This window comes from Polyodon spathula, chromosome 6 (assembly GCF_017654505.1).
Source record: "Polyodon spathula isolate WHYD16114869_AA chromosome 6, ASM1765450v1, whole genome shotgun sequence".
Lineage (NCBI taxonomy): Eukaryota > Metazoa > Chordata > Actinopteri > Acipenseriformes > Polyodontidae > Polyodon > Polyodon spathula.
The window spans coordinates 54,760,124-54,832,212 of NC_054539.1; the positions used below are offsets into that span (position 1 = coordinate 54,760,124).

A 72,089-nucleotide genomic window follows, 5' to 3' on the forward strand; every position below is an offset into this window, starting at 1 on the left:
TGGACGTTTCTTGAGCGTGCGTGTGAGTGAGGCGAGGCAATTGCTGGCCTGATCGCGGTTCTTGGGGAGACGTTGCCGTGGGCTATGGAAAGAGAGCGGGGCAACCCAGCTGTTTGATGCATCCTGATGGAACTCTTTCTCCATCATCTTCAGGAGGGCGAGATCCTCCATTGAAGGAGCTGGTTTGTCATCATCCTTAGTGTAGCAGAAGACAGATTCGCCCATGAGGCTTGCCGCGTCGGCTGGAGTGCATCTCTGCTTCAGGGAGATGGTGCCAGAACTTCGAGGCTGGTGTGTGTGGCTGAAGTTCTCCTTAACATGGAAGCTGCTGAGACAAGGACTCATGAAGCTGGGGCGCCCGTTCTCCAGAATGTTTGTCTTGAAGGCGTTAACTGGTGAAGGTTTGTGTGCCCCTCCGAGACAGACATCTCCCACTATCACCCAGCCAAGGGCTAGGCGCTGTGCGAAGGGAGCGTGCAGGGGCCCGTTGCGCTGCTCTAGCACCTTGTGCACCTGGATGATGTCTCTCCCTAGAAGTAGCAGTATCTCTGCTTGGGGGTTCAGAGGAGGTATCTTGGTGACTAAGAACTTGAGGTGAGGGTGGTACCTTGTTACATCTGGTGTAGGGATTTCGGCCCTATTGTCTGGGAGCTTGTTACACTCGATGAGCGTGGGAAGAGGTAAACAGGTCTTTTCATCAGCTGATTCCACAATGAAGCCTCTTGCACGCCGGCCTACAGTCTCCGAGATACCTGAGCACGTCTTGAGGGTGTAGGGTGAGGCATCATTGGCTACGTTGAATATCTTGAAGAAGGCTGACCTAGCCAAAGACTTGTTACTTTGGTCATCCAGAATGGCGTATGTTCTCATCTTCTTCTCAGGATGACCTTTTGGGTAAACATTAACAAGACAGATCTTGGAGCAAGACTTCCCCGGGGGACTGTCTCCACAGACCTCAGTACAGGTGGACGTGGCAACTGGAGAGGAGGGAGACTTGTCTTCCTCCCCGCCATGCTGTGTGGAGGAGCTGACGGCATCTTTGTGAGACCAAGGGGCAGGACCGGCATGAAGAGCTGCAATATGCTTGTCGCTTTCGCACTCAGAGCACTGGATGACAGCTTTACAGTTCTTCGCCTGGTGTGCTGTTGAGGAGACACACCTAAAACATATAGAGTTCTCTCTAAGGTAGGTTTTTCTCTCTTCAAGGGGTTTCTCCCTAAAGCCTCTACACTTTCGCAGGGGGTGCGGCTTTTTGTGGATAGGGTATTGTTTGTTAGGGTCCTCCTTCTTGGATTCATCTTTCTGGATGGCGTTGTCCACTTCTGTCTTGTGCACTGTGATAGGGGCTCTCGCCGTTCTCGTTGAGAATTTCTCTCCTTTAGGCGGCGGTGCGCTGGAAGTGGATGTGATGAAGCTTGGGTCATTCCTCACTTTTGCTTCTGCACGAATTAAACCAGAGAAGAACGAGAAGGGTGGGAAGCTGACACCATGCACGTATTTGTATCTGGTCCCCTGTGACATCCACTTCTCCTGCATGCTGAAGGGGAGCTTCTCCAGAATAGTCTTGATGCCTCTTGCAGTGTCCAGGTAGGACAGGCCGGGTAAGTAACCTTCAGGTTTGGCTGCCTCCAACTCGAGGAGAAGGTCACCCAGCTCTCTCAGACGTTGGGGGGGTCTTTATTGGAGATCTTCGGGAAGCGTTCAAGCTTGTTGAAGAGGGCTGTCTCCATAGCTTCAGCAGACCCATAGCACTCCTCTAGCCGTTGCCAGATCACACTGAGGGCTGCACCAGGATGATTGACATGGACGGACCTCATTCTTCTCACATGCTCAGCTGATTCTGGCCCAAGCCACTTGATTAGTAGGTCGAGTTCCTCCCTGGGCTTTAGGTCGAGGCCTTCAACGGCGTTGGAGAATGTTGACTTCCAAGCCCAGTAGTTCTCTGGCTTGTCGTTGAACTTGGTGAGTCCAGCTGTGAGGAGGTCGCGGCGTGCTAGGAACTTCGCCAGATCTGCAACATTGGCACGATCAGAATGGATCCCACTGGACTCATGACGTTCTACACCAGGTGGCTGGCCGTCATCACCTGCGTAGCACCTGGGAGACTGTGAGGTGGGGTTAGGCACGTTCACCACATGCTCTCTGATAAGATGAGTCGTTGGGTGTCTTGAGGTGGCTGGCACTCCAGTATGAGTGGGACACCGACCTGAGGTCATACTCACCCCTGACGCGAGAGAGAGGATGTAGTCGTGGTTGCAGGTGATCAACTGGGGGAGGCGATTCAACCTTGACGTCTGGCTGCGAGACTTCCTTGTATGCTGACGGCTGATGGTAGTTCACATAGGCTTGCTGGTCTTGTACATACTTCTCAGCCCTCTCGAGAGAATGGTAGGTTGAGCCTTGTTTGTTGTCGTCAACCCCAGACAGCTGTGGCACATCAGCTGCATCCATCGCTGTCTCAAATACATTAGCCTCAGCTAAGACGGCCTCCGCCTCTTTCTCCTGCTGAAGAGCCTCTAATGTGGCTTCCAGGCGGGTCTCCTCTACTTTAAGGTGGGCCTTCTTCACTTTCACTTCTATTTCTCTCTGTGTATATGATGCTCTTGCTAGTGCTGCTTCAGCCTTGGCGCGAGCTTCTAATGCAGCCAAGCTTGCTGCAGATTTGCTGGAGCGTCTTGATGACTTAGATGAACGTGAGCACTCTGACCTGGTTGCAAGGCTCATATGTTCTGAAGCTGACATCTTGCATTGGATGTGTACAGAGGAGTAGAGCTGACTGGATATCCTGTCCACCGGAGGTTGCAATTACAGTTGAAAATGTCTTTTTACTATTCTGCCCTCGCAAAAGAGTCCCCTTCTTAAGCTTAACAGATAGATAAACTCTTTCCAGTAACTGTAGTATTGAATGATGCTTTATTGACACCAGTTTGTAGGTACAGTGTTAGGAACTGAGTAAAACTGAAATAAAATACAGAAAACAACCGTAAGTACGGGTATGCTGAATACTATGCTTAATTCTCACTAATAGCACAGCATGTATTTTTAGGTATGGTATAATATTATCATAAACTCAGAAATATGCTGCCGTATGCAAAATAATTCCCCAAACATGGCAAAATCAATTACATAGAACAGATATCTCCGACCATGCAACTATCAAGAAAATACGTAAATCTATCACGCAAACGATCATCCATATAAAATATCATCATGAATTGAAAGGTGAGTATGTTATTATTGATTTTACTTACACACAATGTTTCTACAAATAATTGCAAGAAGGATGGAGTTCGATGATATCTGCAGCTCCACATAGGGACTTTCACCGTTGCTAACAAGGATTCTTCTTTACAGGAAATAGGAACTTAAGCAAACAACAGACCTTATCAGTAAACAGCGCCATCTAGTGGCCAAATGGAATTGACTTAAAAAATGAACTCAAACCAACTAAAGGGTCCAGAACACTGCTCTTCGAACTTCCCATATATTTCATTACACAATTAATAAGTTATATATATATATATATATATATATATATATATATATATATATATATATATATATATATATATATATATATATATGTGTGTGTGTGTGTGTGTGTGTGTGTGTGTGTGTGTGTGTGTGTATTATTTTTATAATAAGTCTCCGAGTTTACTTTGAACAGAACCGGCTTCTGTTTTGTTCATAAATGCACAAAAAATAGCAAAAAAGAAAATCTGAAGATGAATATCGAACCTTCTTTTACCGGAGTGGGAGAGTAATGTTTTTTTTTTTTTTTTTTTTAGTTGTACGCAATGGAAAACTCCTGTGCCTTATTTGCTAGTGCCCGGTTGCATAAAAGGACGGGAATGCGTGATTTCTCCTTGTTTGGGGTTGTTATCTAATTCCAGCATTATTTACAGACATTTAAAAGACAATATTTCGGTCAAATCAATAGTTTGTTATTAATTGCTCATCATCCATTATAGCTAAAGGATTTTCTCTCTGCAAATCGTTCTGTTAAGCGTAGCTCTGTCCTCTTCAATTTCCAAAAACGCTGCCATACCGTTTTTCGATTTCAGGTGCGTAACAACAGGGCGAGCAGCCCTGTTCAATTATTTATTTAGAACGGGGTTTCCCCTTCCGCCCCTGTTTAGTTTATTTTGTGCTTTGTATTAGGATTTATTTATTTGTTTATTGTTTATGTATAAATGTCGGCGAACGCCGTGAGTTTTTGTTATTGTATTTATGACAGGAGAGTTGTGTAATTGTTTTTAAAACCTCGTGGTAATGTGTGGCTGTCGGTGAGTGCGTTGTTAAACTAGCCGGTAGTCACACATAATTAATAAACTTGTGCAGATTGTGGCCGAGGAGTAATAGAATAATTACTAGCTAGTTAAACCCCTCGGCGGCTACGGTATATAAACCTGCGACGCTCTCAGTTCCGGGTGGGTGTTCAGAGGAGGAACGAGAGCGAGCAGAGAGAAATGTAAAATAACATATTCTAGGACCAGTGACAGCAACTGCCCAGCCTGACCTAGGATCTTATTTTGTGATTTGTTTTAATCTTTTTGTTTTCTGTGCTCTCTGAGCAGTTTTTGTTAAAGCCTTTAATTTATTTTTTGTCTAATAAAAAAGACGCTTGGTGCGCGGTTTATTTAGTATATTATAAAAATAAAAATGTTTTAACAAAAGCTGCTCACAGACGACAGAAAATAAATATTCAAACAAAAACAAGTCAAGAACACAAAATAAGATCCTAGGTCAGGCTGGGCAGTTGCTGTCACTGGTCCTAGAATGTGTTATTCTACATTTCTCTTGAGTTGTATCTGAAAGTTTGTATTTCATTTTCATGTCGGAGTTGATTAAAATGTAACCCTCAAAATGACTGCTGTCAGTAAAAAGCAAAATCATAAACAGACACAAATTTGCCAAATAATCAGAGACCGTGACTCCTCCTAACAAGTGGCTTGGAAAATTGGCCATGCAAAAAAACCCTACTCTGAAGGCGAGTTTATGAAAACTTGCATTAGGGATGTTATTGCTATCCTGTGTCCAAACAACACTCAACTGCAAAAGCAAATTTCAGAGCTGCAGCTCTCACATCACAGGGTAGAACATAGCCATCTCAGATCTAAATAGTGACATTGAACTACAGCTGCATTCAGAACAATATGTAGTAAAGAATGCCAAAAGTCTACAGATCCTGCCTGTATGTGGTATAAGAAAATAAACAATAGTTACAGAAAATGAAAATGTGTGTTTTGATATAAATATTAGGTATGTACTGGAAAATATAAAGGTCAAAAGCATTTAATAGTGTGTATGATATTAATTGTAGTAAAAAAAAATATCAGTGAAATGCTAAATTAAGCACTTTTTAAAGTCTGTGGCTCTTTGTCACTACATTTTATTTCCTTGGCTCTTGGCCAGTGAAAGGTTGGCCACCCCTGATGTATACAATATGAAACACAACACTAATAGATTGTTTCCTTTTTCAGTCCTAGTGGTAACCACGTCAAAAGGAACAGATCACTGGGGCCACTTCCCCTAAATACCCTCCGTCACGCCCTCTTTCGGTAGAGTGGCCAATCACGTCTCCTCAGATCTGTGATTGACATATCGCCTACCGCATTAAGGTGCTGACTTCTGGTATCGTGGCCCAGCCTCCTTCCTGGATGGCTGGCTTCCAACTGACCCTGGAATGAACTGCCGAACCATTCATTACGGGGTACTCCAGTTATACAGTGTCCTCACAGGTCGGGAGGAAGATTATTGACTAGGAGTCATTCGCTCTCTGTCACAATTCCTTATCAACCATAGGTGATGATAGTTTCTCATTGGGTCTAGACTACTAACTTGACACACCCACACTCATCCACATACACAGGTAAGAAGATTTGTGTCATGTGAGAAGTTGTGAGGGGGGCTTGATTAAGGCAGGTTTAATAATTTAGCACCAGTAGGCGCTCTGGTGTTAAACTTTCCAAATAGTTTAGCACCAATTTTGAAAACAGGTTTGCACCTATTACACTATGTAACACAATTTTTGTTCCTGGGTAGTAAGTGTTATTTCCTAATTGCTTATGCCTCAAAAGTATAGAAAATGGCTATTATTCCCCACAAACTTTGCTTTTGTGACCAGGACAGTGATATACTGTAAATACAATATAATCGTAAATCTCGAAAAACTACTCACTTCTAAATCTTTTGTAGTCATTTTTGTATTACTTTAGTATAAATACATGTTAATTTGGATTCATATGTTGTTTTTTTCTGACTTTATGTGAATGAAAATATACACATTTGCTCGTTTTCCCATTGGAAATAGTGATATTTTGAAATATCACTGTCCTGGTCACAAAAGCAAAGTTTGTGGGGAATAATAGCCATTTTCTATACTTTTGAGGCATAAGCAATTAGGAAATAACACTTACTACCCAGGAACAAAAAAAAAAAAAAAAAAAAAAAAAATGTGTTACACAGTGTAATAATATAAAACCTCCTTAATTCAAATAATTATCAGTTTTCCAATTGCATTGAAACAGGCAGGCAACTGATGGTAAAAATTACAAAATATAGTTTTGTATTGCCCCGGTAGACCATTAGTTTTTGTAGGTCTGTAGTGTTGAAACTCTGCCTTACTTTACGTGAAGTTTGCATTTGGGCCAATGTCAATTTGTTTTTTAAAGGACAGAGGGAAATTTATCTTCTGAATTAATACTGCTATGCAGAGGTGTTCAGTTTCCCAAATGAAAGTAAAATAACAACAACAACAAAAATAATAATAATAATAATAATAATAATAATAATAATAATAATAATAATAATAATAATAAATATTTGTACATTTTCTTTTGTTCTTTTATATGTTTATATAATAGAGGGAGGATGACATTTGACAAAACTTAAGCATGTGGCGGATTAACAAAAGGATAGCTATACGTGTCATATTGTTCTTTTTTTTTATCTACACACTTGTCATGTCATAATGCCACGTGAGCCATGGCAAAAAACCACAAATGCTTCCATTAAAATGAATGCATGTAACTTTTAAACACAGTAAAAAAAACAAACAAAAGAAAAAAAAACAGAAGGATGGTGGACCTTTATAAAAATGAAAGTTCAACACAGAGTAACAATCAAATCATTATTGTCTTACTATGCAACTAATAAGGCACTGGCTGTAAAAATGTAGTCCTGGAATGTGGCAGTGTATCCAGGCAGCTGTTACAGTGGTCTGTAGATAAATTAAAATTTGGTTCCCCAATTAAATTTAATAAGGTAGTACAGAAATGCCACTGTAGAGTTTTTAAAGGTTTTCAAGTGGGTTTCTGCATTTCTTTGACAGATGGTGACCTTGGTGCAGATGTGGGTCGTTCCTTTGTATTTCACAATAAAACTTTACTGTTGGCGTTTTCTCTCCACATGGGGAATGCTCGCTGTAATACCAAGCTACGTCATCATCAGAGCTTCCCACACACCTCTCTCAGGAAGGACGCCACGGTATGTACTGTATTAAATCTTCTCCGGCAGATCTACATGGAGGTCCTCTGTCATCATTAATTTGCTTTGTTGTGAAAATGCTGAGGCCGAGAGGCATCAAAAGACAAATCATTATGGATCTGATTAGGATGCTCTTCAAAATTTCAGAAACAAGTGGATGTGACAATAGTTGAGCTGACAATAAAAAGTGGACCAGATGTAAAGTCTTTTGTAGGGGCTACAGCTGAACTATCGCTATATAATATATACAGTGCCTATAAAAAGTCTACACCCCCATTAACTTTTTTCACATTTTGTTGTGTCAGTGCCTCAGAGTTTCATGCATTTAAATGAGGATTTTTTTACACTTATCTACACACCATACTCCACACTGTTAAGGGGAAAACAGTTTTTATTGAGAAAAAAATTATATATTAAAAATACAAAACTGAAAGATCATAACACTATGTAATACAATTTTTGTTCCTGGGTAGTCGGTGTTATTTCTTAATTGCTTATGCCTCAAAAGTATAGAAAATGGCTATTATTCCCCACAAACTTTGCTTTTGTGACCAGGACAATGATATTTTGAAATATCACTATTTCCAATGAGAAAACGGAAGCTTTTGTGTCTTTTCGTTCACATAAAGTCAGAAAAAAACAACATACGAATCCAAATTAACATGTATTTATACTAAAGTAATACAAAAATGACTACAAAAGATTTAGAAGTGAGTAGTTTTTCAAGATTTACGATTATACTGTAAATTTACAGTATAATTGTAAATCTCGAAAAACTACTCACTTCTAAATCAGAATCGGTAAAGAGCGTGGCCCATCCTCTTGTACCAGGTAAAGAGCGTGGCCCATCTTCTTGTACCAGGAAAAGAGCATGGCCCATCCTCCTGTACCAGGTAGAGAGCGTGGCCCATCTTCCTGTACCAGGTAAAGAGCGTGGCCCATCCTCCTGTACCAGGTAAAGAGCGTGGCCCATCTTCCTGTACCAGGAAAAGAGCGTGGCCCATCTTCCTGTACCAGGTAAAGAGCATGGCCCATCTTCCTTTACCAGGTAAAGAGCGTGGCCCATCCTCCTGTACCAGGTAAAGAGCATGGCCCATTTTCCTATGACAGAAAAACACACATACCTGGTACCTTTAAGAAAATATTACTGAAATTGTAGAAAAAGAACAGCAAGAAATTAAATTGCTACAAAATGTAAAAGACATTTAATCCTCTAATGCTCTTGGCGCAAGTTTCTCCTGCTGCACTTTTGTTTTTAATAGTCGCACCATGACCCAGCACCTCCAGGCCTACACACATTATTCAGGGACTGTGGAGAGTTGATTCTGGACTGAACCATTTCAAGACAGGGTGGGGGGATTAAGGATAAAAGCTATGTTTTCCAAAAATTTAAATATTTTTCATTTTAAAGCAATTCCCGATTAGAATCTTCATTTGTTTGATTTATAATAAGTTAATACATAATTTCACACAGTCTGAGCAGCCGAACTGCACAAGATGACATCTCTAAGAGACACCCTACGCATGATGTTTTAACTTATATCAATACAACCCTTGAATTACAGGGTTCACTTGGATAGTATTTCTAGTCCATGTACGTTGTTTAAGTGTTCAAATAGTTTGTCATGTGTACCTTTATAGCATTAGATTTTACAGTACCAGTATTTACTTTTTAGCATGTGCCCTCTCTGTTTAATGTAGAACACTTGGATGTAATTCAATAAGCATTAGAATGCTTGAGCAGCAGGCTTATTAGAATGCAGAACAATAATGTTTATGACTTATGATTGTGGAATAATATAATATTGCTGTATTAATTCTGATCAATGGTGCTGGGGGTGAACGATGGTTATGCTAGTACAAACCATTAATTTGTTTTCACAGACATGCAGAATTCTTATTGAAGTCAAAATATTATGGCGTGGAGTTGGGGAAAAGGAAACAACCGCATTGGATGATAAGAAATAATGTTAATAAATGGAAATGCATTACATTTATTTCTCATTTAAATAAATGAACCAAATAAATGCATTATCAGTATTGCGTTCTTCATCACTGTCACCGCAATACTAGAGAAGCCTCAAACTGGCCCATGCAGGAGGACGCTAGTCCCATGGCGCTGTCTTCCCAGTTTCACCCAGGGGGAACTTGCTGTATTATCATTCAAGGGAACACTCTCCCTCCCACTAAACACATTAATATAAAGCTAGCACAAAAGCTAAACTGAATGCAAAACATAAAATACGAGTTGACCAGGCATATTAATCATCAGTGTGCTGGAAATGAATGACAACAGTGGCACCTTGTGATGAAAAAGGGGCAGAACATATTTTTTTTACAATTTTTCCTGACTGCTTTAACAAACAATCAGCTTGTTATTTTACAGGGGCTGCACGGCAATTAGAAATAAAAAGGTATTTCCTATTAATTATAAAATAATAACACTCGGATGTGTTACTGCAACACATAGCAGGTAGAACAACAGCTTGCCAATGTACATTGTAGTTTACCCCAGAAAGGATAGTCTGGTATAATTTTGTAATATGAAAACCTCCTTTTAGACAAAACAGCTGCTCCATTTTTGTTAAATTCCAACTCAAATGCACAATCCCTTGATAACCACCTCAGTTAAATCTTGCAACATCAATAACTTCAATACAGCTCAATATAAAGGCATTACCTCTTGAACAAATATCACTTGTGTTATTACAAGGAAGCTCCTCTTTCATTCTTAACCTGTGAACTAAATCAGTACATGGCCCGCCAAGCACAGCCCTCCAGCAGCCTCTTGTTGTAATATTAAAATCATCTTCCTCATTATTGTGTTTGATTTCAATCTAGCTGGATAATTTCTATGGACCGGCTTGAGAAGGTTTAGAATTTAGAACTTGTATGTAAAATAAAGAAATTAGAATAATTAACCCGAAAGAATGATTTGTGTATTTATTTATTTATTATTTATTTATTTATTTATTATTTAATTTTTTTTAAAGTGAAGACGCTTGATCTACAATGACAAGTGGACCAATGAAACTGGACTGGAACCGACCAAACTCTGCCTTTTGAGTTTCATCACTTCTGCCTGTCTTAGAACAACTGTGGTCTTGTGTTCAAGCTGCTAGCCTGTGACCTTGGATACAATAACAATCTCAGACTCCTGCTGGTGATTGCAGTTGTAAAAAGTGAAGATGCACAGACAACCTCACCACTCTTCCTGTTCCACTGCTAAAGGACTTAATCCTCAGCCAACTTCTAAAGAACTGGTTTGATGAGAATAAACAGGTTCTGTATGAAAAGGTTTAATGTAGTGATTGTTTTAATTTAACCCTGTGATTATGTTCTCTGACTGTGTTCTGTAACTTTTTTGAAAACTTCTGCTTTACCAGTGTGTGTGTGTGTGTGTGTGTGTGTGTGTGTGTGTGTATATATATATATATATATATATATATATATATATATATATATATATATATATAGTACTTATATATATAACAGTCAAAACTTGAATGCTCAAACTGAAGACTTCTAAGGGTATATAATATTCTTTGTTTACCAACTTTGCACACCGGCTTGGTGCAATTTGTGCCTATTCTTCTTGCCAGATTTGCTCAAGCTCTCTGAAGTTGCTTGGGGATCGCTTATGGACAGCAGTTTTCGAGTTTTTCCACAGATTCTCAATAGGATTAAAGTCAGGACTTTGACAAGGCCACTCAAGGACATTCACTTTCTTATTCTTATGGCCTTGTGCTTTGAATCACTGTCCTGCTGAAAGGTGAATTTTTTGCCCCAGTTTTAAGTCTTTAGCAGACTGCAACAGGTTTTCCTCTAGTATTTGAATGTACTTTGCTCCATCGATTTTTATTTCAATCCTAACAAACTTTCCAGTCCCTGCTGAGGAGAAGCAGCCCCATAGCATGATGCTGCCACCATGCTTGACTGTAGGGATGTTGACGGGGAGATGTGCTATGTTGGGTCTACGCCAAACGTAATGCTTAGCATTTACACCAAAAGATTCTAATTTGGTCTCGTCTAACCGCAACACCTTTTGCCACATTTTTGTAGGATCACTCAGGTGCTTTGTTGCAAACGCCATGGCTTTTTTTTTTTTGTAATGGCTTCCTTCTTGCCACCCTGCCATACAGGCTACTTTTGTAAAGTGTTCTGGATATTGTTGACTAATGCACATTTTCTCCCAGCTCAGCCACTGAACTCTGTAGCTCTTTCAAAGTTGTGGCATCCCTCACCAGTTTCCTCCTTGCCCGGCTGCTCAGTTTGGAGGGATGGCCTGATCTAGGCAGTGTCTGGGTGTTACAATGCACCTTCCATTTCTTGATGATTGAGTAGACTGTGCTCACAGGGATATTCAGAGAGATTTTTTTGTACCCTTCTCCTGATCTGTGCTTTTTATCCCTGACTTGCTTTGAAAGCTCTTTGCTTGAAATTCACTACCTGACCAAGGAACTTCAGACAGGTGTTTTTATTCTGAAATCATGAGAAACACTAATAATGCACAGAGGCCATTCAACTAATTGTGTGGCTCATTAAGGTAATTTTGTGCACCTGCATTAGGTTTGCCACAGAAATCATGACTTTTACATTTTTATTTCATATTAATTATCTATGTACTTTTATTTTTGTTTTTGCTTTGAATGTGTATAGTAGGTTGTGTATATAGCACATATTAATTCCTACTTCAAAGTGTCGTGACTGCAAGGTTTAAAGCAATGTGAAAACTGTGAAAGGATGAATGCTTTTGCAAGGTACTGTGTATAGAAGATATATTGCAAGTTTTATGACTATATATTCAAAATCTTGTGGCTATGTACTGCAATAATGTTAGGACTGGTATTAAATGAATGTCAACATCACAATGTCATCACTTGAAAAAAGGGTAATTATCAACAATTAAAGCAACACTAACCAATTGTTGTTTTGTTTTCCAGTGAAGGTCTCTCTTCTGAAATAGAACCCAATAATCAAATCTTCTATATGTAACTAGTATAACTTACATTACTAAATGTGTCATTAATAACTACTTATATTTACTACACTTATGGACATGGATATATAAATACTGTATTACTTTGACTTTGTATTACTTTTTTACCCTACCCCAGCTCAAAAAAATGCAGCACTTAATAAAGAAAAGCATACAAAACACAGCATGGCAAAACATTGCAAATGAATTGAGTAAACGTGAAGGAAATACATTTAAAAAGAACAGAATTACACAGTGGAGTATATCTTATAAAACAGGCTGGAGATAGGACATGTACTTGCATTTCAGGTCTTTGTTTTATTAATTACCCACACAGAAATACAAACAGAAACAAAAACAAATCTAGCTTGTAGAAATCTATGGAAGACAGTGGCCTCTAGTGGGGAAAACTGGAGATTCCATAAACCCAGGAAATAAAGCCCTCTTTATTCTCCAGCTCACAATGATTTTTAAAAACTTTATGCCCCCTGGGCATTGACTCGGCAGAATCTGGCATACACACACATACCGGGGCACACACAGTTGTAGTAAAAAATTTACATACCCTAATGGGAATGTATAATTTCTAGAAATTCCTCAAAAACAAAGAATTTCAGGAAAAATCTTTTGTAGCAAAAGTTTTGCTTTGGTGAATGGGGGGGGGGGGGGGGTTACATATATAGATGTCTATAATGATCTATTTCAGCAATATTTTTTGCAAAACTCCAACAATGCTCATTCAAAAGTAGTCATACCTTTTGATGCTATGATAGTATTGTCTATGTGGTGCTAGAAATTTCAATATAATGTAGAACTTAATTCTAGAAAAGTCTAGAAAATTCTGGATTGCAGGTGAACATTCTTAGAGAGTATAAAAGGGTTAGACATAGGATGATTGCTATCATTACTAATAAGTCAACATGGGAAAAAAGTAAAGATCTATCTGAAAACCTTAGGCAGAAACTTATTGACTTAAAGTTGGAGAAGGACAAAAGAACATTTCAAGCATTTGAGTATCCCAGTTTCAAGTATTGTTTCTATTATCAAAAAGAACAAGACTCATGGTAATGTCAAAACGCTCTTTCACCAAGAACAAGTAGAATAACTGTGAGGAAGGTTAACAATCTGAGATTGACTGCCAAAGATATTCAAAGTGAACTGGCTGCAACGGGGACTGGAGTTTCCATTTCAATCACAGGTCCAGTATTGCATGGTGAAGGTCTCAATGGTCGCAGGCCAATGGAAAAGCTCTCTTAGGAAAACTTCACAAGGATAATCTTAAAGTTTGCTGATGAAGTTAATTTAGTCTAGACAAACAGCTGGGGTGGGGTGAGATTCCAGCAGCTGGAAATTGGGCTGCTCTTCAGGGAGAGCTCCTCTTCTCTCACATCTTCTTGAGGCGCTTCTTAGGGCGCTGGTTGAAGACGGGCGAGGTGCCCATGAGGCTATCGGGGGAGTGAGAGGCGTAGCTGGCGTCAGAGCCAGCCCCTTCGGGGGAGGGCGGGATGCCGGACTCGCTCATGGTTGACATGGGCTCCTCGAAGACATCGCCCCCCAGCACGCCGTGCCCTTGCACCTGCCCCTCCTCTGCGTCCTGTGGCTCTATCTTCACATGTGCTAGGTTCCACAAGGGGGAACTGTTGCCCACTGCACCTGTCAAACAAGAAACATATTTTTAACAGCTAGTGCAGCAGTTATGGCAGCACTGTTTCCAGATTTAGACTCATTTTCAAATGGATATTTTAGGCCTGTTTTTGGCCATTTTGTGGTATTCAGACCACCTGAAATACAGGAGAGCTATAGAATCAAGTATATACTGAGATCACATATATCTGAACAGGATAATCTTATATACTGGAGGTCAAAATTGTGGTGTCACCAGCCCTCAAAACAGAGGGACTGGGATATTTTTTGCCCTTGCTCGCTAATTTTTTTGATATCCCTGAACAGATAACTGCCATCTCAAACATTTAAAATAACAATCCTGATGGTGCAGTAGTACCCCAATATTGTCAACTGACTACCAATGCAGAATGACTGTGTGGAACCTGCCAGTGTACATTCATCCATGTTGCAATACAAGCTTTTCTCCTGTCATTTCCATATCACTGAAAAGCATGTCTTCCCCATACAGCTTTCACAAAGTAATGTTTAATGATGAACTATATCCGAAACAATGCAGCCCACTAAACCCTTGTATCACAAAGGAATCCAACCCTTATACTATATTCAGGTTTTGCCATGCTTTTACTGCATTAGTTTCCTGCAAGTACCTGTATGGGGGGAGCTGTCTCCCTCAAGCCCGGTGGAAAACCTCTCACTGGGAGCTCCGAGCACCCCAATGGGCAGGGACTGGTCACCCGAAGCCAGGTCTGCCTCCAGCTCCTCGTTGATCGGGAAGGTGATGTCGCTGAGAGGCTCCTCCTTGATCTTCAGGGGCTTGGCATCCTCCGCTGCCTTCTCTGGGTTCACTAGCCGCTCGTATTCCTCAGACAGCTGCTTGCTTACCTGCAGGGGAGCGAGGGAGGGGGTGTGATGGCATTTTCACAGCTGATTCTCATTTTAAGACCGGTCTCAGCATGGTGTGCACAAAACCACAATTGAGTACACTCTACCTTACTACCTCTAGTACCTTTCATGAGCACCACATGTTGCATTAAAATACATAAAAAAGCGGAATTATTTCATATCAAGTAACCTAAATGTTTATTAAAAGCTTGTAGCCACCTATAGACATTTCGGGTTGCATTTGAGCGCAGCACAATAAACCATTTCATCCACATTTTATTTTTATTTATTTTTTATTTAGTTACAGTTGGGGTTAGTGTTCTTGTGAAATTAAAACATCATGTGTTCTTTAACTAAAGATATTGACGTTAGTATGGACAGTTGACCCCATGGCTCAGCCGGTATTTTCTGTCCTCTTGTCCATCCATTATATATTAGAGGTAACATCAATAAATGATTGGTCCATCACTAATAGCTTGCAACTTCTGTAGTTTTTATTTATGATTCTCAATAAAAAATAGTGGGGGTGTAATAAAATTCCTTCAAATTCAGGATAATTTTCATCCTTTACACTTTTGTTATCTTTGTGTTTGGTCATCGGATAGCTGATTGCTTTAAGTCTAGACATTTCTGTCCTATCACAATAAGATGAAATTTCTTATACACTAGCCTTAAATAGCATCTATCATCGATATCTACCAAGGACAAAAGAGGATGTATTCAGTAGCCCGCAGCAATAATACAGTGGGAGCCCAACAGCAACAGGCTTGAGCAACCGCCTATAGACTTAAAATAAAATCTCTTAAACTTAATTCATTGAGCAAGATTTGTGAAAAAGAACAAAATTTCCAACAATTCCCAGGCAGATTAGCACCTATTGAGAAATTTGTTGAACTTGTATGGGCAACTGCTATAGTGGATCCCCATTAACAGCATTCTCTCTCTCTCTCTCTCTCTCTCTCTCTCTCTCTCTCTCTCTCTCCTCTCCCTCTCCCTCTCCCTCTCCATTAATAAGGCAATTTGCATTTGGAAAGACAATTTCCCAAAATTGGACACCCTGCTAATGTGTTATTGTTTTTGGTATTTTCTTACATTAAGCAATATTAGTGGTCAAAAACATACTGTTGGAAATCGGAGATGGTCAAGCTGTCCTGATGTGTTCCTGGGGTCTGTCTTACCTGCAGCATGTAGCTGTGGTAGTCCTTGATGCGGTGCTGCCAGAAGTGCTGCAGTGCCAGCACGCTGCCGATGCCAGCCTCGTGGAACACCTGCTCCACCACGTCAGGGAAAGGCGTGGAGCCCTGGCGGGCCTCTCGGTCCACAGCCACGCGTAGCAGCCGACTCAGCCGAAGGTAGTGCTCATGAGCCACATCCGTCAGCATCTCCAGCACGCTCTCCGGTGCCGACTCAAAGCCTGCGTGAGCCAGGACTGTGGCCACTGACTGATACAGGAGCTGCCGACAAGAGGGCCAGCTCAGCTCCGTCACAGGCTCCCCTTTTCCCCTGGGGGCAAACAAAGACAACTTATTTATAGCTGATCTCAGACATTAAGCTGTATTATAAGATTGATGAAAAGAACATTTGAAAGACAAGATTCCACATTTGCTGGCAGGAACTGAACATTCCTTTTTTTCTGAGCTTACTAGCACTGGTCTTCTTCAATAAGGCACTGTGCTACCACCGTTGTTTCCATTTTCTCTCACTACAGCATATTTGGCATATTTTCTTTGAAGACAGTTTTTTTTTGTTGTTGTTTTTTTTCTTTTTTTTAAATATTTTCCATTGTTGCCTGATATAAGCAGAACATTGATTCAACTGCCTCCACAAAATCAGATTAGATACTATATTTACAAGCCTGTCCAGTGGAGATACACTCAGTCTACAAACACTTGGAACATGTAATCCCCTAGAGTCTTTCATTACTCTAAATCACTAGAGTAGGTAATGCACATACTCACTTGTAGAAGTCACTTTCTGGGTCGCTGTGTAGAAGCTGGAAGGGGAGGTGGGGTGCCTTGCTGTCGAGGGGTAGCAGGTCATCTGGGATGGCTGGTGTTGGGGGCCGAGCAGGCAAGGTCTCGTTCTCCTCCAGCCTAGCACCCCCCTCAGCCTGGGGTTGCCCCTGCGCAGCGGCAAGCAGTGCTCGGAGCCGGCGCACATGCTGGCTGAGCTGCACAGTGTGTATGGTCAGGCTACAAGGCTCGGAGGGCACATCGAACATTGTGGTGGGCCGCGGGCGATGGGCGGAAGGCTGGTGCATCGGTGGGTCCTGCACCTCTACTGAGCGGAACTCCCTCTGCAGCAGGTCAAAGGAGCTCCGGCTGGGTGGTACAGCCGACACAGGGATCTCACCCCAGTACCGCATCATTCTACCGGTTGGGCTGTGGGGGAAATTACACAATGTAATAGATTATGTGATGGGCAAACTTTTCTAATGAATTGTTTCTTTGATTTGACAGTAATTTTATTGTTTTGTTTTAGAAATAAATAGCTCATTATTCTTAGATCGACCAACGCAGTGCTAAATTTGCAGAGTGACCCAATCCCGAATGTATTATCTGGCCCAAAATTAATCAGGCACGGTGTAAGCTGCCACATTTAAATACAAAAATTCTGCTGCGCCATTGTTCCGAAACCCTAAAAATGGTCTACAGTAGCACAGACTAACAGACTAATCTGAAAAATAGCACCTCCCCTCCACATGGGCTACATCAGTTGAACAATAGGTAGATCATTTGGAGAGACATTGGCCCGTGTTGACGAAGTGTTTTGACTACATATTATATTATTATTATTATACGATGGATAAAACCAAATATACATAATGAAAAAAAAGGATATAATGAACCAAGTTTATTATACAACCAATACAAACAATTGTAAATAGTGAAATAGCCGGTATCGAGCTATAATTTTATCCTCAGGGAGATCAAAAAGGGTAATGCAGGCCCTAAGTTCTCTCCCTTCTTCTCAGTACTCTCCCTCTGTTCCTGGGTTGTTCAGGAAGGTTAGAAGTCTGCACTCTCTGTGATAAGAAATGTCCCTGAACATTCACGCTATCACGAATTTCACAGAAATAGTGTATTTGATTACTGTGAAAAATATGCGTTTTATTTTCCTTACAGTATTTTACATTATAGCATAGGTGGAAAATAAGGGGAAAAGCAACATAGTTGCTGGAGAATAGAGGGCCAATGCAACATTCTGCCTGTGTTGGTTACTGCTTCCAAAAAATAAAAAAAAAACGACAGCAGATATGGCAACAGCAGTTACATTGGATCTCTCGATATACAACATCATTACCACAAGTGATATTGCTGCAGACCCGCTTGAGAGAATTTATTTATTTCAAAAGTTTAACATTCTGAGTAAACTTTTCCAGTGTGAGAAATGTCATCTGGGTATGAGTAGGATAAAAAAACAGCTACACAAAATTAGTGGAATTTATCTGCCGATCTCCGAACCATGACAGTCCGTTCTGTCAGAAAGCTACTTTCAAAACACTTGCTTAAGCCTTCAGAAAATATTGTGTATATAGATGTGGTCGCAACCTGGGAAAGGCCGATAGGTGGGTATTTGGCATTTACCAACCAGATATCCAGCTCTGGTACCTTACCTTCATTGAGCGGAGAGATGATTTAACACACTTACCAATCATCACCAAGATAGTGAGACCGGGGGCTGAAATACACAGTGATCAGTGGCCAGCATACAAACACATTGCAACCCTACCTGGTAATCCCGGCTATATTCATAAAACCAAAAATTTGGACACGGGACACGGGAATCCACACCAACAACATGAAGAATTACTGAGCCTGTGCTGAAAAAACAATTTAAAACTATGCAGGGCACGACAGAAAAGATGACACCATCATACCTGGACGAATTCATGTGGAGAGAAAGGCACGGCAGGAATTGTCGAGATGCATTTCTAAATATTCTGCATCATATAGGAGATCACACAGCTGTTCCGGGGGGCAGGACCAGCAGCAGGAGGGGGCAGGAGATTAACCCGGAGAAGGAGAGCAACCATAGACAACATCGACAGCAGCAAAACCCCCAAAGGTTCTTTTAAGAACCACCCAAATACAAAGAGCAGAGTTTGAGTTTTATTAATTTAAGATGTACATTTTTTTAAATTACTCATTTTCAGAATCTGATAGTGAAACGCTGTAATAAGTAAATGAGAAGGGGCTGAGCGATCAGAAGCAGCGCATGATTGGTGAGTTCCTCATACCGTGTATAATGACATTTCTACATACTACTAATGTACAGTGTGTATAAAGAACACAAAGGCTTCGGTTTTGTCATTTCAGGTTTGCAGTTAACGTTTCTCCCATGTTTAACATTTTGTGATTAGAGGCAGCAAATTAGGCTATAAATTAAATTGAAATTGATGAGTCAGCATAAGCTTTAAAGAAAACGTTATCATTCAAGGTTGTTTAAAAAAAAAAAATCTATTTTTGTCTGCTCGTTACTTCTGCAGCCAAAACAGACCATTTTCAATGACTTGTTTCCAACAGAAGTTTTTAACATTTTTAAAGATTGTTTCAATAGTGAATCGAGTTACGATGTACATTTTTAAAGCATTGACTCAGTAGCTAGGCTAAATATTAAAATGTTTCAGCCTTGTTTTTTGGGTGATGTTCTTGATGAACTATCAATGACACATTTTAGGGAACTTACATCAGTAGAATATAATGTAAACAGAAAATGTGTATTTTATTTATATATATATATATATAAAATGTCAGTTTTGTGGCATTTCATGATTTTTTTTTAAAAAAAATTTTTATTGTCATTAGTGAATTTTGTTTAAAAATATCATGAATTTTCTGGACCCCTATGACTGCTGCCATAATGCTCTTTCCTATCAGTTCCTTTCTGACTTTTTCTTTGCACGAGGGATGGGCAGTTGGTCCCAGAAAAATCGATTCATCATGTTTCGGAATCGATTCTATTTTTGGTATGAAATGGCGTCGACTCCAATCCAATTTATTAATTTTAAAATGACTCACTTATTTAATACACAGTCATCACAAATGTCCCTTGTTGTTGTTAGTTATGTGAGGTATTAAATGTTACTTGTTGCAGGATGTTACGACTCTATTGTGCACTCGATCATAAGTGCCGTCGAGTCTCTCACGTCAATCATGTGATTTGGGGGTCGGTGCAATTCAACAACAGCAGTAGCAGCAGTCATTTTGAAAATGTCAGCCGCGTGGCGTTACTTGGCGTTTGTTGACGAAACACATAAGGTGAAATGTGGCATTTGCAGAAAACAACTTGCATACAACAAAACAACATCACCAATGTGGAAACACACTGGAATTTTCCATCTGACAGAAAAATCAGTGTGTTTAAAACCAAACCTGCAGGTATGTCTCTCTGAGTGGTGAAAATAAAATGAAAATACATAACTCACCAAATATCTAAAATATTTAGTTTTATTATTAAAGATTGAAAATATTTAATGTTATTTGTTTTCAGCTACTAGTTTGAAAATGCTGGACAAAAAACTGTTTGAGCTGATTGTCAAGGACATGCAGCCATTTTACATCGCTGATGATGCTGGATTCAGGGGTTTTCTCCAGGCACTAGACCCTCGATATCAACTGCCTTCCAGACAAACTGTTGTCAGGCTCATAGAGGGGCAGTATGAAGAGACCAAAGCAGCCCTGATGAGGGCACTGGAGGTATTTAGCGACAACAATGCAGTTGTCATTCAGTATTTCAGCTTTCTTGTTTACTGATGTATTCTGTAATTAGTTTTTTGCTTTTTGAGTGGGCACTTATTTATATCCACTGCTGTTATATAAAATAAATCTTGAAGTACCTATTGAATTAATTTCCTTCCAGGTTCACAGAACGCCATACCTCGGATGCCATCAGTGTGTCTTGATGGCATAATTCAGAGTTGGGGGACTAGTGGCAAAGGTGTAGAGTGCTGTCACTGACAATGGTGCCAACATGGTTGCTGCGATTCGCAAGCTCAGCCTGCGACATATGCCATACTTTGCCCACACACTGAATTTAATTTTAAAGGACAGCGTGGCAGCAGTTGCTGATCTGGAAGAAATCAGATGGAAGGTCAAAAAATTAATGTGCTATTTCAGAACCAGCACCGTTGCTAAGGAAAATCTGCCAGCTTTGCAACATGATATGAAGCAGCAGGAGCTGAAATTAATTCAGGAGGTGGAAACCAGGTGGAACTCCACATTTCTGATGTTGGAGCATTTCCTGGCAGTCAAGGATCCTGTCTCAGCTGCCATGTCATCCCTGGATGCATCCCTCCCGGTGATCTTTCACCAGGACTGGACGGCCATGGATGAGGCAATAAAGGTATGTATATTTAGATTTGAAGCACTGCAAAAAAAACTTTGTCATTGTTGGGTTTTTTTTGTTTTGTTTTTTTTTTTTACTTTTCCATTTAGATGTTAATTCAGTCAGTATAAATTACTGCAATTCAGTTAATTGTTGTACATGTTTTAATCCCTACCCTGCAAATTAAATAATGAATTAAATGAGGTTCAACACTGCAAGTAATTATTGACAATATGTATTTCATATGTTAATGTTTAGAGTTTGAAGCCCTTCTTTGTGGTGACAGAGATGTCGGCTGAGAAACATGTAACGGCATACAACTTGGTAGGTGATCTGAACAGATCGATTAGGAAGAGATGTGAAGCCCACGAGTCAAGGAGGTGAGAATTATTTGACTTGTAATAACATGGTCAAACAACGTGATATTTTGGGCTTTCAAGCAGCATTGATGACAAGTAAATAAATGCTGTACGCACTATTTTTCCCTCTTGTTTTCCTGTCTATTACAGCTTTCTTGGCACTGCAATTCTTAAATTCTCACATGTTCTATTATTAAAGTACTATTCATATGGTATAATGTATAAGTCTTGTTCAATATATGAAAATTAAGTTATGTAATATTTATTATTGCTTAAAAATGTGCAGAGTAAAATACCCTGTTCTGCCTGCTCTTAACTTTTTTCCCCCCAATCGGCCTCCCTTAAATTAAAAAAAATAAATAAATAAATAAATAGTTGAAGAGCCCTGCTCTAACTAAGGCAACTCCATCTATCCAGAGTATATGAGAAACACATGCAAGCAGTTTCACAGCAGCTACAGCATAAACCAGTCTGTGTTGTTGCTGATGAAATGGGAGCGGTGTCCTGAACATTGTATTTAATTTGTAATTTTATGACAATTGTCTATTTTTGTAATAATGCCCCTTGTTTTCGACTAGACTAGAACTTAAAAAAAAAAAAAAAAAAAAATTCAATTTGTTTTTTTTTTTTTTTTAATGTAAAAATTTATGTTCAAATTACATTGTTAATTCTTAATAAATTGGTAAAAATTGAATTTGTCATTCACAAGAATGTAAAAGCAGTAATAGTTATTTTTGTGCGAATTGTGATTATTTATTAGTTATTTTAATACTTATTTTGCTATTTTTTCAATACATTTATATGTAGGTATCATAACGTATTTGATTAACATTCAGGCACCACAACATATTCAGAACCTTCAGTTTCTATTCTGTATGCGGTTTGTTTTTATCACTTAATATAAATCCAGCAATAATACATTCTAAAACAAAATAAGGGGTTTGTAAGAACAGTTTGTTTGTTTTACTTATTTATTTATATGGGGGTGGAATCGGAATCGAAATCAGAATCGATCTAATCAACTCCTAGATCAGGAATCGGTTCTGGAATCGACTGCAATGGCCTTGGAATCGGCCATTCCTGCTTTGACACCGGTCTTATTTGTGGACCCTATTCGGGCCGGCGCTGCTGTTCTACCGCCTCATAAATCTAATTTTAATATCACAGACTTAACTTATAATTAACGCTTGTCACGCCCTAAAATGCACGGCTAATGAGCAGCGGAGCGCATTTTGGTGGTGTTAATACGGCCTTAATTTGCCAGAAGTGTCATGATACATAGAAGCAACTTTAAGGTCGGCGCAAACTCGGCGCGATGGCAGTAATGCCGTCGCAAACGCTTGATACACGTCCCCATAAGTTTTTTTTTTGTTGTTGTTGTTATTTTCTTACCATTCAGACAAACTTTTGCTGATTCAGATAAGTCTCCAACAGAATTAAGTACAGTACGCTTGAAGATATTGACTTGCTGAAATCGTCTGGTGGTTTAATTTATGAACTATATATTTTTTGTAATTATAATTAATATATACTACACCTACTGCTTATCAGAGGGCACAGGGCATCTCAGAAAACTGCAATAACATCAATTGGCTGTTTGAAAAAAAAAAAAAAGTAATGCAGTGGGCAGAGACAAAAATCTAAATAAATACTACTAAAACAAAAGTATCCCCATCAGAATAACCTTTTCAAACTAAGATTTGAGAGGATGGGGTGCCCCGTACAACATTACTTAATCGAACCAATCAGAAAGCATAAATAATAAAGTAACGCGCCCTCTCGGTATTGACTCATATTTCATTCCTCCCCCTCCCTCATTTCCACCTAAAAGCTACTCTGCATCCAGTAAGTTCAAGCTTCATGTCCCTGAAACGTACAGTATTTGGCCTAATGCTCTTTCATGAGAAACAGTTAAGAATAGTTTTATACCAAACCTCACTGTATTCATAAATACAGACTTTACCTTAAAAATAATAATAAAATAAATAATCAACAATAACAATACAAAACCCTTCACGGCTTAATAAATATCGTAATTAAATTAGGGTCACTAACACCATGGTCAAAATATACAACATTATATAGCCTACAATTTTACTAAAAACTGACTTGTGGTGCCTGTAAGATATCAGAATGTGCCTAAAAGTAATATCAAAGGGGCTGTCCAGTTTTCACACACTGTTTAAAAAGCGCTGCTCTGAAACGATCACTGCAACCATAATTTGACTAACTGTTTTAAGCCATCTGTAACTCAGTTCAGTAACTATGTGAAACCAAAAGATAACTTTTAAACACACATTCACACAAGTTGTTGTACATTATTTTGTACATTCTTGTAAAACACTGTAATGTATCTGCAACAGATTTTGTCCAACGTCTCAGCAGTTAACTGTGTATATTGTAAAGAAAACAATAACACAAGGTATACTTTCATATAAATTCACATGAACGCATAACAAATAAGAACGAAAGATAAAGTATTAAATTAACAGCTTACACAGTCTGAACTGCTTTCATTTAAACGTGAGGCAAAAAAATAAACAAAAATAAAATAAAATATTAGCAGCATAGCACAGCGGCCAAAAACGAATCCATGAAAGAAAATATTAACATTCAGAGGTTTTACTACATTATAAACATCATAAAAACACAAACCTGTTCGCAGTGATCTGTTTGATGTTTTACAAATCAGTCCGGCTTGTATTTTGCTCTGGTGGGAAACCAAATATGACTCAGGTGTGGTTCCTTCCTTAAGAAATTTAGTAAATTAAACACCAATATTTGTTAACATTTTCTATGGTTTATTTTTGTTTTTCGCGTAATTGTATTTTTTTTTTTTTGAACCAGGGGTTCTAACCTGGTGGCGTGACACATGTATAGAGATACATGTGGGAACCTTGTCTGTGACGTTTTCTGTTTCCATTTCGAAGACGAGGGGAAACATTTGGTTGCAGCTCGACAACATGGCAGAGTGCACTAGCGAAACACAGGTGGGATGTCAATGTGAAGAAGGAATTGAGACCGAAGTGAGCGAGGAAGAGCTTAAAAGGACACACGAAAACACTTAAGGGGAAGCGAGAGAAAGAGGAGGAAACAGTGATGCAGGAAAAAGAAGACCCCTTCAAGAAACCGAGTATTTTTTGCCACCCCTTTCCAACCAAGCAAAAAGACTAGCACTGCTGTTGCTAGCGGTAAAGTTAACCAAGCAAAACAGAATCAAACAATAACAAATCACAAGAAAGCAGCGATAAACCATTAAGCACCAGATGATCGAGCTTAGAGAAAGGGAATACCGACCTAGTGGTAACGCCGCCATTTCTGCAGAAATCAAGCCCAATTGTACGTCACCACTAGTTGAAAACGCTTCAGACTTTACAGAAAACATCCCAAAACGCTGTACAGACGAGGACCATGAAAAGGGATTTAGCAGCAGAAACAAAAGCGTGCAGGAACTCGCACAACAAGCGAAACACAAGCTGTCAAGACGCAGGTTAATGCCAAATTCAAGTCCTTTGTCGTTTGTCGTACACATAGCCCTTTTGGGGTGCGCTTGCAGAAACCAAGTACCTTTTCGAGATCCTAAAGAATAGCACAATCATGGACAATGTTGCGTTTAACGAAAGGAGCTTCGTCGTTTTTGGGAGGCTGCCGAACTGCGACGTATCTCTGGAACACCCGTCAATCTCCCGCTACCACTCCGGGGACTCAGCTGAGGAGGAGATGGGCTTTTACGTCTTCGACTTGGGCAGTACCCACGGGACTTTTGTCAGCAAGAACAAGGTCCCCCTAAAAACCTACATCAGACTGAAGTTTGGAGGAAGCACTAGACTATTCAGATACCTGTGGAATATACACTGAACAAAAATATAAACGCAACATGTAAAGTGTTGGTCCCATGTTTCATGAGCTGAAATAAAAGATCCGCAAATTTATTTACATCCCTGTTAGTGAGCATTTCTATGCCAAGATGATCCTTCCACCTGACAGGTGTGGCATATCAAGAAGCTGATTAAACAGCATGATCATTACACAGGTGCACCTTGTGCTGGGGACAATAAAGGGCCACTCTAAAATGTGCAGTTTTGTCACACAACACAATGCCACAGATGTCTCAATTTGAGGGAGCATGCAATTGGCATGCTGACTGCAGGAATGTCCACCAGCGCTGTTGCCAGAGAATTGAATGTTCATTTCTCTACCATAAGCTGCCTCCAACGTCATTTTAGAGAATTTGGCAGTACGTCCAACCGGCCTCAACCACAGACCACGTGTAACCACGCCAGCCAGGGACCTCCACATCCGGCTTCTTCACCTGCGGGATCGTCTGAGACCAGCCACCTGGACAGCTGATGAAACTGTGGGTTTGTACAACAGAAGAATTTCTGCACAAACTGTCAGAAACCGTCTTAAGCTCATCTGCGTGCTCACCTCACCAGGGTCTTGACCTGACTGCAGTTCGGCATCATAACCGACTTCAGTGGAAAAATGCTCACCTTCGTTGGTCACGGGCACGCTGGAGAAGTGTGTTCTTCATAGATGAATCCCGGTTTCAACGGTACCAGGTAGATGGCGAGCGGTTTGCTGATGGCAATGTTGTGAACAGAGTGTCCCATGGTGGTGGTGGGTTTATGGTATGGGCAGGCATAAGCTACGGACAATGAACACAATTGCATTTTATCGATGGCAATTTGAATGCACAGAGATACCATGATGAGATTCTGAGGCCCATTGTCATGCCATTCATCCGCCGCCATCACTTCATGTTTCAGCATGATAATGCACGGCCCCATGTCGCAAGGATCTGTACACAATTCCTGGAAGCTGAAAATGTCCCTGCATACTCACCAGACATGTCGCCCATTGAGCATGTTTGGGGATGCTCTGGATCGACGTGTACGACAGCTTGTTCCAGTTCCCGCCAATGTCCAGCAACTTCGCACATCCATTGAAGAGAGAGGGACAATATTCCACAGGCCACAATCAACAGCCCTATCAATTCTGATGGGGAGATGTGTGGTGGTGCATGAGGCAAATGGTGGTAACACCAGATACTGACTGTTTTTTTGATCCACACCCCTACCTTTTTTTAAGGTATCTGTGACCAGCAGATGCATATCTGTATTCCCTGTCATGTGAAATCCATAGATTAGAGCCTAATGAATTTATTTGAATTGACTTATTTCCTTATATGAACTATAACTCAGTAAAATCTTTGAAATTGTTGCATGTTGCGTTTATATTTTTGTTCAGTATATAATAATATCTACTGCTCCAGATCACATTCAGGGTAGTCTCTATAACATTTAAAATACCACCACCTATGTCATGTACGAGTAAAACAACAAATGTCACAATACCATTGGCCTTTTAAAAAAAAAAAAAAAAAATCTAATATTGATTTATTTACCAGCCCACCCACAAAAGTTGTTTATTTATTTTGCACTTTATTTTCAAAATATTTTATTCTAGATCTGTAATTTAAAGTCACAAAACGAGAAATAAACAGGTTGATGGTGTTTAAGAGACATTAAATTGCAAACGACTAATTCTTTTGTTTATTAATTCAGTGACAAGGCACCGAGAAGTAATTATAGGTGAAGGTTTATCAGTGAATCAGTTACCTTTCAAAGTAGGTGTACAATTAACTTTGTTGTAAACTAGCTTTGACAATAGCCAGGTTCTGAACTGTGCACAAACTTGTTTAATTGAGTTTAACTCAGGGATGAGGGTTGTGTGTCTGCACACAGGGGCCAGACTTGGATGAGGAAGCGGAGGCAGCTCTGTCCGTGACTGAGCTGAGGGAGCTGCAAAGGAAGCAGAATGCGGAGCTGGAGTGGAAGATGATGGGTGATGGTGATGATGATGATGAGGAGGGGGAAGAGAATTAAGTCAAAGAGAGGAGCACTGGAAACGTAGGGTGCTCTTGGGGGATGGGTTAGGAGGATTGGAATGAGACTTGCATGTTTTCTCTCCAAACTGTGATTTCTCTTGCCCAAAAATGCTCCTGCAAAACCTGATTTATACATTTCGGGTCATACATGACATGCTAATATCAGGTGCCCTCCCGTTTTGTGTTTAGGTTGCCAGTGGGTGATGCCACAGGCAAGCAACTGGTGGCTGAGGTGACCCACACTGGCAGGTAGAAGGAGGCGGCTGTTCAGTGTGCTTTGGAGGGCTGCCGGATACTGGAAGCCAGAGGTTTACTGAGACAAGGAGGCTGGTGAGTACAGCCCAGGGGCACAGGGACTGGGATTTTTTTTTAATGAACCATTTCTTCCCCTCAAATATAAAATGTGAAACAAACATGTTTTATTATGTTTATTATTGTCTTTTGATAATTGAGTGTTTAAAGTTCTGGATGAGTGAAATAACAAACCTGATCTCTGCAGTGTCTCGCAAGTGGCGCAAGAAGAACGGGGAGGAGGAGGACATATACGACAGCGATGACGATACCTTCCTGGACCAGACTGGCGCTGTGGAGAGGAAGAGGAAGGACCGCATGAAGAAAGCAGGGAAGGTCGAAGAGAAGCCAGACACTTTCGACTCCCTGGTGAAGGGTGAGGGAGCAAGGAAAGGGGAGGAGAGAAGGAGGGTAGTGGGAGGAGGAGGAGGAGGAGGAGGAGGGAAGAGGTAGAAGGGATGGGGGAAGAGTGGGTCAAACTAATGGAAGATGTTCTGTACGGTGAAATGTCTTTGAATAGAAGACCAGCCTTCACCTCTTGAGACCTGATTTGAATTTATAAATGTATGAATCATTTAATTGAGTTGTGCTGGTCTCGGTCCAGTTCTAAGTTTGTAGTTTAACCTGTCGTCACTCTTCTCAGGTAGCCAAGCTGGCGAAGGTGGAGAAGGAGCTGGCTGAAACAGAGCAGAAGCTCCATGCTTCAAGAAAAAGTGAGTGTTTGTTTATGTACAGTTCTAGCACTAGCAGTTTACTACAGAGAGGGTTTCAAGTTAGAGTTATCACAGTCAGTCAGAAACTTTTCTTGGAGACAGAGTAATACTATGTTTATTTCAAAACTGCTTATTTTAGACCTACAGTATACAGTGAAAGGAAGTCCAGGACAATTACGCTTTATGAAAGTATTTTTGTTTTATCTAGAAATACTTTTAAGCTTTCTGACCCCCAGGAGGTTCCCAGCAGTCCTCCGAAGACCCTCTGGACGCTTTTATGTTGGAGGTTCGGTCCGGCAGTGATCTGGACAGCGTGACGCGCAAGAAGCTGCACCTACATGTCTGCAAGCTCAAGAAGGGGAGCCAGCGACTCAAGAGGCTGGTGGAGATTACCCGACCAACACAGCTGCCAGTCATGGACTCTGGGTGATAACTGGCTGTAAGCCTGCAGGGCAACTAACTGGATTTTTAAACCGAGAAATTAAAAAAGTTCTGTCAAATGTCTTTCTCAGTGTTGCACATTCCTCTTAGTGGGACCATTAAAAGGTTATTTGCATGTTATCGAGGGGGAGGGGGTAGAGCCCACATTATCCAGTGATATAAGTATGTGAATAAAAACTAATGAAAAAAGACTTGTAGTTGAAACGTTACTAAACTTTATAAAATTTATTTTAGCATTTCTAAATTTAGCACTATTTAGTGTTTAGTAGTTACGGATGATTATTGAAACCTTGTTGCAGTCATTCATGTAGGTTTCTGCAGTGGGCAAGCAATTATCTAATCTTATAGAAACTGTATGGTAGGTAGAAGGTATTGATCCCAGGAGTTCTGATGAATATTAAAAATGTGTGCCTATTTTTAGGACTGGAAGTCATAGGTCAGAAGAGCCTGAGAAACCCATGAAGCCGTCTCTGCCCTTGTTTGGAGCGATGAAGGGGGGCAGCAAGTTCAAACTGAAGACCGGCACCATTGGGGTAAGTCTGGGACGGAAAGTTTTGATTCAGGGTTTCATACTTCCCTAATAGCGATCTTGGATGTGAAATTTTTTTTTTCTCTTGTAAACTTCATTTAAGATTAGAATTATATGATTATTAAACAGCAAGTACGTTTAAATATCAGTATTTATTTTAATTGTTCAAATACTGTTTATTTTTTATTTTTGCCATTGATCTGCCAAGTATGTAAATTAAGAAAGAGTTTTCATTTGTTTTACTGGCAGTACACATCAGTACTGTAGATGGTGCTGGTGTTTACTAATATAAAGACACTCAGAATTATTATAAACATCATACAAATTAAAAGGGACAATAACAAAACAAAGAAAATGTAATTTAAAGCTATTTGCATCTGTTGACAAGGGTTCGGAGGCCCGAAAGCAATGTGTGGCACAGTACAGTATGTGACTCTCAAGTTTGTAGTTTTTAAGCAAGCTGTGTCAGTAGAGTCACTTTGCAGTGCAATGAAATTGTTCATTCTGCTCAACGCAGTGTCTCCCCCCAAAGAGACCAGACCTGCCTCAACATTTGTTCAACATGAAGGGACTGGAGGATGAGGAGGAGGAGATGCCTGCGAGTGAGAGGGAGGATGACAGCAGAGAGTCTGCAACACCTGAAGACACAAATATAGAGAAGAGACCTCCTCCAAGTTCACACAACACTGGTGAGGCCTCTGGTTATCTACTTTCCCTATAACTAACATATTGCCTGAAGGATATTATGTCTAACACCATGCTAGGGGTTTGCTGAGTACTGGCCCACAGAGAAGCAATATTGTCCCAACTGAATCACCACTACCTCCACTTTACACAGCATTGCAATACAAGTTTCAGTCAAAAGATGGCAGCAAAGTGAATTGAAATATGAAACGGAGAGCAGCATAGCTGTGATGACATATTTTTAAGCAGGTACATTTATTCCCATATATAAGCTTTTCTCTAAATTTAATAAAATAACTTAACAAATACACTAACTGGCTAGTATATGAGACCACTCATGCTATTTGCATATTCAGACTAGACTGGGTGAACCTGAATGTCTCCCAGGCTGCCGCTGTAGCCAAGGGAAGGCAAGCCTGATATTTGGGTCCTAATAAAGTGGTATTGAGTATGACAACATGTTTTTCTTTTTGTATTCAGGTAACAATTCCTCTGCTAGGAATGCAGCTGGGGAAGAGGCTAAACCAGACAGAGCTGGGAAAGACAAAGACATTCCAGAGCAACAAGCTGCTGCTACTGCTTACTCAGCCACAGGTATCAAACATACCCTGCACTGTATTCAGTGCTCATAAATCAGAAACATCCTCCTGCAGCACTCTCTAACACTGATACATTAGAGCAGTCCTTTTCGCTTTTCATTTTCAGCCAGTTTAAAAGTCCCATTGTATTGTATCTATATTACACCCCCGTATCCTGGAAAAACATAAACTTCCAACATCAGAATTTTCATGTCCTTTTTTTTTGGTGTGATTTTAGTGTACCTGAGCCTGGTGTATTTATCACTGCTGTCCATATGAAGCCTGTAGGCCATTAGTAACTGTGGTCTTGATTCTTAATATTTTTATTTATTTTTCCAGTGAATCACTTTGGCATTTCATCAACACCGGCTTCCATGGTCAGAGGAGAAAGGCTTGGAAAGGTTCTGCATGAAGTTTCTTGAGCAATGACTCAACTATATACAAATGAGGCAAACATGCTAGTATGTAGTAGTCACGCACGTGTTATCTTTTTACATGTTATACACTCCTATATGCTGTCACAAATCAATTGTAATGTGATAATTTTGAGTAAATATTTCTGCATAATGGAAGCAGGCGTGCAGAGTAATGTGTGCATATCTCCTATGTGATGAGTGAGATGGAAGTGATGCATAAATGCTATTGGAAACCAAACCCTTTCCAGTATATTTATATAGTTTTGTAGGAGTATGTTCACAGACTGTTTGGCCAACTACCAAACTGAAGATTACATATTTATAATGTAAATAATTCCCAGGCAGATTCGGTTTGCTTGTTATTAAGTTGACATTCTTTGTTTTCTTTTTAACCATAATGTACTTTAAATGTTTGTCTTTTTTTTTTTGGAATGTGAAAAATGTAATTTTTCAAGGATAAATATTTTTAGACTAGAAGGCTAAAGGACGCAACTCATCAAGAGGGTGAAGCTGTTTGAATCCCTTTATTTGTTCTCACTTTTGGAGACTCCTGAAGGACCCATACCTATAGCTGGTCATATCCCACCCCTGCATGGAAAATCTGCAAGTCTGGCAGCTTCCCGTGCTCATACAACAGGAATATCACACATATAGTCCTATTCCTACCACAATGGAAGGTGTCCCGCTGGCTATAGAGACAGCTTGTTTGTTCTATACACAGCAAGGGGAGCTTTGTACTTGCCAAGTCCTACAGCAGCCAGTAGGGAATTCTCACCCTGTCCAATACGTCTTCTCTGAAGGACGGACGCTGCAGCCTGCATTCAGCTTGCAGAGGTTCATGTGTTTTTTTTAGAAACATGGCATTGGAAGATCCAACCCTTTGAGAAAGTTCCTGTGCATGCATCAGCCAATTTTAAATCATCCATATTGGCGATTCATTAAGGAAAAAAAACATTGGTGTTTGTGTATGTTACATTCACAAACACAAGCCAAGATTTTATGACTTGTATAGGTTTCAAAACAACAAACCCTTTTTAAATATTTCTGTATACATGATTTCCAGTCCACCATTCCTCCAAATCGTTGCCATGTTTTTGCCTAGCAGTGGTTCCCCATCACTTTCAACCAGTGAATATGTGGCGACCTGAGTTTCTAGTTCTCCCCCACTAAGGATGGTACCAATAAATTAGGTCATTTCCATTCACAATTAATGGTACAAGACAGAGTCATCATGTTAACAATTATTTTTATTGTTTTTCAATTGGAATGCAAATTTCCCACTAGAGCATCCTTTAGTATTCCCATCATGAGTTTACATTCATAGAAACACAACTCACTGGTGGTACACTGTGTAACTAAGCTGGCTTAGTCTATTCTTGCTTTGTCTCCTGGGCAGACTTTTCAAAATAAAGCATAACTAAACCAGCGCTGTGGTGATGGACTGCCCTTTGCTGCTGTGAACACAATATAAGAGCTACTGGTATCGTGGAGCAGTACATAATCATAACCCCACACCTACATGTAACTTTGACATTCAGACAGATGGATCCAGATGTCCCTAGAGTTTGATACTCTTAACAGCATGTGCTAAAGAATGTCCTAGTTCCATTTCACCAGAGTAAATAGTAAGTGCTTCACTTGATATAGTGGTATGTAAAACAGTCACAATGCTATGCATTCCCAATGCAGTAAGGTTTTGTAGCTGTTGACTGAATTTAGACACTAAGTATATTGGTTGGCCCACGGTATTGGACCAGATTTGTAAATTTATGCAAAACTTCCTAAGCAAAATCACTGATACAGCCAATAAAAATAAGTCATAATATTGTTCAACCAGTGACTCCTTTGATGCCGAATTCCTATTTGTGAACTAGAGTGTGCAGATATTTTTACAAACAGTACAGATTAGTGATCTTCATGTATAGGTATCTACACTCTGTTGCTTAGTTATAGCACAGTAACGCTATAGTACCCACTGTTTAAATAATATTACACAATAACAGCCCTGCTTGATAAAAATGAACTCTTTCAGTGGACTACAATGATTATTTCAGACAGAGGTAAATAAATACGTAAGTTAAAAACATTGTAGCATAATGGAATTGCTGTGGCGTGTGATGGAAACGGTGGAAGTACCTTGTAGTTTCTTATGCGTAAAACTATATTATCATTCAAATAATGCTCTTGACCTCTAGTCTTGGGCTTTACTGACTTGGGAGTATGAACCCCTGGGTCGACATTGTCAATACATTTTAGAATTTTGAATGCTTGAATCAAATCGCTTTGTAGTCTTCTTTGTTCAAGACTGAATAGATTCATTTTTTTTAGCCTGTCTGTATGACATGCCTTTTAAACCAGGAGCAATTCTAGTCGCTCTTCTTTGCACTCTTTCTAGAGCAGCAATATCCCTTTTGTAGCAAGGTGACCAGAACTGAACACAATATTCTAGATGAGGTCTTACTAATGAATTGTAAAGTTTTAATATTACCTACCTTGACTTAAACTCAACACTTTTTACTATATATCCATGCATTGTGTTGGCCTTTTTAATAGCTTCCCCACATTGTCTAGATGAAGACATTTCTGTCTTCATCTATTTAAAAGTGTTACATAGTTGTAGCTCTGGAAGAAAAATATGTTTCTACCGAGATATATAGTAATTAGCAGAAGGAACTACAACTATAAGAACTATAAGACAATGAACTGTAGCAGACCTAAAAACCCTGTTTCCACCAGGGAGGGGGTATTGAACTTGCTTGGTAATATTAATAATAAATTAATAATGTTAGTTTTTTCAATGTGTTTAACACTAGATTGATTCCTAGCACTGCTTGGCAGAGAAATACATTTTAAGCTTTTGTCCACAGAACAAAATGGAGCCTGTGCAATTGGTGCTCCTGTTTGTGTTCCACAGCACTTTGGCTTTCACTGTCCAGCCATACAGAGTGTTCCCCATGGCTCCACATGCTCCTGTATTTAAGATTCCTGAGACAGGTGCTGCTTCCTTTTTAACCATTTAAAAAGGACCAAGCTTGTGTCTTGTATCATTCCTTCTTTTAATACTTTCACAGCAGACAAACACAATTTCAACCTAACTGCAGTTCCCAGGTGTGTTTGTTCCTATGGGGAGGTTATCAGGCACATGGTGTCTCCTCAGCGGCCGTCAGCGGACTTCGCGGTCTCAAGGTGGTGAGCGAGCGGAAGGTAAAAGATGATGGGTCGTAGATGTACCTGGGAGGGGGGCAGCTGCCACTGATACTCTGATAACAAAACAGAGGAAACCTATTATTGAGGAACCAGAGATATTTGATATACAAGATATGCCATTGTAGTGTGTGAATGCCTAGGATCTCAAGCTCATATCTGAATAAGTCTGTATACCAGTATGTTGTACTTACTAGCACCCCAGAGTGGTAAACCGCACAATGTAATGAAATCAGGATCCGGTGCCAGGACATTACTATGAGTAGGAACCTGGAAGGAATTTGCGGTGTTATTTACTTGCATCTGAGTTACTTTGTGTTAAAAAGCTATTCTGCTATTCAGCTCAAGCTTGCTTTTAATTAAATCTCCAGGTTGTTCTCTGAGATGGACCCACTGTGGTCCCTCATTATCTCATTGCTAGTGATATCATTGTATACTAAGCACTGCTCTGCTCTGTTCATTCACACAGGTGACATTTTTCCATTCCCACCCAGGCTGGGCAAGTGTTAAATGAATAATAATCAGGACTTTAACTCCTCCAACACTGCAGATCTGTGTACAGGTCTAGGAAAGTTAAATTCACTCCGAACTGCAGACCGCTCTTCTGGTAAAGGAAAGTTAACTCTGGCATAGGAAAGTTAATAGCAGACCAGTAAACTAGACACTAGTTAACAAATTGTCCTGGCGTAGACTTTCTGTAGTTATTTAGTCCTCTCATAAGCATAATAAGGCAAGTAAGATGATGTCAGTATTATTAAGTCAGTAGCCACTAGGAGATCTATTACAAAATTCTACCCCCGCTTAATCAAAGCTTGTCCTTGAGTGTAAACACAAGTGCACTTGCTGGAGCGACTTTAGAGAGAAGCCAGCATACATGCTGTAGCTTTTTAATGCAAAGAACACTGACATTAAATCAACTGTTTCAACTACGGAGGACCAGATTCTTTCCTATAGGCACCACTGTAATGGCTTGGCATCTCAGTCCATTGAAATGCATGGAGAGGCAAGGGTCAGATACAAACCAATAACTCCAATGGAGCATGTGCATATGATAATAAAGAGGGGAGGATTAGTAGGATATAGATAGAAGTAGGGTAATTCCATGTTAAGACAATAACTCGCACGCAAGGCTTTGATTGAGGATCAGCAACGCATTTACCTTTTAATTTAGTAAATATGAAAAGGAATGCAAAAGCCGTATTACTGAGTAGAATAATATTTCTGACGTTCATCTTTTAAAAAGATCCATTTTAGTTCCCCAACTGATTAAAAAGACATTTGAGCACTTTAGGACAGGAAACAAAGTAAGAAAGTAAATACAAGATGAGGCTGTTCTAAGTGGTTCCAAAATCAGCCCACAAATTATCTCAAATCAGCAGAAAAATAAAGGAAATAGCTTGTATATATTGGCAAAGACACCAAGGTTTCTCAGGATTTTCCACAAAAGATAGCAACATACCTTGCACTCAAGCAAGGAATGTGCAGATCGCCGATAACTCGGGGACGTATCTAATTGTATCGCAGCCAACATAGGCAGACATCCCTGTTTTTAACATACCACTGTGTCCCCAGAATTGCCCCTACAGAGCAGGGTGACAAGAGTTGAAGGGCTAAAGAGTTAAAATCTTAACCAAAGGGAGCTGTGAGTTAAGCTACAAGTCTGTTTCCAGCTGAAGCTAGCAGCGATTAGCAGGTGTCCTTTCACATCCATACAAATGCTAAGCAAAGGGAGGTGGCATTCTCTGGAAGCTGGAAGCCTTTCCTCCCTGAGACCTGGTTACAAATCCATCCATGGGACTACATGACTTGTGTTCTGTTGGTTTCATGGGCATTGTGTTAAAAATGTATTGTTGAAACCTTTCGTATCTTTGACGAACATTCTCACTTATGTTCAATTTGAAATTTTCCTTGATAATATATGTTCTTCCCTGAAGATGCAACACCAGAGAGGGTATCTCCCCTTCCTGTTGGTCCACACATATTGGATTCCCGCAAGTTTTTTTTTTTTTTTTACATATATAAATGTTTTGCTTTTCAATTATAACCCCACCTAACATGCAACAAGGAGTGAAAAACTGCTCCGGTGTTGTACTTTCAAAGATGTTTCAATCTGAAGAAATATATATAATTTTTTTTTTTTTTTTAAAAGATTAGAGTTGAAGTCAACATGGGTAGCAAAACTTGTTGATTCTACACCTTGATTCTACACCTTGAAGGAGTTAACAAAACTGTGCAGACAATCCTCTCTCTCTCTCTCTCTCTCTCTCTCTCTCTCTCTCTCTCTCTCTCTCTCTCTCTCTCTCTCTCTCTCTCTCTCTCTCTCTCTCTCTCTCTCTCTCTCTCTCTCTCTCTCTCTCTCTCTCTCTCTCTCTTTGTGTTAGCAGCTATTCCTGTCGTGCTGTGTTGTTTTCCTGGGCATTTGATCACCCTCATCTCTAATGAATTAGGTTTGTTGTTCTAATCTAATATTCAAAAAGTATTCCCTTGATCTCTGCTGATGTTCTCCAACCATATTCATTTCAAATTCAGTTGGGTTAATTTACCAGAAAAAATTTGGCAGTAAAAATTGATTTACAGCAGCATCGTGGGACAGGTGCAACGTGGTATTGTTGAACCTCAACAAATCATGCAAATTATTCGAAACTACTACAGATATTTCTAGAATTCAGGCTGCTTTGAGCCTTTTTACCAACCCTGAAAATAGTGCTACAGGGCTCATCTGACTGACTCCTATAGTCTAGCTCCAAATCAACCATGTGATGTACAGCACAAGAAGTGAGTAGGTACAAGAAAGGAAAAGAAGTTTAGGCATACATAAAAAAGAAGTCTTACCCGGATCTTTACAATTCTCGTTTTTCCGAAACAATTCTTCTTAAACAGCATCTTCTACAATGAAAAGACACCAGAACACAGGATTAGAGACCTGACAAACTTAAATAAAGAAAATGCTTGATCCATCTTAGCAAAACTGAAACAAGCTGAAAAAGATACAAAAATAGTCAACATTTTTCTAGCAGCTGTACTGCAAAACTCTAGCCATGGACATGTGTAAACCACCCTGTAACAAATCAAGTGGATCATAAAACTGTTCAAATACTTCTTAAGGTTTATTGCATGTAGAATGTACATTTTTTTATGAAATTGCTGTGGCACATTTCTGTTTTTTTAATGTAAAGAATGTGGGGGGTAGAAAACATGTTAGAACTGAAGGAAGGATGAAGTTGTTATGCACCTGAGCAACTAGGCACCCCAGGAAAATTTGCAAGCAAAGACCTGTCTTGAGACAAAGACTCGATCCAGTCCACCTAAAGGGTTAACTTCAGAACGCTGAGGCTAAAAGAGGACTAGACAGCCACCACACAAGCCTCCTATTGTTCCTGCTCCGGCCTCCCAATTCCCCTTGACCGAGCCTTGCCCACAGTCCCCGGCTGCGTGGCTGGGTTGCGCTCTCATTGCGTCTTACCTTGTCATCTGCTGACTGACTCAGCACTGAGAGACATATGGACCCCTTCCTCTCCTAATCTCTCAAGCCCCTCTGTCAGTCAGGACCCTGATAGCCACTGAATTTAACAAAGCTGGACCACTGTTTTTTGTTCTTTTGTTTGGTTTGGTTTGGTTGTGGGTGAGACTGATATCTGTGATCCTCTTTCAGTTCCTTGGCATCACCTGGGATATGCCAGCGCAGAAGGATAGCGCTAAGGGCTTACTCCAGAAATAAATGATGGGCTGCCCCATCCATAACAGGGTCATGTCACTGTACTTGTTTGTCCAAAACAGTGTACTGCAGTGCCATTTAAAATAATTAATCCACCACTTCTCTTAAAAATATAAGAATGCTTTTAAGAAACAATGTGCACTGAAAGAATCAATCTTTAAACTAAAAGTTATTTACTTCTAGTAATATTTTAACTAAGCTTTAATTATTTCTAGAAAAACAGACGACATTGGCAATGAACGTAAATCAGACACAGCAAGTACGTAAGGAAAAAAGTGGGAGGAAGTGAGAGAGACAGTCAGTAAAAGGAAATACCTGTTGCATTTTCTCCAAGTCTAGACTGGGCCTGCCCTGGTTTCGTTGTCGTTTATACGATGCAGACTGGTCGAAGTGAGCCAGGATAATAGGTCTGGCTTGTTCCCTCACCAGTCTGTGCGGTGGGGAGGCACTAAAGGGCACAGGACTGGGGGAGGCACACAGGTGGGTGTCAGGCTTCGCTTGGCCACACAGGGCCTTGACCTCTTCGTCACTTGAAGAGGTGCTGGCATCACCATGGCGACCACCCCGCCTTGTCCGCTGCAGGCCCCACTTTCTGCCCTCGCTGTCCTGCTGCTGCAGGAATCCACAGCTGATTCGCTCCAGCTCTTCCTCTGAGCTGTGCCGGTCCAGGCCCGGATCAAACAGAATACGTAGTTTCCGCACTCGCGCCAGTGACAAGGCCTCCTGGTTCTGCAGCTGGTTGATGGCCAGAGGGCTCCGGCTGCAGTTCCGTTTCATTTCTGGAGGTAAAAAGAGGTTTTTTAGATGGAATCACTATTGTGTGGTTAAGGGGGTGCCTCACGCACTGTCTTAACCACCCTAAACAAAATTAGAGAAGAGTTAACCGCATCTAAAACAAATAAAATGTGGAATGGCCTGGGATTGTGGGGAAAAGTCTGATGGTGACACCACTAAGAGACAGAGCCCCTCTACTAAACTCTTGACGTTGCTTGCTGTTCTGGCTTTTGCATACCTCTGTTAATCTGCACCAGCTCCTGGTTCTCTCCCTCCAAATTGTCACTCTCTCCCCCATCCTCACTTGCGTGGTATGAAATCTATAGGAATATGGACACCGTGTAAGACTGGTATTGGGGACATCAACATATTCTTATATCTCTGCAGCGAAATACAATGTTGCTGTGTGTGAAAGGGCTAAAGGATTCAAACAGGGGCCTGTATAAACAAAACAAACGTTTTCTTCTTGATGTGACCCAAGCTGCCTATTGCATTTACACATTCCTTTGTTGTGACAGCATGTAGGATGGGCAGTCCCATTTCACACATTCTTCCATGCCATTGTCAGACTCATGCCAGTGCTGAAGCAGTTCTCTTCTTGTGCCAGCCAGATATCCTGGCATTACACCAATAGAGGCCCCCGCCAAAACACGTGTCCCCTTGACATTGTTTTGGAAAATTTTTCCTCAAAGTTATCTGGACACAGAGACATGCATGACTAGCACTCAACACTCTACTAACAATGAACTAACTTCTTATTTCAAAATGTAAAATAAAATGACATTAAAATTCAGATTTATCAAATCTCACAAAAGCAGAGATTTAGAGCACAGAGTAGTATGCTGTAATGGATTTGGTTCCTCTACCACCAGTATTGCAGCATGGTTGTCAGTTTGCATTGCCGGCTCAAAATGCAGGTAGGATTTTGAGTCATTTGATTCCCTTGATTGGTCTCCAATGTCAAGTTTTGAAAAAGCATGTATTTTCATTGTGGTATCTTGTACTACTCTAGGTTAAACAGATCACTGCTTGCAAGCTATACTTTTAGATAATCAGGGAAGTACAAAGCCATTTCATTGTCTTTCCAAATATTATTTAAATGAAATCAGATTTTCTCTATCATGAAATTTCAGTGTTAAACACAATCCATAGACTACTATTCACATTTTAAAAGAAAGGTAAAAACAATCTGTCAGCCCTAATAAAAATGTAGTTGGTATGACATTAAAGGATTAATGAATCAATCTGCAGGCATGCAGGAATCACAGCAGGACAGGAAAAGATCACGACAGGAAGGATGCATTTTTAGTGCTTTTGATCACTTTTATTCTTGGCCAACAAAAAAAGAAAACGGCACAAACTTGCATTAACATGGTGCTAAATGTTTTGTGAATATGGCCCTTCATTTCTTAAAGTTTTACCCAATCAGGTGGACCTGTTATGTACACGAGACAGGGCACTTTAACACATACACTTAATTAACCACAATCACTTATTTTTGACACTTTGGGAACAGCCTTTTTATTTACAAGGAGGAGTGGGTAGCTTGGCTCAGGCTTCTCCCTCAGCTCTTACTGATATATCTGCATGCAGGTTAACCATCACCAAGCCACATGCAAGATAACCATCACCATGGCACATGCAACCACTAATACAAGCAGCATAGGTTTGGCAACTGCCACCATAATACATGACAAGGGCCCAACTGATAAGTATTACAGCTTGTGTCACCCTGTGTGTGTATCAAAATAATCCCAGACTGAAGCAGCTGAGGCATGGCTGAGGTGATAACCAGACGCTTCCTGACAGAGCAGTCAAGCAGTCTGCATGTGAACAAACAAACCAAAAGTACAAGCGAGGCTGAGCAGCACATTAAGAAACTGTTGCACAGTTGTATTCCACATACTGTACTACGCAATTACTGTACTGGAATTACCTTACTGCAAGCACAGGGAAACCCCCCAATTATAACAAATAAAGGCCAAATGATCTTTAAGTACATATTTTCCCTTTTTATAGTATTTGAGAATGCACTAACATTGTTAGTTTTCCTCGGTGTGACCATGTGACCCTTCTCCTGCTTCAATAAAATGTATGGAAGTAGACAGACATAGTTAAAAGGTTACATTATCACATGATTTTTTAAATCCAGGAAGCAAAGAAAAAAAAAAAGAAAGAAAAACAAGGCAAACCACAGGCAAGATGACTGCCAATTTAAAAACAAATCTCAATATTAGGCAAGCAAATAATTTTTGTAAGCACCATAAAAGCATGAGGAGCATTTAGGCAGCTTTTCAGTTAGAGGGTGTGAGTGTGAGGATGTGGTCTTAACGGTTAGCTAGTCAAAAGGAAATCATTTACAGAACTGCATATAATGTTTTAACAGTGTCAACAAACCCAACCATAGTTTAATTACTATAAATGTAACTTGTGTTGCGTACTCCAGCTTTGTCCAAAAAAAACTTAAAATCTTTAAAGAGTGCACACTTTTAAATCATGTTACTTACTATTACTACCAAGATTAACAATATTATCACTGGCCCTCTTTTCTTATGTTAAAGATGATTTGTTCTTTGTTTGTATTTCATACTTCAACATGGAACATGAAGACATTTCAAAGACAATGCTATAGAAGTAAAGAAATTGCTGCCCCTTCCTGGTATTAAATCACTTCCATTGCTGTAATCCAATGGTCAAGTTGCAATCAAGCCAGGTGACATATCTTTAATAAAACCAAAAGATCTTCAACACAAGAAAAGGGAGAAATAATCCTACTAATGCTCATAAGTGCTATCCATAATTACTGTACACAGAGCCAGTGCATATGCTGGCTATGGGTACCAAAATGAAACACTACATTGTACATCTTACATGCAAGTGGTGGGAACATGCACCCACGCATGTCTATAAACAGTACATATCGTGTTATACAGTAGCTGTGTATATTACAATAAAGACATGAATATACAGAGCAGTTAAACGTTACGATCCATATGCAACAATTGTGCCGTTTTGTATAAAATCGTATTCAAATGTTACTAAAGGATTACATTACCACTGGGTTTTGCATAGCTTTAGGATAACATCTGGTCATATGGGCATACATCCCTAAATGTAGTATTAGGTATACTACCACTATACTGTCAGTATATTTATAGTATATATTTATATATTAGTATATATTATATAGTATCTATTAAAAGTATATACTTGTAATACACAATCACATTACTGTGTGAAACTTACCTTCAATTGAAAAGGCTGGGTTTCATTTAAAGAGTGTCTTCTCAGCTTTTTAGTTAAAGTCTTCAACATTTTAAAAACATAAATAGTATTGTATCCGGGCTTATAAACGAAGCAGAAGTGCAACGTAATTTATTGCAGCTGCGATTGAAAATAAAATAAAAAAAATACCTCGTTGTTTTAACCAAAGGCTGCTAACATACACACGTACGTACAAGGCACTCACAGACACGCTTACACCCTCCCTCGCGCAGAAATGAAACTTGAGATAAATATTCACACGCTGAACAGCAACTAGCACTACAGAAACCATCGTCACATTTCCTTATATAAACGCGCAGCCTGTAATAATAACAGTATCCTAATCAGGGATCACAGTCAATCGATCGCTTGCATACATACAGTGCTCATACATTCTACACTCGCTCACACACAGAAAGCCGTGTTGCCATTCTCAGAACAGAAACACGGTACACAAACCGCTTCTCACACATAGGTTCTAGTCTCCCATTGGCCAGCTAACGGCGTGATGTCATTTTCCAAAGGGTGGAGACAAATTTAAGAGTTAAGAGTTCTATAAAGTTTTTATTCAAAAAAAAAAAAAAGTTTTGCTATGTTGCATGGCTTGTACCTTGGTGGAGTTTTAAAAACTGCAGATGCCTAATTCAATTACTTTTAGCTTGGAAAAGGGATTTTAGGAATAGTTCATTCCTACAATAGACAATATAGGTCTCAGTTGGCAGGTGCTTCCATATCCAAGACGGCACAAATTAATGACAACTCAACCTGCATTATGTAAGGTCAGAAGACAAGGATCTAAAACTTGTCGAGGCCTGAAACTCTCTGTAGGCAACACTGTGGGCATTATAATGTATTACCTACATTATAGTGTTATTATTGTTCTGTATTATATACAGTAGTTCTAGAATTTCTATGTAATAGACCTTGTAGTTTATCTGTTAACTCATGTTGGAAATGTTTTTCAAACCAGTAGAATTGCCTTATTTGGTCATTTTCTCGCCATCTATTCAGTAAACAACAGTTAGTAGTGGACTTAGGGGCATGTTCACTGTCACTAACTAGCAGAGCTTAGAAGAACCCCTTTATATGACTGTTGTCTTTGTAGCTGACACTGCATGCACTCCGTAATTAGTAGCTATACTAAGCTCTAGTAATGTTAGTAGATACTTAGTAGCTCATATGCATACAACCCCAAGTATTGTATCTATTAACTGGTATTGGAAAGCTCTATAAATTGACAACATCACTTCCTGCATCCTGTAGGTCACTTTCACTACAATGGTCTAGCTGTAATCAGACAATGTTATGTGATTAGGTTGAAAATCTAGGGTCAGTTGAACAAAAACAAGCAGACAAAGGTATAGGTGTATACTTATAGTCGTGATAATATGGCTGATAAGAGTAAGGAAAAGAAAAAAAAAATGGGGAAGACCAAAATCACTGGTTTGTTGTCACAGTGCTCATAACTATGACACTAGATGGCAATGGCATGTGATATAAACACTGAAATGTGTGTTTTGTTGTCCGGAAGTCGACCATCTTGGAATTTGAGGTCAATGTCATCGAACATAAAGGTTTGTACATACTTCTTTTTTTTTTTTTTTTCCCATACCCAAAGTAAATAAATTATATCTTGTTATTTATGTTATAACTCTTAGTAGTATTGAGGTTTGTTTGAAATTATTGTCCAGTTAATTAGAACCAGACCAGATAATGGCTATCTTTGTTATAAAAACAAAACCAGTAGGCTAAGACAGGTGACTGAGAGAATCAAATTATTAAGTTAAGTCTGGTGGGGTAAGTTGTCTGTCATTTTTGGAATTAATTGTCACATGTGTCAACCAGCCACAGCAATAGCCTATATTTATATTTTTGTGGGATTTTGTGGGACCTGTGTCCACCACTAATAACACTGTAACCTATGGACCCAGCAGCTCTATGCCAACCACTGATGGCAATGCCATACATGGGACCGGCATGCCTGTGCCCATCACTGATGACAATGCAATACCAGGACCCATCAGATCTGTGCCCACCGCTGATGGCAATGCCATACCTGGACCCAGCAGACCTGTGCCCACCAATGATAACAATACCATACCCGGACCCAGTAGTTCTATGCCTACAGAAAATGTTGGCAAAATATGTTCACCCCCCCTGAAGATTTGCGACCATTTCCTAAAACTGGACCTTGAAAAAGTGTAAAGGTCCAAAGGAGCCAAAAACATAGCACAGCGATATTGACAGATACACCTGTTAAGGTTGAAATTCAGGTACAAAAAGAAAAACGCCAATCATAGAAGAAGCTATTCTCTCAGAAAAAGAAGAAAAGGCCTTCAAAAGGCATACCTCAAAATATGAAAAAGAAAGATTGTATGCAGTGAAAAAAAACATCTTCTGAGTCTTCAGAAAAAGAAGAATACTATTGAACCGTTCTCAAAAAGCAGATCTAAAGAAGTCTGGATTCAGTGCGCACACACACACACGCACAAACAAATATATATATAGGCCCATATTGTTTATGTTATATATACCCTATGTTCATATAAAAAGTAAAAATATAACTTTATCTGTCTTTGTAATCCTGTGTTACACAGTAGAAACATTGTGTTATTAAAATGTTATTTGTTACTGTAAAAGCAACCACATAATTAGTGACAATCAACCCCATATCGTGTGACAACCAACCACTGTATGGGACAGGTTGTTACAGGTGAGCAACGCTTTTTCAACAGTATAAATATCATATTTTGAATAAAGTTATGCTGATATAAAAACATCAATTTGTACATGAAGTGTTATTCTTGAATTTAATGAGGAAAAGGAACCTTGCAGAATGTCACTAGATTGAAGAAAACAATAAAGAGTAAAAAGTGTGACAGCCATACCTGGCATTCCGTATTATAAATGATGTATGAGAAATCAAACAATTTTACTAGTGAAATTCCAGCACATCTTTTCTTGTGTGTAGATGTCGTCCTGTGTTTAGAAGAACACAAGGCAACATTATTGCATTACAACATTAAGTAAAAAACAACCAACAACAACAACAACACTTTTTTAATAGCAGTTCATGAGTACAATCTACAGACGATTTGCGGATTGCCCACTGACCTTGAGCAAAGCTCAAAATAAAAATTAAAATGACTTATTTTGAGCTTTGACTGGGCAAACCGCGGTCTGCCCACTGCTTCTTGGGCAGAGTCCGAATCACTCCCTCTGTTCTTTCATTCCTGTTCTGAGTGATAGCCAGACCTGCCTAACCTTCAAGTTTTCCCGGGTGAGTCCAGCTTTTCCATTCAGTCTCAGGGTCTGGGTTCTGTCATGAAGTTTCAGGGTGTTTGGAGATTTCCTGCTGAAAAAAACTAAATCCTTACTCTAGATGCTTAAATGTAATTACCAGTTCCCTCCCCCTAGCGCTATAATTGGCTGCTTCAAGTTGTATTATGAAAAGGACAGTATTATTAATAACGTAATAACAACCAATAATAATAAGGATAATAATAATTGCCCAGTTTTGGGTTTATCCGTAAAATACAAAATTGTATACACTGTATTTATATTGTCTCTTGTTATAACATAAATCATTTTACAGTTCTAAGATGCCAGAACTCAACCTGGCAACCAAATTGCATCATCTATAATAACAAGAGACACCTTACACACTATGTATTAAGTTATTATATTGTAACAACCCCTGGTCTTGAGGCTCAAAGCAGGAGATTAACAGGATCCCTGTTTGGGTCAGGACCACACCACTAAAGCAATGAATCCTTTCTACTGTCTCTATCATAAACTCACTCACTCTCTCTTTCACTTCCGCACACACACACAGGCTCCTTGTCACATCTCACACTGCGCGAAGAACCCTGGACACCCCGTCTTTCGAGCCACTCTTGCAACCTAATTCCCCGACACACATACAACCATACCACTGGTCCCTCCCCAGAACAATACAGATAACGTGAAGGCACAGGAACAGACAAAACAAGACAAACAAACGAGACAACTCAAAAGTCCTGCCGACCTGCACTGACCAGGTAACTACAATATAGGCCTATATAAAGTGTTTTTTTAAGCCTTGGAAGAATTAATCAATTTGAAAGTAATTTGTCTCTCAATATCTTCACATTTTATATTGCTTATTCCACCGGAGGGTTGCAGCAAAAGCAGGGGTTAGGATTTAATTCTTGAAATGTGTCCAGTTTATGAAACCCAGCCTAAGGCCAAGCTCTAAATTAGGCCTCCCTTTGAAGCCTGGTAATTGCTACTGAGCCATGATGCAAGCATATGAGGGCAGCACTGGAAGTCGTCTCAGTCACCGTAAAAGCAGCTTGAGCATTTCTTCACCTCCAGCTGGCCCCAATCTTTAAAAACAAATGCTATTTTATTTAAACAGTTGGGAGCGCAACATAATTATGATTGATTTTTTTTTTCTAAAGTAAACAAGAACAGGAACAGCATGTGCTGCCATTTAAAGGACAGAAGCAATGCCCATGCAAGCGAAATGAGCCATACAGAGGGCCAAATAAAAGTTTCCATGTATAGAAAAAATGGGTTTTACCTGCAGCATTAATATAATTAAGAATTTTTTTTTTTTAAGTACTTATTTGCAGATTGGGACTCTATGACAACTTACAGCTTTTGTTGTGTTGGCCTGACCCTTAAGTAAATAACACGGGTTCATTAATCGTTTTGTAATGAACCTGTCTATGCATAGCCTACCCTATTTGTATTGAGAAAGTATTTTGTATCTCACTGACTTTATTTGCGAAATTGACATCGTCTTTTGCTTGCTGATATACACCTACAAATAAAAAGTGCTTTTATTTTAAAGAGTCTGTATTATGTATTATTATCAACAGTGAAAATTGCACCCTATATACAATTCTATGGCAAGGCATTTTAATGTTGAATCCTCAATGTTTTTATATCCCCTTTTTATAGCAGCAGTTCTATTTTTGATATCCAAATAAAATGTACTATTTATGATATCATCAAAACATTACTGATATCTGTAATATAACTGCTAATTACAGAAAGTGAAGGTTGATTGTTAAAAGGACTTGTCAAACAGTTCTTCACAATTTTCAAGCCCACAATAATGAACCACAATGATGAGGAGAGCAATGAGCATTGCCTGTGCATCGGCTATATAGCTGCCACACTTGCAGCCCAGAGAGGAGGTGAGTTAGGAGTACAGACAGCAATAGACGCTGTATGACATTTGTGGAGCACAAAAATCAAGCCAAACAAAAAAATGTCACAGGAACGTCAGCAGTCTTCATGGGACACGATAAAGAAAATATGTTTTCCAAGGAGGAGCTGAGGGTCCTTATGGCTGAGGTCACTCAGCATGAAATTTAGTTATTAGGAAAACCCTCAGCCAACATCAGCTGTGCCATATGGTCATCTATAGGGGAGAAAGTCCTGTCAGTGTTACCACAGTCAACCAGGTGATAAAAAGGTGGAAGGACTTGCGGTAGTGAACAAAAGCAAGCAGAAAGGTCAATCCGTCCCATATGTGGGGTCTTCTCCATCTTGCCCTTCCCCTCTGAAGGTTTTCCTGCCTGTCCTCAACAAGAGCCAAGCATCGCCACATCAGGAAATGTACCACAGCAGCCACCCTGAGGCTAACAACAGGTCTCTGGTGTGTGGTTTTATACAGCTCTTAATTACTCGCCTCTACAATGGTTTGCACCTTGTAAGAAAAGGTACAAAGTTTTTGGAGGGTCAGTAATTGCCCAGGTGCAAGGCAAAGTCCTTACATCTCGTTATAATGTTTGCACCATCTTAGTAGTCCAGATCCCCACCCAATTCCATGCTCTTTTCTTCATTTGAATATATTTCAATATTATTTAAATGGATTTGTGATGGCAAAGTTCTAATTTGAAAATCATTTGTTACATACGCCACATTTTTTGTGACTGCTAAAGTCCCATTTTACGCCAGCTAAACACGTTTTCTGGCAGCAATATGGGTGTTTTGCAGCTGCATATCACTCTGCAAGTATACTTTCACAGGCCCCTATAGTGTAGTAGTTGACCATGACTAGAGTTATGCAAAAGGTGAAAAAAAGTGATTCAACATTTGAAACAAGGTATAGGTAAAAGTAACAATCTTATTTTTGATTTCAAAAGTTACTTAAGTTAGTAATAAACAAAATATTAAAAAATACAGTTGACTAAAATCTATAAATTGTAAATATATAATTTGATTCACTACAAATATGTTAATATTTGTTTTTTAAAATAATGTATTAATTTCTAAGACAAAATCCTACCTTCAACTTAAATACAGTGCCCAGTGTATTCAGGAAGACATACTCAAGGCAGTCAATAACCTTTAAAAGCCTGGGGCTTTATCTTTTTCGGTCCTCAACAGTGACGTAGCTAGGGGGGTTTTAGGGGTTTGAACAACCCCCCCCCCCAACCCCGAAATTCATTATTCAGTGATGTGGGAGAGAAAAAAAAATGTGACCAATGAAAGTTCTGACTTGATTGGACAACGCGTGTGCATGTACTGTTCAAACCGATGTGCGATGAGACGTCAAAGTCGAAGATTAATATAGAAATGATGATCTCAGCTAATACTATCATTATGGGAAAAGGAAAAAGAACAAAAAAGATCAGTATTTCTTCATTTGTTCTACTGCCCTTAAACCAGTGGTTTTCAACCTTTTCTTATCTCAAGTACCAGTGTTTCCAGCAGGGTACCAGTAATTGTGTAATCTAAAGCCCGATTTGTGCAGGACTAAAAATCTCGACATGAAGAGGTGGTTTCAAATTTTTTATGGACATCGGTGAAATTTAGTCCTGTGTATCCATTTGATTTTTTATCACAGATAATTTTCTTAGAGGTCCTCTGATTATTTTACAGGACATCGGGACTTGTACAATTTCAAACTCAGGTGTCCTGTGCTTTTTACTCCCATATGAATGGAACATGTCAGTGTTATGTTATAATTGATACAGCATTTCTGGGATATTCGCCTCAAAGCAATACCAGATTATTTCTGTTAATTAATTTGTATGGTTGATAACTGCATAGCGGTGGTTCTATATGTGATTGTAAGGTGAAACATCAAGTTTCTTAATAGTGTGATTTCGAGTCCATTGCAAGTTGGAGTGTAGTTAATTTTTACTTACAGAAACATTTTATACATTTGTAGCAGGGCAGGAGTCCTGCACATGAAGATTATGGGTTTTGTGTGTAAATATTGTAAATAAGTGTGTAAATTGTTGTAATTAATTTAAGGAAGTACCTGATGCTCCTGGGATAGCCTGCCTGCTGTGTGTGATTGCCAGCTGTAGATAATCAGCAGGTAGGTGTGTATGAAGAGGTCCTGTTTGTTCACATCGGGGCTGCTGCAAGGCCTGCCGTTTTCACGGCACCTTTTGAGTTATAGTTTGGGGTATTGTGTTTTATTTTGCACTTTTTGTACAGTTTGCTGTATTTGTCCTCTGTGCATTGCCATCACTGGTAACTTTACATGACCGCCTTTATTTTACTTTCGTTTTCTGTTTTTGTTAATAAATCCTGCGCACCTGTGCCGGCGTTTCAACTTCAACCCCTGTCTTGACCTCCTGCCTGTTACTCAGCACCGAATGCACACACCCAGAAGCAAGACCCTGTTACATATGATGGTAGCGGTGGGATTCGCTGCGTTTTGCCGAGGCAAGGCGGGACATCAGGAGGAGATCGTGATTCCAGGGGGGAGGACCCTGGGGAAAGAGCTGATGCCCCAAACGCCTGAAATTTTTTTGAGGGGGGTAAGGGCAAGCCCGCAGGTGACGCTCAGCAGCCACTGGAGGCGCTGCTGAGGGAGCCAGAGAGGGGAGCCAACTGAGATGTGGGTGAAAAGCCACAGAGGGAGGAGCTAGAGCCCTGAAAGCCAGAGGGGGAGGAGCTACCGTCCTCCAAGGGCAAAGTAGGAGGAGCTGTTGTCCTCAAAGGCCAGAATAGGAGTGGCAGCCTTCCTGTCTGAAGAGCCAGAGGAGGCGCTACAGTCCAAGAAGGAGCAGCTGCCATCCCAAGGGCCAAGGAAGGAGAAGCTACCGTCCTGACAGCCAGAGGAGGAGGAGGAGGAGCTGCCATCTAACAGCCTGAGGAGGAGGTGCTGCCATCCCCGACAGTGAGGAGAGAGAGAAGCGATGGGTTTCTATGGTGGAGGAGTCAAGGAGACCAGATCCACCACAGCCCTGACCTCCACCCCTGTAGTCCATTCCGGCGCCTAAGGGTCAGCTCCCTCGGCCCGTCCTCCCAGACACCCCACCGTCGTGTCTGGACCTCTCATCGCTGGGCCTGGGTCCCAGGTCGCGGCACCACCAGGCACGGTCGTTCGCCCAGACTCCTGTTTCGCTCCCCCTGGTGAACCAGACGTCACTACACTGTTGCAGGGGCTCTCGCCTCTGCCTGCAGCTGCAGTCGTCTGGTGACCAGCCTGCTCTCTGGTCGCCCTATCCACGCCGCCTGGGTTCCCTGTCACCGGTCCTCGGTCCCTTTTTAAGGGGGCACCTGAATGGAAAGAGCGGCCCGTAAAAGACCCACCATACCCTCCTGCCCAGCTGTAACTCCCACCCACACAGAGGCGTCAGTCAAGGGGGGAGGTGGCCGGTGGCAGCCATCTGTGCTTTGCACAAGGGGGGAGATATGTAGCAGGGCAGGAGCCCTGCACATGAGGATTATGAGTTTTGTGTGTAAATATTGTAAATAAGTGTGTAAATTGTTGTAATTAATTTAAGGAAGTACCTGATGCTCCTGGGATAGCCTGCCTGCTGTGTGTGATTGCCAGCTGTGGATAATCAGCAGGTAGGTGTGTTCCAGCACGGCATCGGGTATAAAGAGGTCCTGTTTGTTCACCTTGGGGCTGCTGCAAGGCCTGCCGTTTTCACGGCACCTTTTGAGTTATAGTTTGGGGTATTGTGTTTTATTTTGCACTTTTTGTACAGTTTGCTGTATTTGTCCCCTCTGTGCGTTACCATCGCTGGTAACGTCACATGACCGCCTTTATTTTACTTTCGTTTTCTGTTTTTGTTAGTAAATCCTGCGCGCCTGTGCCGGCGTTTCAACACCACCTCTGTCTCTCTGTATGCTTGAACAGCGGCTACCCACACGTGTGACCCAAGGAAGACCCTGTCACAGCATTATTACTCAATGATTTTCCTGTTTGCAGATGGGCCCTGTCAACAGTGAACAATACTGCTGATTCTGAGCCCAACACAAGAATTCTCACTTCTACCACCTGCTGGAGGAGATAACACATTACAATCATTCAGTTTCTTCTAAGAATTACTGCATCACAATGTACTGTAGATTGTATTAATACTTAGCAAGTCTTCAGTTAATTGATTTAATGCAATTGTTCTCTTGTTATGATCAGGTTTGTGGAAAAGGAATTGTAGCAATGTAGCCTCTAGAGTGAACTAACTTTGTAATGCAGTCACCTTTTCATTCTTGATGTCATCTGTGCCTCTTTCTTTCCTCAGTGCTCCACACATATTGCAACAATTAAAAAAAAAAAACTTAAGACATTTCAACATTTGTCTGCAAGTAAATACTGATTCTCAACTTTGAGGCAGTAATATTAGCTAACTAATAATGTGTTTCAATTAGCAAAGGGCAACGATATGGAAATTGTATACAGTAGCTATATCTTCCACGTATTTCGATAATATCGAAGCTTTCCAAAACCAATATAAAGCGCAATTGCAATATTAATATATATATATATATATATATATATATATATATATATATATATATATATATATATATATATATATATATACAGTGCCTTGCAAAAGTATTCAGACCCCTGAACAATTCTTTCATATTACTGAATTACAACTGGTACATTGAAATTTCGTTCTGTTCGATATTTTATTATAAAACACTTAAACTCAAAATCAGTTATTGTAAGGTGACATTGGTTGTATGTTGGGAAATATTTTTAAGAAAAATAAAAAAAAAACTGCAATATCTTGCTTGCATAAGTATTCAACCCCCACACATTAATATTCGGTAGAGCCACCTTTTACTACAATAGCAGCTTTAAGTCTTTTGGGGTAAGTATGTACCAGCTTTGCACACAGTGTCGGAGTGATTTTGACCCATTCTTCTTGGTAGATTTGCTCAGGTTGTTCAGTTTGTGGACCGCAATTTTCAAATAGTGCCACAGCTTCTCAATGGGATTGAGATCAGGACTTTGACGGGGCCACTGTAGGACATTCACCTTTTTGTTCTTGAGCCACTCCAATGTTGCTTTGGCCTAGTGCTTATGATCATTATCCTGCTGAAAGGTGAATTTCCTGCCAAGCTTCAGTTTTTTAGTGGACTGAAGCAGATTCTCTTGCAGTATTTTCCTATATTTTGCTCCATCCATTCTTCCTTCAATTGTAACAAGATGCCCAGTCCCTGCTGATGAGAATCATTCCCAAAGCATGATGCTGCCACCACCATACTTCACTGTCGGGATGGTCTGTCTTGAGGCATTGGCAGTGTTAGGTTTGTGCCACACACAGCGCTTTGAGTTTTGGCCAAAAAGCTCGATCTTGTTCTCATCTGACCACAAAACCTTTTCCCACATCTCAGCTGGGTCACTCTCATGCTTTCTGGCAAACTCCAGATGTGCTTTCAGATGGTAGTTTTTGAGTAACGGCTTCTTTCTTGCCACCCTCCCATACAGGCCAGTGTTATGCAGAGCTCTTGATATGGTTGACTGGTGCACCATTACTCCAATCCCAGCCACTGAACTCTGTAGCTCCTTCAAAGTGATTGTTGACCTCTCTGTGGCTTCTCTCACAAGTCTCCTTCTTGTTTGAGCGCTGAGTTTTGAGGGAAGGCCTGTTCTTGGCAGTGCCTGGGTGGTGTGATGCAGCTTCCACTTCCTGATTATTGATCCAACTGTGCTCACTGGGATATCCAAACACTTGGATATTATTTTATACCCTTTCCCTAATCTATGCATTTATATTACTTTATCTCTAACTTCTGTAGAATGCTCTTTGGTCTTCATTTTCCTTCAGATTCACAGCCTTACCAATGATCCTTCAACAGTGGGGTTTTTGTCCAGAAAATGTGACAGCAACTTTAATGGTTCACAGGTGGAGGCCAATGGTAAGGTATTGTGTCCTCATTTGGGCAAAACTGGGAGCTTCCACAGCACAGGGGTTGAATACTTATGCAAGCAAGATATTTCAGTTTTTTTTATATTTTTCTTAAAAATATTTCCCAACATAAAACCAATGTCACCTTACAATAATTGATTCTGAGTTTCAGTGTTTAAAAATAAAATATCAAACAGAATGAAATTTTAATGTACCATTTGTAATTCGTTAATATGAGAGAATTGGTCAGGGGTCTGAATACTTTTGCAAGCCACTGTATATGTATATATATATATATATATATATATATATATATATATATATATATATATATATATAGATAGATAGATAGATAGATAGATAGATAGATAGATAGATAGATAGATAGATAGATAGATATATATATATATATATATATATATATATATATATATATATATACACACACACACATATAGATGTTAACAGATATTTACATATGAAAACCAGTAACTTCTTTTAATTTAGTGGAGCTTTAGTGTGTAGTGTTTGCCTGCAATAATGACCATGATTGGTATTTATAGGGTTTGTTTTATATTAATACAAAAAAAAAAAAACTTGATTATACTACATTTGTATTTTTAGCAGTGTTAGCAATAAAAAGTATCTTTGAGCGTATTTTTCTTTTTTAAATACCACGATATCACAATATAGAAATGATTACCATATCAAAATTTCAATATTGGTGCCCATCCCTAATTTAAATAATACGGTACTGAACTGCACTGCTTCAATAAGTTGTTTTTCCCTCTCTGTGGACACTAGATGGCAGTATAGGCCTATTATTCACAAACAAGTGTGAGCTCTATAATAGCTGTGAAGCACATCATGTCTCTTCTATTGACTCAATAATCAGAGCCAGGATCACTCCTACAATACAGAAAAAAATATTTAACGGTTCAGGTGTTTTATATATCACAATATCCATCTTGTATCCATTACTGATTTTAAAAAAAACTGCACAAAAGAATACCAAACCTTTTGGTGTAAACAGAAAACAAATAACGAATTATCATGGTGAGCTAGTCAGTGTTTACATTGTGGTTTTTGTTTTCTTTTTTATAAATGCATTTTTGGTTGCAAATAAAATGCGCTAGGGCTGTAATATGATTTATCACACATATAAAATTACTAAGAAATTGTATGTAGTATAATGTGCACTTAACTATAGTATTTAATGCCACCATTATGGCAGTTTCAACTTCAGTAATAAAACCACTGAGATGTCAAAGTAACAACACTCCAATTAGTGAAATTAGTTGAGATTTGTGATATTCCTGTAAAATGCATTGTCTTGGCTATCTTGAAATTGAGACTGCAAAGAGCCTAAATCTGGAAGTATGTCATCTGTGATTGTATTAACAAAGATGTATTTTATATAAATTACCATGCGTAAGCTTTTACTTCAGTGCAAACTTTGCATACATTTTCCTTCTTTAAGGAAAACAAGTTGAATTACAAGCATACTTGGGTTACTCACTTTGTGAGTGAGCTGAGTGTGCATATTGTACTGAAACAGTGTGTATATTGTACTGAGAACATTCTTAGCTGTTTCTTTTTTTACCTTTAGTTTCCCTGCATTGCAGGCTTTTATTTCCATTTTCCAAAAAGGGGGCAAATGTATCTGCCCGCCCCCAGTCACAGACACAGTCTTTATAATCAACAGCACAGCTGACAAGTTGAAAAACTCTGATTGTGGAGACCAAAGGTCTCTGGCCACATCAGCGCAGGTCAGATATAAATAGCAGAGCAGCCCGTTGTGTAATCTAACCACACTGCGGTGGCTCTTTGTGTGACTGGGTCCCTTGTGAGTTATGTTGCTTACCTCACCTCTGTGGAAAATGTCAGCCTGCTCTTTCTTCCACTCAGGACCCTTGTGAGTCCTCTGTTCACCCCATTGTCTCATCATCCCACCCCTTAGCCAGCAGGCTGGATTAGTAAACAGCCAGATTTGTCAAAGTGGTTTTAGATTTTGCTCTTTAATGCTATTTCTTCTTATTCCCAGAATAGAACATGTTACGTAATAGCAGAATAGCAGTATGCTGCAAACAGCAATCTGTAGAATTGTATCAGTAAAAGTTAGCATAATATAACTTGCTGAGAAAAAGCACAAGACAGTGATATCATGTTTGTTTAATAGTGCATCAAAAATAATGGAGTAATCTCCCAGTAGAAATGTAGTAAGCATTAATTACAAAGGTTTTGGCTGATGCTCTAGCTGGCTGGGTGGCGTTGCAAGGTAATGCACTGGTCTTTGACCTCTGAAGGCCTACGTTTTAAATCATTTAAACAGTTTCTAACCAGCTCTAACAATCATCATTAAATCTCAATGCAATCTGGTACAATAAGTACTGGATGCTTTCCAAAACAAGACATTCAGTTCAGGATTATATGGGTTTAGAGATGGAACCATCTATGTGGTATGAGGAATATTAGGTCATTCTTGTGTTATCCTAGCTCATTCAATATACATGCATGACCAAAAGTGGCCAATTATCATTCGGACTAAAACTCCTGGAGCAAAACCCTCCTAGGCCAACCAAAGCTCGGATTGTACAGGCTCTCAGGTGAATTCTGAGCCATTTTAGACCCCTTTCAGAAGCAGATTTGAACTTGACTTTGTAGAAAAAAAAATTCGGAAATTACAATTTGTCATTTTACTAACTGAATCAATCCGATGAATCACACATGAGGCTAGTTAACAAAGATGGTTTTTGAAATGTTACTCATCAAACATTTTACATGTATGCCCATTTGCCATAATATATTAATTGTATAAAATAACAGTTGCAAAAATGATACACAATCTCTGCTTAACTCAGTCAGATGTTGTAAATACAGAGTTCATACAGTTTTCCTGATATAAATTTTAAGGACATTTCAAGGACAGTTTAAGGAGTTTGACATCATTTTCAATGTTGATAACTAATAACCAATTGTAAAAATTGGGCAGGTGTTTCAGCGTAAAATTTTCAATATGTACTTACTGAGCATGCATTAATTACAAATACATGCAAGTAGCACTACATGGCACAACAAGTACCAATGGTTTCTCTGCACAATGTTACCCCTAGAGTTCCCACTTGTAGTTTATTAAAGGAAAGTGTTAAACATACAAAGAAAAGCAAGTACTGTTCTTTTGAAGGTAAGTATTCCCTAGATAAGAGTTCAAAATACTTGCCATGTCAGAAGCACTGGTTTATTATATTAAAAAAAAAAACTTGCAAATTGCATAATAATAATAATAATAATAATAATAATAATAATAATAATAATAATAATAATAATAATATCTGATTATAACACAACAGTGCGGAACTTCTTACTCCGAAGTGACCTCATCACAGTAAACAAAAACAATAAGCCAACTATAACTGTACGTCTGGGTAAACAAAACCACTCGACTCAGTCAGTATGACAACAATTCCAGAGATTAACTACAAAAGTTCTGCAGCTGAAAACATTGAAAAAGAAAAGAAAATGTCAACATCTTCCCATGCTGAGGTAAATGAAGCAGATGTAGACAACATAGAAATGAACACAACCGAGGAAAACACTAAGCACCAGACAAAATGGGCTACGAAAGTTTTTCGTGACTGGCTAACGGAAAAGAACATTGAGATTGATATAAAAATAAAACGTCACAACAGCAGCAGCTCCATCCGCTGGACAAAACCCATATATACACGTTGAAACAGTGAATGAAACATCCAGTTCAATATCTACAAAGCCTAAACTATTAGCAAAGCTCCAAAAAAGAAAATATTATACAAAATGGTTTAAAATCAAATGTTTTATTGTTAAGCTAACAATTTTAGTTACCGTGGAACTACTTTTTTCTCACAGTGGAAGGTTACACAAATAAAAATTATAAAAAAATGTATTTACCAACAACACACTCATAGACCCATTTAATAATAGTAATAATACACTGTGTGGTCTGTATCATGAGATAACATCGCTTCTTGGTGATAACACACACCCTGTCGTATATTATTTCTTAATTATTACTAATTTGGACAATCATATCACTGGAAATGAAATGACAACCAATGAATTTAAAGAAAATAGTATGTGTAATAAATTATACAATTAAAAGTCGCCTTACATCTGCCACTTCCGCCCAGTTTGTGTTGGTATATGGACTTGGTATTGGGTAGAGTCCAGTGAAAGATGTATGGACCCGGACCCTCTGAAACGAGCATCAACTGACGGTTTCAGAGCCTTAGAAATCCCTTTGATTCAGTGGTAACCCCACTGTAATTAATATCTAATTTTAAACAAATGTTTAAAGACCTGACATTGAATCTAATATTAAATATGGCAACTCAATATTTTAGTGTAAAACTGAAATAAATAAAATTAAAAAAAAAATAGATTGTGTACATTGTTAATACAAACTGAACCGTGACAGCACTCAGCACATCTATATTTGCACCATAAAAGAAAATCTCTTGCCGCCATTCATTGCAATTTTCCATTTTCCTGGTTATTTCTATGGCATATTTCACGTCTGAAATTAAAAAGATGTTATTCCAAAGGTGATTGGCTACTCTTGTAATTATGCTGCATGACTTTAAAATGAGGAGCCCTTACGCAGGGACTACTGTAAAATGACCAGCCCCTGCATAGAAAATACGTAGTGCGTTTACATTTATTTAGAATACATAGTATTTTATGTATTCTTATTGGTCCAAATCAATATGTGCACTAAATATTTGAAATGTGTATTAAATTGTGTGTTTTTGACCCAGATGGCCTTCCATACTCCATAACGTGCCTACCCCAGTTATAAAGCAGTTACTCTAAAACTTAGTCCCGTAACCCCGTTCCTTACTTGTATAAGTGTAGCCTGCTCAAAGGGAAAACAAGAGAAGACACTCTAGTGGTGAAAGTCAGTCATTGCACTGTGAAATGTTAAAGCTTGCTTGATTTAAAATTTAAAAAGGGGATGTGGTGCTTTGTGGACTTCCTGTCACTGATCTAAAAATAGGCAGCAATAAGACTCATTTTCCATCATCAATTCCCCCTTTCTTTGTTTAAAGTCTTGTGACCTAACAGTAAATAGCTCAATGGCATTACTTCACTTATTTATTGTGAGAAAGTTAAAGTGACATAATCTTAGCACTTGTATCATTTTCCATCTTTAATTCATAGTGGTGAAGGGGGGGGGGGGGGGGGGGGGGCAAGGTCCAAGCTTTTAAACAAATATCTCACGAAGTAAAAGTATGCACAGAGTATACTGTAACTGAACATTATGTGCTATACAAGATATAGACTACAACGAGTACCAAGCAGTCATGATGAAAGTGACTTACGATGTATTTCTACTCTTTCTAAGTTATATTGGGAATGAATTACCTGTTGCTAAGGAAACAAAGTACTTTTGCATGTTAACTGTGATAGGTGCAGTCAGATAGGTATCAATTACAGAGCTTGTAGCAAGACCAATGGATTAACCAGTTTGGCCATCAGCATCTCTTCATTTACTAACCAGTAAAATTAGTCTCATGAGGGTTCAACGACCTTGGTGAAAAAGCTTTTAAGACAGCCTTCTCTATCAGAGGTTATAGCTGGAGAGAATTGATTTTCCATCCGTAAGAAGCTGCCACCATGGGCTGCTTGGTGCTAAATGGATATAGTTTATACGCTTCCAATAATGGTCTGATTAAAATGAGTCTTATTCTCTTATTAGCTCAAACAATATCATCAACTTTCATTATGATGAGACCTTTGCTTTATATATCCTGGATATGCAGATTTAACACAATAGTTAAACAAATAAAAAATAATTATCTTCAACACCAGAAAGGGTGCACCAGAGATAATGTTGGTATTGATAGAGCTGAGTCTTGGTTATCACTCTTCCGACAAGAAAGATGTAAAACACTTCTAGTGACCTTTACTCTGGGTAATCTGCTTGCACACAACATTCACTGAAATTATGTGATGTACAAATAAAAGGGTCACATGTGGGGGGCACAACTCTAATTTAGAAACAACATTGTCCACTGGTGACAAAACTTGGTTATATATGATCAGTTTGGTCAAATGCTAATCTGCATTGAAAGCAGTTGATGAGTAAAATATCAGATGTCTGACACAGTCCAGTACAGCAACTATTATCAATGTAATACGTTCTTTAACTGGAGCCTACAATGTAGACAGAACCACATTGTATGTTTCTGTTGCCCCTTTAGCTAACAAAATAGTACCATCAATTTTCTCCACCATTCATATCCATTTATTATATAGGTCAAATGTGCAGTTTTGAAAGAAATATGATATCTGGTACATTAGGTTAAAGAAATATCTGTTTGCAAGCCATGCTTTCAGCCTGTTGTAGTACTTCCTGGGTCATTTCATCTGGGGTGTGAAATTCTCCCCACCTCTCCCTGGCTTCTTCAGCTGCTTCCCCTACTGACTGACAGCCAGTGATATGGTTTGACCTGGAAGACACTGCTGGGGTGGAATTAACTATGCAGTGAATCAGCAACAGGTCAACAGGTTTCCAGTAAGGCAAGGCATACAAACTGAGAACTTAGTGTAGCACCAGATGCCTATTTTAAATTTAAAATACAGTACATGTTTGCAAACTGAACATTCAAGACCTGTGGAGCTATTGAAAGTGCAAAATGAGTGAAATGGAATGGAATTATTTTGTTAGGTACAATTACTCTAAAATTTACTCCATTGCATGACCTTTATTAATTACTGTTGTTCCATTAAAGTGATTGTTATTTAAAAAATTCAGTGTTCAGAGTTCTTGCATTGAATAACTTGAATAACAAGTTTTTTTTTGTTTTTGTTTTTTTTTTACAGATTCCATTTTGAAATCTATCTTGCATTTATGCTAATCAGAAAATGACAGGGTGAATCTCACTGGTTCACATTAAGCTACTTTGCAAACAGCTGTAGAGCTTGATCAAAGGAAATTGAAACACATTTACTTTTCATATATTTACTTATATTCATGTATACAATCATATATTCATGTATATAATCAGAATGAGCGTTCATGAGGGCTGTGTTTATTCGTTCACCCTTGTTGCTCAATAGATGCTACATATTTTACATATTTTTAAATGAAGAGATAGAAAGATAGACAAATAAATAGATATAGCTAGAATTTCACCTATGGCGTATACAAAGTGCAGATAAGATTAAGGGATTTATTTAATTATCTATAACCACTTGTGAGGTTTTGTGAGGACACAATTCCTATTCTCAAAAAAAAAAGTTTTGACGCGTCGAAACAACACAGCACCCCTTTAACATATTTGTGAAGTATTGTGCTGTTGAGAATGGTTTCTGGGATTGTTGTTGAGTGTCCTTGAGCAGGGGTGTAGTGCTGTGGGGTCAGCAGGGAGCACCGACCCCTCACTTCTTGGACTGGGAGAGCATCGCTTCCCTACTTCACGTGTAGAATATTGAACTGTTCTGCTCCTATTATATACATGTGTATGTAACCCATACAAATAACCATAAGAAACCCTTGAGAGATAGTTAATGAAAAAGTTTGAATATAGCGTGCCTCTGGTCTGGAAGGTAAATGTAACCTGTATCAACACTGTGCTGAGGTGTCAGCTTTTTACAGTTAGATGTAATAATTGCAACAGTTCTTATTTTTAGACCAATATATCAGAAATCAAGAAGAAAAAATAAGCTAAACATTTATTTAAAAGATAAAACTCAGTCACAACAAACAAATAAAAGGTACCTGTGGCCTTACACAAATCTTGTTTTGCAAACGGATGCACTTTCAAAACCTCAGTCTTATTCACTCTTAAGCAGCTGCAATGGAGTTTATTCACACAGTGGCCATGTTGGATTTGAAAATGAGGCTTGGTGTGAAAGCTACTGTAATGGCCGCCGCAACCACTGATACGTGGAGTAAACTGATGATTTGCGTACTTCCAATAAAGCAGGAAGAAATCGCACACAACAGATTGGGTACAGAAACTGGATCGAGGATTACATTAATGAAATTGAAAGTGATTTAACAAGCGTCTTACATGGCGATCAGAAAGTGAATACTGTACTGTGCTGTACAATTTATTAATTACAACTTTGAAATGGTTTCCCAAACAAAAACTTCCCAAAAAGATAGTATGCAACCCTCTTCACGAGGCAGCAGCCAGGCGGGGGTAAGGGGTTACTAGAATAAAGACAAAGTGCCTGTGGCTTACTAACAGAATAGGGGTTTCCCCTTGACTACTCGGAGAACCGCCCTCACTGAGGTGAGGCTGAACCAATCGACCTCCAAGGCCGAGAAACGAAAACTAAAGAAGGATAGAAGGACAAACCGAGGCTTCCCTGGCTTATTGTGTCGTCTAGTCGAGAGAGGGCAGACTTGGCTGACACCCTGAGGCTGCATGGAGAGCCTCGCGATCTACGCAGGGAAAAACAAAAGTGCTGGAAAAGAGAATAAGAAATAAACACATAAAGACTGGCATTGGTGGAAATTAATAGATTAGCAGGAAAGTGGAAAACTAAATATAGTTAACCCTTTGCGGTCCATTTATTCAGCACCTGTCAGGCACGTCAGGTCCAATTTATTTGCACGCGTTGTTTATTTTACATGTACTGTTAAATGTTTTTTTTTTTTTTTCCCCAAGTAAAACTGTTTTACAGGGCATTGCAATGCTAATTGACATCAGTACTGCATCTCCAGCCAAGCCCCATCCCGTATTTGCTGTATTTTTACATACCTCTTTATAGAGGTATGTATCCTCTCCTGATCACTCATTTATGACCAAATTCCTCAATGTGATCGAAGTCATTATTTTCTTACTATAACATCTCAAAAAGCTCTGCAAATTTTTGTTATATTCTTTGAGCGCCTAATGCTGAAGCAGCTTCCTCCTTTGTTTATGTTTGTTTGTCTCTGTATGGTGCAGCTGCTAGGACTATTGCTCACATTCAACCCCCCCCCCCCTTTTTTTTTTTTTGGTTTCATTCGGCTCCTATCGGTCTCACTTGACCATTGATTGGTTTTCTCGGCTTTTTCCGGAGAAAAAACGATTAGAGACCTGTGCTTTACATCTTTTCAATGATGTCAGACAGGGTCCGACATTGGACTGGAAAGGGAAAATCGTAATGTCGGACCTGGTCTGACATTGGACCTCAAAGGGTTAAAGTTATTTGGCCAGGGTCTCCTCTGGCCAGCGGGAACCTTCATCTCGGAGGGTGAAGCAAAAGTAGTTGCCCTCTAAGGTCGGGAAATGAGCTTCAATTGACCCCAAAAGAGTAACCCTGGCTCCCCGCAACTACGGAACCAATGCAAAAAGAGAAGAATTGTTAGTTAGATTAAGTACAATATTTGATTAATTACAATTATATATAGACTAATCTAACTTCTCAGCAGAGAGGGAAAAAAAAACCCTTTGGGAGGAAGCCTCTGGTGGTCCAGGCAGAGATGGCCCCCGCTCCAGGCATGCTAGCTATATACTTGGTTGAGCAGATCAGGGACAGCAGAGCGAATGTAAGATTTCACTGCAGAGGAAGACCAACATCACATTTAATTAAGGACTGTTTCATTTTAACTTTGGCTGCTGATGTTGTTGCACCTATACAGAATGAATAGGGGGAATACATTTTGGGGAGGAAGACCAGCTTTAGAAAGAGTGAGGAAAGAGGAGTAGAAAACAGTTTATTCTTATGATAGAATTGTTAGAGTTAATACTAAGAGGTTCGGATGGGTTAGAGGGGTTGCTACAAGAAAGATTGCGGGATAAAGAGGAATAAGGGCAAAGAGGTGTTGAGTTTGCATAGCTGAATGAATTGCCCCTGTCGTAGCTGATCTGTTTTAGAAATGCAAAGGAAAGTGAGATAGTGAGAGTTGAGAATGAAAGAGAAGTCACAGGAACAGAGACCCAGAGATGGAAAACTTGAGGGGAAGGGACAGCAAACTCAGAACAGTGAAGAAAACCAAAGAATGCAGAAAGACAAAAGGATTCCGTGGCTACTTTTGGTGGCGCAGAATTGAGAAGAGGTGATAGAGAATATCTGAAGCGATAGGGAATTGGAAGGGAGAGGGAGAAGGAAAACTTTTTTGCCATTCCACTAATGAGAAAGAGAACAGCAGGAATAAAAGAGAGAGGAGGACAGGGAATGCTCAGTAGGCAAAAATGGTGCTGAATTGGTGGTGGGAGTAGTACGCTTTTATTAATAATATGTAAAGTGATTGATTAACACAATTTTTTATTTTTTTTGCTGCCAATTGGCCCATTATGAATGATGAATACATTTGTATAAAATGGCAGATGGAACATGAATGAACATCACCACATAAACTGCACATATGTAAAAAGCGGCATCTTGTGGAACTGCAGAATGATGAATTGAAATTATTGCTGAAATTAAAACTGCCATCTGAACATTTGATGGGTCTTCCATGGAATCTTTTCTTGTTGAAAAAGCAGCCCAAGTTGAAAAATGAATAGGAGAAACTGCAGACGCATGAATCCTGAAGAAAGGAGTGTTGTTGGGAGCAGGGGAAGAATAACCTGAGGCTGAAGAGGAGGCTGCATTTGGACACAGAGAGGTAGAATGGGCGGTGGAAGCACAAACTCCACAAGCGTTAACGCGGAGACCACCGAAGAATCTTTTAAAGAGATCATGATCGGGCCAGTCAGTCAAAGTATTGTCCAATGCCAACATAGAAGGACAGCTTTGGCTGAAAAGGCTTTATGGTACTTATAAAAACTGGTACCATATTTGACCAAGAGATCAACAAAGTTAAATAAATAAGAATCCAAGCAGGAATTTGCCAAGAGTAAGAGTTTTACTCAGCTGTGGATCCTGTGATTTAAGAGTGACGGACAAATCTCCACAGTCGACTACCATGTGGATCCAGAAATTCTGAAGTTATGATAAGTATTGAAACTAAATTGACATATCTTCCTTCAATGATATTTCATCTCAGCTGTGGAGAGAGGGAGTGACGGTGAACTACTGAAGCAGAGGAGAATCCTGAACTAGATACAGTTTCTAGAGTGAAGATTGACAGCTCAAGAGCAGGTGTGGGCGTGGTTGAAGCAGCAGGAGAGGCGAGTGCTGCTGCTGGTGTCACTGATGAGGTTGAAATGGCTGCTCATTCCAAGTGAGTGATTCTGTTATCCAGTGCATCAAGATGATTAGGTGGAAAGAGGGTGAATGAGTTGCTTGATGTTGTTAAAAATCTGAAAGCGTAAATTGGAGGAAGTTCAGATGAAATTGAGATCTGAAGTGTTGTGGTAGCTGAATCGGGAGTGAATGGAAGGAGCACTGTGGGGACAGAGCATGAAATGACAAGTTTGGATCTCTGCTGTGCTTTTTGAGGGGGAAAAACAGGCTCGGCTGATATGGAATTGCAGCATGAATTAAATAAAGCAGCCCAATCGCTTACTTCAATTGGCAATCCTTTTTTAAACAGAGCTTTCAGGAGTTTGTCAATGGGCCAATCCTTGTAATAAAATTGCGCGGGAGAATCATCCTGCGATCTGGTGTGTTTAGAGCGATGAAGAGGAATGGCAGCGGGCACAGCTAGATGAATAAGGTTGAAGCAGCAGCATTGTCAGATCGAGGAGAAGCGGGACAGGCGGATTTGATTGAAAGTTTTTTTGGTGGATTATTTTTTGAAGGAAGACCGGAAATTTCTTCATCTGAGTCAGAAGAAAACGAAAGCTGGTTTGTTTTAAGGTTGGTTCTGCAAGTCTGCATGGTAACTGCAAACTGAAAAGCAAGTTGAGAATTATGAAGCTGGTTATAGTTTAAATAGGTTGACTGACAGATATTTTAGCGGAATGACTCGGGTGTGGGCGGCGCCGAAATACGCCAAGGTTCTACTCAACTTTAAATATATAACATACAGTACTGCACACTACTCTAAGAGACTGAGGGCTGAATGACACATTTTCTATGACAACAGGGCAGAAGAGCACAGCACACAAGAAGACAGGTTGTCAAGGGGCTGTTTGGATAACAGAAATGTTGGGATTATCTAATTTTGAAAATTGTACTGAATGCTCAATTCCCTGCAAGGAACATTAGATGGAGTATGGTCAAGGCACTGACTGGCTTGTCCTTTCATTGCTATTAGTTTAAATATTTAGTTGTTATTTCCAATGGATTTCTCCAGCTCCAAAGCTAGTATACACATCAGATTCAACAGGAAGGCTGCAACTAGATATGGTCTGGCTTGTAATATTTAAAGCTGTGGTCTTTGAGATGGGAAAATGCAGGATTGGAGTTAGAGGTTAGAACTAGGGTCAGGTTTCTGGCCTTCACATGGGTTTCAGTTAAACATTATGCCTGGTATAACAGGGGTCACTCTTCTGTGCTTAATCACTTTTCACCATCAGAAAATATGGTTGACCAACAGAGTGCAGGTGTTTCATAATTAGGAATACGGTTATACTTTGATTAGTATAAATGTGGAATTCATCTACTATACACATGTGAAACATTTAAAGGCTGCTATTTGTCTCCTGGTATCTTGATTCACATAATTTTTAAAGACATTTAACTGCTTCAATAAAGAACATCACAACATGTTATATTCTATTATTCCAAATCTAACACCAAAATCACTCCCTCTCTTCTCTCGCCCTCTCTTCCCCCTCATTTTTTTGCTCTTTCTCTCCATTTAATTTCCTTTCACTCACTCTCATCTATCTCTCATTCCCTCTCACTCCTCCAACCCTTCTCTCCCTCTCTGCTCTGACAGCTGTCTATTGCAGTCCCTGTCAGTCCTGAGTCCTACACAGAGCTCCTATTATGTCAGTCTGTGTGTGATCTGGCCCTTTGCATCAGAGTGGATGTAATTGCACTTGTAATAACAGTGTACCTGAGGGCTGCAGTCTCTTAATTAACCATGTCTCCTCATAGGATATTAGGAGTCCCTCAGCTTGTTCAATTAAAAGCCCAGACATGTGTGATTTAAACACATTGCTTCTGAGTTCGCCCTGGGATAAGGTAAAGTACAAGATTTGCTCCTGTAGTTGTGGGCTGAATCCAGTCCAGGATTTTAACTTGATATTATATATTGCCTCAAGGCAAACAGCCACTTTGAAGTACGTTTAGTAATTTATAAACTGTCGCAGAAACCCAAAATGGAATTGTTTTCCTGTAACTGAAGAGGCCCATCTATTATTTTTTGTAATACATGGATACCCTTGTGATGCTAATATTACAGAAGACGAGGTTCAGCAATATAGTTTTTTTTTTCTATGTCGTTATCCGATAGTGCTTCAGCTTTATTTGGATGATTGCCTTTACCTTGTTTTAATTTCCTGTTCCTCTCCAGTTTCTGAGCTATGAATGTATCAGCTTTACATCTTTTTTTTTTTTTGTGCATTCACATTTTGTTGATCATTAATGAACATTTCTGTACTGTGGGTATTGTCGAGTGATTGAAAATGAGACATTTTTTGTTTGAATTAAAAGTGATGGTCTCAAGGAGTCGAATGGGTCAAAGTTCAAGTATATTTACCTCTAGAGGAATTTTCACTTTTTGACGTCATTACTGTGGTATTATACTTTTTTTTTTCCCCAAATGGCTCAGAATGCAAATATAGCCTTTATCCATGTATTATATATATATATATATATATATATATATATATATATATATATATATATATATATATATATATATATATATATATGTATATATATGTGTATGTATATATAATATATATATATATATATATATATATATATATATATATATATATATATATATATATATATATATGTATGTATGTATGTGTGTGTGTATATATATATAGTTGTGTGGTATATAAACTGAAGTGTCAATGAATATGGGATATTAACAATATCACTGTTAAGGATTTGTCAAAATTCCTGTAGCTCTTATCCTGTCTGCAGATGTCACCTCATAGAGGACATACATTACAATAGTTTAATAGTAGTTCATGAGTAGAATCTTCATTTTTGTAATTCATAATAAGTAAGTTGTATTTTATTATACCATAGATTGCTGAACAAATATTACAAAGTCAACCTTTATTACTTTTGGCCCTGAAAGTAATCTGATTACTTGTCAATATTACATTAAAACATTTTTTTTTAAAAACTTACTGCAATAAGTTACTCAAAATGCAATCTGATTACAAGTAACTTGTTAATGGAACAATTTACTTTTAACAAGCTGCTCCTTAAACACCCCAGTTGATCATCACACCCCTGAACTCTACGATACTGAAGAACCCTTGTGCTACATTTGGTGGGTTGAATTGCATTGTCACTGACATGTTTGCATTTCCAGGCTCCATATATTAAAAATCCACTGATCCCATTCAGAAATGATAGACACTGTGTGAACTGTAAAATGCATGGGCCCCAGTTAGCAATGAAGGCAAAGTCACATTTCTAAAACGTAATAACATAGGCAGGAAAAGTTAAACTATTGATTTGAGTAGATTCTTGGCAGTTTTATACCATTAAGAAAAGCTGTATTCCTTTCAAATGTGCCTTTGCCCATTAGGCCATACTGTATATATGTGTAACTCTTCTATAGCACTGTGTTGTTATAGAGAACAGACTCCAGATCCTCTTCTTTCCTTATTGGTTTACCCCAATTTATTAAAGCTTCCTCTTCCTTTGTAGGTGCATCTCCCTTTCAGTGGTGGATGGGTCCCAGCTGTCAGAGATCTCAACTCAGCAACACCTATTCTATCCTTCTCTCACCTCACTTAATGAATTACTATTCAGGAGCTGTATCTGGCTCATTCTAGTAAATATGGCTTGAATGGGTTTGAACCAGGAGGTGGGAGACCCACACAGCTGATGTGGTTGCGTGGGCAATGCCACTTCCCCAGTACTGCCTCACCCTGACACAACAGGAATGAAATGCAATTAAATATACAGGATACTGCTCATTCAATATAAATCATTTTGCTAGTAAGTGGAATTCTATCATTTTAATGGAAGTTGAGGAGTTGTACTATTGGGAGTCTGGGGTTTATATACTATGAGGCAAACATCTTGTCAAATTGTGTTAAATACTAATCCCTTTGCAGATTAATTGCTGAAAGGAATATTTTTATGTTTAGGGAACATTACCTCAGCTGTGTTATTTTAGGCTCTGATGCTTAAAGAAGGCTCAGCTAGCAACCGTAGCATTGGCATAATAGCACCGTTGCTTGGCAACATTAAGCACAGGGGTGGAAGGTGGTCATGGATGTCACTTTTTACCTCAGAGCTAAATTTAGAAAAAGTAGCATAATAATTGGTGCAGCAAAAAACCATCTGCAGTCCTAAAAATTGCCAGACCAGAGAATGGAAAGTACTGAGATGGACGTGTGTGAAGTTTGAGCTCCATTCCTGGGGAAACAGCAGCGTGGTTGGGAAGCTGTGTGTGTCTGTATATAAATAACTGCAAAGAACAGCACACCTTGTGTGTCTTTATCCTTTACAAGAGAGGGAGCCTTAACCAGCAAGAGTTCTTTCTTTCTTTCTATCAAATACCTGTGCAATATTGACATGGGCCAGAATAATATAACCCCATAATCTGGGTCATCTTTCAAAAACAGAAAACCCTTTCACTGTTCCTGCTTGGCTATTATTTCTGTCCTTTGAACAGTGAGTTAGTAAATGTAAAATCTCTGACAAAAATAATTTAAATAAATAAATAAAAACGACAGAAATGAAAGCTGCACACATCACGTGATCATTGTACAAACCAATGAAATTCAGCTTTTAAAAGAAAATGTTTGCTGCAATATGAAGCATTGTTAATTATGATCTAATCAAAAACAACAAGAAAATGTATGAAAAAGAACACTGTAATAGAACATTGGTGTTAAGTGATTAAGCTATAAAAACGAAAATGTTTGTTTTTTTTCTTTTTTCTTGGAAGGGGGAGGTGTGTTTCTATCCCTAGGGGGCTACACTGGATCTGAGAGTGACATCATTAGTGACACCCATATTCCTCCTTCCTTGGTAACGAGATGACCTTTGTTGCTCTTAAAGACACAGGGCCCATTAAAAACTGCCTGCAATGTCATCATCATTCCAATAGAGAGACTGAATAGACACTAAATACTATCCTCTTCAGGTTCTAGCTGAGAGGTTGTCAAGATATATTGAAAAAGTGTGTCAGACAGATGCCAAATACCCCCCAGATTACTAACAATAAAGAATGTCTGTATCAAGTATGCATCACAATCGTTCAAGCTGTTCAAGAGATAAATTTTACTAGTTCAATCTCTCTTTCCTACTTTCACCTGAAGAAGAGAACTTTGAGGTCTTGAAAGCTTGTGAATAATTATTATTTAGTTAGTCCAATAAAAGGTACCACATCTCCTTCTCTTTGTCTACTAATAATAATACAAATTAAGCATGCTTTATTACTTGTTAAACATGTATTTCACATTCACGGTACATGGTAAAGTATACCTGTAAAGCGCTGAATACTAAAGAAAAGGAATACTGCATTTAAAAAAAAAAAAAGAAAAAAAGTGTTTTAAAAAAAAAAGAGGATCAAAAGGACCGATCTTATTTGGTTTTGCTTGTAAATAGTTTATGGCTCAGAATGGCTTATTGTTTCGAAATGAAAAGTTTATAACAGAACTGATGATGCAACAACTGAACCACGAAAACAGTCCAGCATCCTGATTCTTACAACGTTACCGTTTTATGGCTAGCCAATCCGGTTCGAGTTAATTTGCATACAGCCAAGAAGGAAGAAGAAATTAAATAACATAAAGAATATAATGTCTTTATAACATAGTCAGTACAAATTAATATTTAAGTATTTCTAAATAAGATGCGATGCATCACGTTTCATTTTAAAAAAATAAATAATTACACAAATAACAATTTAGTCACCATAACAAGGATATTAATATTTCACTGTAGTATATATAAACCAGAGACAACATTTATGCAATGCCCGGATGAGCTTCAGTGGTCTGGAGTGCAGGCTTCAAACCTGTAGCTGTCTAGCGACAGAGTGGTTCAATTCCACCTTTCGGGCGAATGAATGGATAGTTGGTTTTAAACCGTAGTGGTTATTTTATGAGGTGAGTGGCTAGCGCACAATTGGTGTTACCACTTGCAGTTTTTAACAATGAATTACTGACACCACAGAAGGACTTGTCTTTGTGATCCTAGCATCTTTATGAAGCAAAACTGGCCCCCTTATGTGACAGCACAAGCAACAAGACAAAACATACACACACATATATATATATATGTGTGTGTTTCCTAGGTTTCCTTTAGAGACATGTGAGAAATTTGACTTTTAAACAGTTCAGTCCCAAATTCAAGAAAAACCTCTAGCACTGGGGGTGGAACCCCCTTAGCTGCGAAGTAAACGTTGAATGTTTTTGGAATGTTGATATTCGCTATTATCACCTGCACATTCGACTTCCATATTACAGTATAACAATTATATTACACTGTTATAACACAAGTCGCAGTCCTGTGAATGCTATCAATGGGTTTAATAAGGTGTTATATTTCAATACCAATTATAAAGTTCCTTTTTCTACTAGTCCAGTCACTAATATGATTACCTGCCAGTGCGTGCAATGGACGTTCGAGACGACATCGAGTACTTTCGTTTTTTTTTCGACTACCTACTATCTCTTTATGACTATACTATATATATATATATATATATATATATATATATATATATATATATATATATATATACTAGAGAGCTTTTAAATCAAGAGAGCATTTTAATCCTACAGTCACTCACACTGACAAACTACGAACTATATTATTTCAGTAATGTTGTTTTTTTTTTGCTTTTTTTTCCCTCACTTCTGAATCTGTGACGCAAAATGATGTAACCGATTAATCTCGTTAATCCAGGGAGCCCTCGGCTCACCGCAGACCAGCGACCCCTGTAGTCTGGCAGGGCGCCTGTGGGTTTGCCTGTAAACGGCCCAGAGCTGCGTTATCTTCTGACGCTATTGCTCTGCTGCACCATAAATCTGCAGTGTGGAAAAAAAAAAAAAAAATATATATATATATATATAGATATATATAGATATATATATATATATATATCTATATATATAATATATATATATATATATATAACAGCCGACTGTGGTCTGCGAAGCCTCCTGTCGCACACGTGCAGAAGAGGCGAGGGAGACAGCGCAGAAGTGGTAGCGGTGAGCTGAGTCAAAAAAAAATAAATAAATAAATAAATAAATAATGGATATGTCAAATTGGATAAAAATAAGAAAATAATTGGCGATTACTAAATTTAATTGAAAAAAGGTTTTGGTGACAGAAAAGATTTCTGTCCTAACGGTTACTGACTGTCACCAAAATAAAATTAAATATATCCAAATGAGCCTGCAGCCAACGTTCCTGTCATATTGCAAAACAGAGCAATAGGCTCAGATAGCTCTTTTGTTGATGAGTGGAATAGAGCCAGAATCAGGTGTGTGCGTGTGTGTGTGGGAGGGAGGCAGCAGGGTTCAATGATACTGAATTAGTCTGGTTGACGTCTACAGTGCCCATATCCTGCCAGCTGTCTAGCTCTGACGCAGCTTGTCAGCCATGCCCCTCTTCTCTAGCTTCCCTTTTTCTGTTTCATTTCCCTCATCCCTTCTTCCTTCCTCATTTTATTCTACACCCTGGTCCCTTCCTTCAAATCCCTTTTGTTTTAGTTCCCTGGTTGTTACTGACGTCTAGGTGTAGCTATTTTACTGCCAGGAAAAAAAACAAACAAACAAAAAAAAAAACTTGGATCTACTGTTTTATTTGTATTTAAAAAAAAAAAAAGTCTGTTCATCTGTACATTACAGG

General features: G+C 39.2%; 3 protein-coding genes and 1 non-coding gene across 5 annotated transcripts; 2 read left to right on the top strand and 2 right to left on the bottom strand.

The window, feature by feature from the left end:
• Positions 1 to 13,628: 13,628 nt before the first annotated feature.
• Positions 13,629 to 24,473, bottom strand: LOC121317341 (STAGA complex 65 subunit gamma-like). Its single transcript, XM_041253172.1, has 5 exons — positions 24,316 to 24,473; positions 16,933 to 17,355; positions 16,153 to 16,477; positions 14,740 to 14,974; positions 13,629 to 14,119 (listed from the first exon to the last, which is right to left on the bottom strand). Exons 2-5 carry the CDS (start codon positions 17,340 to 17,342, stop codon positions 13,851 to 13,853), a joined length of 1,239 nt encoding a protein of 412 aa, XP_041109106.1. The 5' UTR covers positions 17,343 to 17,355; positions 24,316 to 24,473; the 3' UTR covers positions 13,629 to 13,850.
• On the top strand, positions 20,471 to 21,901 carry LOC121317342 (putative AC transposase). The gene is made up of 2 exons (XM_041253174.1): positions 20,471 to 21,319; positions 21,560 to 21,901. The coding sequence occupies exons 1-2, from the start codon at positions 20,948 to 20,950 to the stop codon at positions 21,683 to 21,685; spliced, it is 498 nt and encodes a 165-aa protein (XP_041109108.1). The 5' UTR covers positions 20,471 to 20,947; the 3' UTR covers positions 21,686 to 21,901.
• Positions 24,474 to 34,239: 9,766 nt separating the features above from the next.
• On the bottom strand, positions 34,240 to 42,613 carry LOC121317343. Of its 2 annotated transcripts, XM_041253175.1 has the most exons (5): positions 42,142 to 42,613; positions 39,134 to 39,215; positions 38,437 to 38,900; positions 37,239 to 37,292; positions 34,240 to 34,462 (listed from the first exon to the last, which is right to left on the bottom strand). In XM_041253175.1, the coding sequence occupies exons 1-5, from the start codon at positions 42,208 to 42,210 to the stop codon at positions 34,337 to 34,339; spliced, it is 795 nt and encodes a 264-aa protein (XP_041109109.1). In that variant the 5' UTR covers positions 42,211 to 42,613; the 3' UTR covers positions 34,240 to 34,336. The 2 variants fall into 2 exon arrangements, with proteins under 2 accessions (XP_041109109.1, XP_041109110.1); XM_041253176.1 differs by lacking the exon at positions 39,134 to 39,215.
• Positions 42,614 to 70,204: 27,591 nt separating this feature from the next.
• trnastop-uca lies at positions 70,205 to 70,291 on the top strand. Its single transcript has one exon. It is a non-coding gene; the product is annotated as a tRNA-Sec (tRNA).
• The last annotated feature ends 1,798 nt before the right edge of the window (positions 70,292 to 72,089 follow it).

Excerpts from the sequence above, each read along its gene's own strand:
- LOC121317342 (XM_041253174.1), top strand. The coding sequence starts at position 20,948 with ATGGTTGCTGCGATTCGCAAGCTCAGCCTGCGACATATGCCATACTTT. Across the intron at positions 21,320-21,559 it reads CCATGGATGAGGCAATAAAG|AGTTTGAAGCCCTTCTTTGT; the intron begins GTATGTATATTT and ends GTTAATGTTTAG.
- LOC121317341 (XM_041253172.1), bottom strand. The coding sequence starts at position 17,342 with ATGATGCGGTACTGGGGTGAGATCCCTGTGTCGGCTGTACCACCCAGC. Across the intron at positions 14,975-16,152 it reads ACCACAGCTACATGCTGCAG|GTAAGCAAGCAGCTGTCTGA; the intron begins GTAAGACAGACC and ends GCTCCCCTGCAG. Across the intron at positions 14,120-14,739 it reads AGACAGCTCCCCCCATACAG|GTGCAGTGGGCAACAGTTCC; the intron begins GTACTTGCAGGA and ends CTTGTTTGACAG.
- LOC121317343 (XM_041253175.1), bottom strand. The coding sequence starts at position 42,210 with ATGTTGAAGACTTTAACTAAAAAGCTGAGAAGACACTCTTTAAATGAA. Across the intron at positions 39,216-42,141 it reads CCCAGCCTTTTCAATTGAAG|ATTTCATACCACGCAAGTGA; the intron begins GTAAGTTTCACA and ends ATATTCCTATAG. Across the intron at positions 37,293-38,436 it reads ACTTGGAGAAAATGCAACAG|AAGATGCTGTTTAAGAAGAA; the intron begins GTATTTCCTTTT and ends TTTTCATTGTAG.